This window comes from Cyclopterus lumpus, chromosome 14, assembly GCF_009769545.1.
Source record: "Cyclopterus lumpus isolate fCycLum1 chromosome 14, fCycLum1.pri, whole genome shotgun sequence".
In the NCBI taxonomy this organism is placed as follows: Eukaryota; Metazoa; Chordata; class Actinopteri; order Perciformes; family Cyclopteridae; genus Cyclopterus; species Cyclopterus lumpus.
In genome coordinates, this window is record NC_046979.1 from 17646792 (window position 1) to 17717122 (window position 70331).

The following is a 70331-nucleotide window of genomic DNA, read 5'->3' on the forward strand; positions in this document are numbered from 1 at the left end:
GACTCAACGGTAGAATAAAACATCACCAAGGCAAACAGCACCGGATATGTACAAACAATATGTCACAAGCACATTAAAGAAAACAGAGAACACATGCTCACACCGTTAGCATTGTTGACTTTCTCCTCTGGAGAGTCACAATCATCACGGTTTGGTGTGTCAATACATTATTACACATTACTGAGGTACTCACCTGTCATGTGCACAAAGTTCTCATCTGCTCATGTTCAACTTTACTGCTGCTCATTCTTAAAGCGTGACATATCTTTGAGCAGCACACTCGACAATAACTATAGTCCACTCAACTCTGTCCCAGTATAAGCATCCCACTCAACTTCTCTGTCCCATTAAGACCAGTCCACTCGACCTCACTGTCCCACTATAAGCAGTCCCAGTCCCTCTGACAGAGTTAGCTCCCATCTTTTCAGACCTGCAGTCACAAACAGCTGAGAGGCCTCGAGCGGCTCACTGGAGGTCAAAGGTCCTGAGTGAACGCAGTCCACCATGACAGTCGGACCCAGCATGCACCTGTTGGGTGTGTTTCATTTGGATCACTTGTTATTTTCTTCTAATTATATTCACACAAAAATGTTGTATAAAATAAATCAACATTCAAATAACTAAATCTCATACGATAATATCCATATAACATTCCATAATAGCACTTTTCTCAACAGAAACATAAAGTGTTACAAGTGCAACAAAACAGAAATGGGAGAAAAGAAAAATACATATATATATATATAGATATATATAGACACATACAAAAAATGTAACAATGTTATGTATTAATTCAGCATGAAATCAACCACCGTGTGGACAAATGCAACATTATGCAAGCACATTCCTAATTAGCACTTAGCGTATGAAAAATCAACAACAAACAGCTTGAGTGGTGTGTGGGCCTAAGAGGTGAACATGGAGGTGAACATGGAGGTGAACATGGAGGTGTGCATCAGCAGGGAGCGCCGCCATCGGTCTGCACACACCTCACTGCAACGAGAGAGAAATATCACAATCGGAAAAAGACCTTGCCTGTTAATATAAAAGGGGTCTAAATATGTTAAAAGACAAAACTCCACTTGTAAAATGGCCATAATAACAGACCATCTTGCATGAATTACTACTTAGTAAGCCGCTATTCAAAAAGACTTTGTCAAGGTGACACACAATGCGACCGCCTGCCACCCACACAGGGAACCAACCTGCTGCGAGTCAAAGCTTCGAGAAGGAGCGCTGCTTTAATCATGATTGAGGCCGTTTAGTTGTGCTAATGCAGCCGGCACACCATTTGTTCTTTCAGAGCACTTTTGGAACGGAGCGAATTCAAAGCTGAAGCCTGACAGAAAAAGCCCAGAATCTCGTGGAACGTCTGCGATTAGGAGCTAAATCCTGAAAAGGGGAATCCATTTAATGAGGTTCGCTGCCGTCTTTCTACTCTTGATACAAGCTTTTGATTCCAGCCATATTAACACAACATTATTGTGTTTAACACAACGCTAAGAGAGAGTCACGGTCTATCGAATAAGGGCAAGGATGAAGATACATGATCAAGTGTTGTTTTATTTTTTTTTATTTTCTAATGTATTTCACCGATACACAAAAAAAGGAGATATTGTAAAAAAAAACAAAAAAAAAAACAACACACACAGTCTTTTTAATAAAATAGGCACTGGTGAAAATGCGTTTTATTTTTCTGGGATTACATTTTCTCATTAAAATAAGAGAAGAACATTTTTTAAGAGAAAAGACTCACAAGGCCATAACAGATGTTCAGATGTACTACAGCTTTAGCCTTTTATACTGGAATGATGCAGACTGATACGCTCGTATCAGATTCCTCTGAGGTTTTAAAGTAATACGAAAGAAATCAACGAACTGGAAACAGCGATGCATTGAACATCATTTTGTGATTGAACCACACAGCCTCACCAAACAAGGCTGATTGGAATTATGAGATCCCTGCAGATACCAGGAGCAGCACTGGATAATGTTCTGTGGAACTGAAGATGGATTTCCATTTCAAGTGATTGCTAAGTTTGTGTTGGACAGCTTTTGGTCCCGTTCAGTAGACATAAGGGAAGATCCTGTAGGGCACACGTCGACAGTAGGAGTCCCAAGCCAGTCCGTATTTGGCCCGACATTGTCTCTCATCGCGGGCCTCTCGGTGAATCAGCAGCACGGTGAAGTACACGACATAGAAGTAAGGCAGAAGGTGTGAGAAGCCTACAGAAAAGACACAAGTGCATCGACTATGAGCAGCAGGAAACATACCATAATGACAAAGAAAACACATTTGTGAATCACACGAGAAATTGGAAAAATGACTTTACTATTGACCTCATTGGGAATGATGTAAATGACTTCAAACAAGCTGTAATGAAGAGTACACCCTGCTCTGCATATAGCCGTACATTATCTTTTCAAAGAGCCCTGCGGTGAACACAAGTTTGATTAAGTTAAAAATGTTGATTCGAATGGTAATGATTCTGGAATATGCTGTCGTGATTTTATTTCTCGTCCCCCCCTTTTTTTTTGGGGTGCATAAATTAGCCGTCTGTGACTTTTGCAACGGCAATTAAGGCCGATTCTAAAGTACATCTCGATTACAAAGGCAGCTCCAGCAGCGAGTCACGTTAAGTTTGAATAATGAGCAGAATGTGTCAGCTGGAACAAAAGTCTGACAGACACCGTTTTAGCGAGTTGAGTTTTCAAGGGAACATAAGGCAGCTTACAGAGGAACAAAGAGAACACGCTGTTGCTGCCTTGATTGCCCCGGTCACAAACATGGTATAATTATCTAATAAGCACAGGAAGGGAACACCGTGCTTTTCTGGTCGCCACCGAAGTGTCTCGACGGCACAGACTATCTGAAAATAACTGAAAGATCGGGAGGTTTGTGACTTTGTTCGTTTTACTGTGATGTCACCTTGTTCCTGATTTAAAGTGGCTTTAAAATCAATGCACCCCATTATTACGTACGTATATTTGGAGGGGACAAACTCACAGATCATTGTGACGTGACAGCCAGCTCGACGGAGCGTCTTTCAGTTCCTTGTTCTGATTTTCTTTATTGTTTTGGTTCTCTCATAATGTTGTTTTCAGCCGCACCGTGCATCTGCTTTCAGTGAAACGCTCTCGCCGCCCACTGCACACTATGTGCTCACCACCAAACAACACACAGACACAGTAAACGGCTCAGCCTGGAGCATTTAGTATTTGGTTGATGCACTGGATTGTTTGGGGGGGGGGGGGGACAATAAAAGAATTGAGGCCTAAATCTGTTTGGAAAAAGAAGGCGACAAAGAAACAAACTACAGCTTTTAAATGCTCTGTGAACCAAACGGCCATTGTGGAAGATTTAGTCGTCAGTCAGCGGCAAATCAAAAATAACTTTCCTCAAAGCGACATTATGCAGCCTAAAATAAAGTGTTCAGTCCCGATTCCAACACTGATGCCTGGGCTTTGGGTATCAGGCGGTACCGAGTTACGATCCGATACCAGTGGTTCATCAATAAGCTGCATGCCTGACTGTGTGGAAGAGACTGGGATCACTCTTTAATCCGCCCCATTGTCAATCCAGCTACTCCAGTCAGTGTTGGCATGATGTCTAATATTGGTAAGTGTGCATCCCTAGAGAGCGGCTCCTTTTATTCCCAGCAAGATAACAACAGCGTTAATGTAAAAAGATCCAAACCTCATACCCTGTTAGCGATGCATGAGCCACCCTCTGAGCAAATAATCACTAACTGTTGCTGTCCTGAGGTGAGCTGTCGGGATCCGTCTCACGGCTAACAGGAAGACAACAACAGCCCGACGGAAGATCGCAGATATTTATCAAAGATTCCGACGTGGGTTGTGACCTCATCGTGTGACCTCATCGTGTGACCTCATCGGTGTGACCCCCGTCTCACGGAGCTCAGCACACTACGTACGGGCTGAAAACACTGGCAGTATTTCAGCAAAGCAAAAACTCTCTCTGTCATTCTGCTTTATTTACTTTGGCTATAATAAATAACATCACTCTACCTTGGGAGTCAACATGGTTGTTTGGCTTCTGACGTCATATGTGCTGGTTTGTTAATAAATGCTTGTGCACAGCTGTCCATGTATTTGTACCACTCTTGTCCCAAAAAGATGCAAAAAAGCTGGTTCACGTGTTTGTTACTTCCAGACTAGATTACTGCAACTCCTTATTATCAGGCTGTTCTAATAAGTCTCTTAAGTCCCTCCAGTTGATCCAGAATACTGCAGCTCGTGTACTAAAACTAAGAAAAGAGATCACATTACTCCTGTATTAGCTGCTCTGCACTGGCTCCCTGTAAAATCAAGAATCACATTTAAAATTCTTCTCCTCACCTACAAAGCCTTGATTGGTGATGCACCATCATATCTTAAGGAGCTTGTAATACCATATTGCCCCACTAGAGAGCTGCGCTCACTAAATGCGGGGCTACTTGTGGTTCCCAGAGTCCTAAAAAGTAGGATGGGAGCCAGAGCCTTCAGTTATCAAGCTCCTCTTTTATGGAACCAGCTTCCACTTTCCGTCTGGTGGGCAGACACAGTCACCTCATTCAAGAGTAGACTTAAGACTTTCCTCTTTAATAGTGCTGATAGTTAGGGCTGAATCAGGTTTGCCCTGGTCGAGCCCCTTGATATGCTGCTATAGGCTTATAGGCTGCTGGGGGATGTTTTAGGATACACTGAGCACCTATCTCCTCTTCTCTCTCTCCTTATGGATGAATTTACATCTCTCCATTGCACCTTATTAACTCTGCTTCCTCCCCGGAGTCGTTGTGACTTCACGTCTCATAGGGTCCATTGGACCTGGAGGTGTCTGATGCCTGGTGAGCCGGCCTCCTGCCTTGGCCCTGCTGATGCGCCCCGCCCCCCCTCCTCTCTACCTCCTTCTGTTTCATGGATTGGAGGTCCATTCATACATTGTCATATTCATGTAATGTGTTTATGTAACTTTGTAACACTGTTCATTCTGTACACATGACATCTATTTTTGTAATTTGTGATATTGGGCTATACAAAATGAATTGAATTGAATTGAATAAATAAATATTACGGTATTCAACAAAGATACACACTTAACATTTGAACTGTCGGACACGTAAGGTGTTTTTACAGGTGCCTTGCAGAGGCTTTTGAGCCGTCTTACCGCATGGCAGGGACCACGCCAGGGCCATGAGAAGGTCACCGAGGTAATTGGGATGACGAACGATCCCCCACCAGCCAGACACCAGCAGACGTTTCCCCGTTGCTGTGGCGATGGTCTCCAGCCCTGCAGAGCGTAGAAGTGCAAGTCACTTCAGAGATCAACACCCTCTTCACTCTGTTCTGAGATATCATACGTGAAAGAAGAGTACGAGTGACTGACTTGCAACACTTGAATGTGTCGGGTCTCGTCTGAACTGGTTCTTCTGCGAGTTGGACTTTCTGAAAATATAATATCCAATACCTGACGGCAAGGAGACACACGTTACCGTCGCCCATCTTTAACTGTGAGCCACGCAACACATCACACAGCGCTCACGCACGCTTACCGTTCAGCGCTATTATAGTCGCTGCTCCGAGTGGACTGAGGGCCTGTGGGTGCACGACCAGGAAGGAGGCCTGCAGGCCGTATGTGAAGGGAACCCAGGCCAGGTCCCCGAAGACCAGCATGAAGCCAAAACCATCATGCACAATGTCCATGGTTGTCAGAACGGCCTCCTGGTACGACACCAAAGTGCATGGGATAAAGTGAAATTAATCTAATAATAATAGTTATTAATTGTCTGCGAGGACGGTGATACATGTTCGACATAAGGATCGACAGTAGGGAGCGCTCACCTCATTCCACAGAGCGTCCGCCACGTACAGCAGCTGGAAACTGTTGACCAGCATCATGGCGAGTGACGGGGAGCCGCGGAGCTCCACCTCCTTCATCAACATGCCGAGGTTTATGACCATCTGGGAGAACAACAGGCGAGGCCGATGGCGATTAACGCCACGAGTTAGGCCACATTTCTTTTCATCGTGTGATGAATTGGATCAGAACAACGAAAAAAGTGAAACATCAAACACGCCTGAAACAAGGCGCGTTCAATGCAACGCAATCAAATACAACAGCGCGACCATAAATCACACATCTGTCATGACGCTTACCTTGTTGGTTTTTGTTAATACACAATATTCAGAGCCGTTTCTAATATTCTGCCCCTCTCTCATAACTACGCCCTCAGTAACAAACACATCTTTTAAGTTACGCATGTCCGTGAAGTTGTATCCTCTTTACTTTTTTACATTTCCTTTGAATAAAGACAAGTTGTTCTCTTAATGGGCTCTGCAAGACGATGAACTTGATTTACATATTTTCTTGAAACATTAAATAATGTAGGCATCTTCAGTCATTTTCAGCCACTGTAAGATATTGAAAGGTAGAAGTAAAGAGTGTAAACATTCAACAGGAAACAACATCTCCCACACAGTCTGCAGCCAGTTGGTGGAAGCTGTTCCTGACTCTCCTACGCACCTGGCTTTAGAGCGTTCACATGTGCAGGTTTTATTGTTTACACTGTGAATAGAGAAGAAAACGTAAATAAAGGACTCATTACCTCGACAACTCCCAGTACGACTCGCTCCTATTACTGTCTCTGTGTTGTTTTATCGGTACGAGTGAAGATAAAGAGGAACATGCTGTAATCTTAAGGTTGGTGTTGGAATTTCTAAATTCCGTCTCATGATTATGACCCAAACCCAGATCATGATGCCCGGCCTCCAACAAATGTCTCGCGGTGTCAAGTCACCGGGGAGAAAGGTTTCTGATTCTGACTACTAATTATTGTGCAAGATCAGTGGAGGGCAACATCGCCACCTGTTGGTCTTGATCAGCATTAAATAAAGTTTACAAGCGTATGCGTTTGAAAAAAAGTGAAATCTTTCAATAAAAGTAGGACGTTTTAAGCAGTTGGTAAGAAAAGTAAGCTTTGTGTTTTAGTAAACATTTTAATTATGTCCCATTTGTTGTAATCCTTGTCCTATTAAGGTATTCTGATTTTGAATTGAATGATATTGTTTTAACTTTTAATTCCGTTCTCTTTGTATGAGAAAGGAATGCAATGCAATTTCTCAAAGTAAAAGAGTAGTTAGAATAAATAGAACAGCTCTTCAGAATTCGTTAAGGGCAGTAAAATTCTCAACCTCGAAATAGGATGAGTGTATATAACAATTTGTATTTAACAACCTTTGTAACAGAAATCTTCCTCGCTGTCTGGATTCAAAACTGTGTGGAAATTAAATTGGATGGATTGTTCACCCCTGCAGGTTAACTCACCCAGCCAATCAGACCCGGTCTGAGCTCACAGAAATATTTAAGGTCAAAGTTTCCAATCCGAGGGTTTAGCTCCCGTCCGATGAAGAAGTCATAAAGGGGGTTTCCTAGAAAGGGCAGAGGGATGGATGCTGCAGTTAATCCACTGACACATACAGGAAGTATGTGTGTCCAGTGTGTGCAGGTGCAGTACATAGAAAAGTGGAAAGTGAATTAAAAATCATGAATCTATTAGAAGTCAATTGCTTAGCGAGTAGCTGAAACCTGTATGATGAAGACACTTTACCGTTACACAAGTGAACCGTTTGTGGACGGCTCTAACGCTCTCCACCTTATCGTGAGGAGAGGATTCATTTATTCCCAATGGACCCATAAATCAGGTTTCTTCATATGAATATCTTGGTGTCCACACTGACAGCTCTATCACATGACATGTACGGACAACGTATTTAATCATTATTTTATTTTTAAACTACTGCCCGGCACTGTTTTTGCCTGTTTTTGCTCGTTTGTGTCATCTGCGTGGATGTGCATTGTGACAGTCTGGCTGTGTGAGACAAATGACCAAGCTGGACAAATAGTGTGCATCTCATCCCGTTAGTCAAAAGCTCTTTAGCTCGATAAATCACATTCATGCGCAGTTATCGTCTCTGTAGGAAAAGCACAGATTCTTTGCTTTTAAATGTGTGAGTTTACAGCTCTGGGTAAAATGTCTGCTGCAAAAAAAGCTCAAACCATTGCATCAGTTACCAGATGATGGGAACGTCCTAATTGTTCTACAAATCGACCAGAATTATTGTCATCCATCTCTTTAGCCAATGACTTATTCTAATCTGCTTTCTCCCAGCAGACATTATACGTTAAAATCATTCATTCACGTGCCTATTTAACGCCTAGCCTTAGTTCATTTCACGTGAACTGAAATTAGAGCTTTTTTTTCTTCAAAAACCGGGAAGGATAATCATCAGCGAGCAGAAGCTGAGGGGCGATACCGGCCGGTCTCGGGTTTCTGCCTTCATACGCAGCAGAGCCCACAGCGCAGCTGGTGTTGCAGGGTCAGCTCACTCCAAAGGTGTTTCACTGGATGCCTGCGGGCTCCTGAAGAGCTCGGCTGTTAGATAATTACCCACGGGAATACCAACACACCAGCACACAATAATAGAGGCCTGCAAAGCGCACACTGCCTCAGCGGTGACTCTTGTTTAAAATAGTATTTTCACGGCTCCATATTTCCTTCCGCGATGAACCTCCACTCTCACCTGTGTTGCCCCCCAAGGCGAGAGCATGAGACGGCACCCAAAAGGAGCGGGTGTAGAGGTAGACGGAGAACAGGAACGACGCTGCTATTGCACACGCTGCCAGAGGCACCAGCAGCTCAAACAGAGACCCCAGAGGAGCCCCGAGCACCAGCAACAGCAGCAGCAGCACACAGCTGACGCACAGGCCATGAAAACCTGAGGGACAGAAACAAACACAGCTCAATGCAGGAGCCGGGGGGGGGTGAACAGGAGGTACACGTCGGAAGAGATGGAACTTCAGATTGTGTAACTTAAGTCAACTTTAGCTCAAGGTCACACCAGCTGGAAAGTGTTAGAGGTCACACTGAAAGATACATGAAGAAACGCTACTTTCGGATTCCTCCTTGAAAGGAAATGTCACAGCAGGTGAATTGTACAACGGCAAAGCGTAGCAAGGACAACGCCCTCATAACTCATGCACAACCGTGAGATATTAATAGCCGTCACAATATTACTACAGTTTTAAAGACAACAATGTTCAAGAGCACAATTATCCTCCGTTACTCAAAACAAATCACACGGACAATATGACTAAAAGATTGCAACTGTGACTTTGACACATATTACATCGTTAAAATAACATATTGTGTTTTATGATCAGTAATATAGATACCGTTTATGGGATACTTGAGGCGCGTTCCATCCCTCAGCACTAATCCTTCAGACACCTGCAGGTAAATACACTCATTTTGAATTTGAACACATACATAGTCTGTATTATCATTATGGGGACAGAGGCTGAGTCAAAGCATAAGAATGTTCTCTATCAAATAACTCATCTTACACAATACATGGCTTGAAAGTCTACTAATCACAACTTAGCATTTTATGTAGCCTATGTATTATATAGTGCATATAATATATACGGTCATGCTAAGGTTGAGGGGTTATGGCTGAAATGAATCACAATATTAGTGACAATATTTATCCCGTCAGTATATGTCATACGTAGCCTTTGAAATCCCTCGTCTAACAAATGAAAAGCGCCCTTAATGCTCAATTCATGTTTGCAGCTCCAGTCTCTCGTGGTGGCTAATGTTAGCAAAATTAAAATCGATGTTGACATTAGTAAGCGGTTTGTTGACTTAATGAAGATTGCTTTTTTTTTTTAATGTTTAGCTTGCGCGCTATTATTATATTCGCTTTCTTGCAGAGTCACGAAGATCTATATCAGTCCCACATGCTCGTTGACGATGAAGCTAAATGATTGCACTATATGATCATATTCACAACTCACCACAATTCCACTGAAGGTTGAGACAATAATTAATGTTTCATTTATTAGTATTAATTATCACCTAACATCATTCCTTCATGAATCAATGTTTATCATTGAGTATATATATATATATATATATATATATATATATATATATATATATATATATATATATACTTTAACACAAAACATCAAAGCCACCATACGCCCAAAGACTTATTGGCCTTATTGTTCATCACCAGAACAATGCCATTCAAGGTAAGTTTAGCCAGACCGACGGCTCAAGGTTATGAGTCATACCTTTCCTAATGGCATCACGTAGAGGAGGGCGTGCAGTGCGATCCAGCCCAGCAGAAGCACGAGGGCCAGAGGGTCCCATAGCTGGTCAGTGGAGGGAAGGGGGGGGGGCCACTGGAACACACTGGCCTCAGGGGACCGACTCACACCGATCAGGAACAGCACCGTCAGCGGGAGAGAGACGGGGATGCATAAAGCACCTGGGAGATAATACAGGAAGTGAGACGACGACCTGACCGCCATGAAGCAATGAAGCGAAAGGCAGAGCGAGACGATGTGAAGCACCACACGGATTCAGCAAATGTGGGATTTATTTGACTAATTAATCATGTTGAATAACAATTAATTTAGCTGCCAGGCGGGTCCAGCACAACGAGTGTGGTTCACTTCCTTATTGTCAGACCGGTCGTCCACTGAAAGCTCAACTATCACGTTCAAAACGCTCTCTCTCTCACACACACACACACACACACACACACACACACACACACACACGCACACACACGCACACACGCACACACAATTCATGCCTACAATGACACATCCTAGTTGGGTGGTTGTGTTGCTTCTTAATTAGAGCTGTATTGTATTATTTCTATTGTGGCAGAATTTCTTTTACGATTTTTACAAAGCAACAAACGCAACAGTGTCTATTATCCACAAATAGTAAACTGGCATCAATGCTCTTTTGTACTTTCATAAAATCTGCTTTTGTTCACTGAGAATCACATGCAGCATGAAGAGGAGTGTGAACAAGTGATACAAGCGACCAGTACAACGCGTGAATAAAATGACGTCATTATTTTAGCAATCGTAACAGTATAAATGTCGACACGGTGTCGTCCGTGGTTCTGTAGAGGTCACTGTCTGAAATACAAGGTGCTGTGATGGAGCCCGGATGAGGCGTCGGGCCTGCTGTGACTCACCCAGGGCTCCTCCAAATTCCCTCTCTGTGTCATGTGAGGATCCGTGTTTGAGTGCTTGACTGTTTGGCCTCATTATCGGTCTCCTGTGAAAACATAGAGGCAGTTCAGTCAAAATAAAGACATTTGGGGTTCAAATAAATGACAAATGACAGGAGTGACAGACACCGCTCATGGTGTACTTTGATTTGCAACAAAAGACATACATCCCGGTTAACAGCAGTATTTACTGAAGTTCTGTAGTTCGGAAACAACCGAGGTATTTGAGATGACTTCGGTATTTCCAATTTATGTTGCTATGTACTGTTTAACTTCACTACATTTATGAATAACAGAGATTATGCTAGGATTCACATGACTGTCCAGGAAAGTTTCATCAGGATAGTGTGACAGATGGTATAAATGAGTTCAAAGCGGCATCACTGAACCTGCTTCATCAAAATACCGCCCACCTTATAACGCATCAATAAAGATTATTATTAATAATAATAATAATAATAATAATAACAGACTAATATAATATATATGACACTATTAAGGGGTCATTCTGCCACTTTCAGGGGCTTGTACCTTTGATTATTTAAGTGCACTTATTTCTTAAACACTTACATTTGAGACCTTAAACTTGTTGCAGAGTACTTTTACATAAGGGTATTAATACTGTAAGTGTCATAACCACTGGTCAATGTTATAACCACTGGTCAGTGTTATAACCACTGGTGAGTGTTATAACCACTGGTGAGTGTCATAACCACTGGTCAATGTTATAACCACTGGTCAGTGTTATAACCACTGGTGAGTGTTATAACGACTGGTCAGTGTGAGACAAGTCCTCCCTAAATAGGATAGCCATACAAATGCTGCCTTCAAGGACATGCTATCACACATGGACGACAATAAATGTAAAAAAAAAAAAGGGCAAGACAAATCAACAATGATGTAAAAAAATAAAAATAAAGAATATATTTAAATACTCTTTGAACTAAGCACTTTTTTTCAAATTCTGTAACATAATTTAGTGTGTCTGTTATTTTGTATCCCAGTAGTGTTGTAATATTACTGGAGTGGTAAACCACCGAGACAAAGTTCAGGTCGGTTCCTCTGCTCTGAAACGTGACACGAGAGGCCGGTCGTTGCCGTCCCGTTACCTGCGGACGGTCGACGGAGACGAGCGCGAGAGAAACAACGGCCATTGCAGGAAAACACAGAGCTATATAAAGATGCGTGTCTTGGAACACAGCGAGTACAGTGCAGGGTCTTACCGGCGTAAAGCATGGAGGTGGAGATGCGACTGAGATGATTGTTCCAATCAATGGGCCAACCTGCAGCCTGCGGACGGAAACGCCCCCGAAACACGTAGAATATCGCGAAACTGCGTCTGAGCCAATCGGATCGTTCCGTGGTTATCAGAAGAGGGTGGGCCGAAGGCGGTTAGGCCAATCAAATGAGCTCGTCAGGTGGCGACACATACGAGAGAGGAATGGCTGCAGATGTTGTGAAATCTTTCATGTTTCTTGTACATGGTTTAAGAATAGTGACAGGAAAACATATAGGCCAATATCAGACACTCGATTGGTCTCCAGAAGCTCTTCTACACAAACACAACTTATAAAACTAATAATTTTAAATTGTTATCACAATAGGATTTCTACATTAGTAATAAGTCTGTTTGTCATCGTTGTCCTGGGGACCGTCTCCGTATAGCAGGAACTACCACAGAAGGGTTTCTGTGCTTAACCAGGTGTTGACAGATGTCTTTAAAGCAAAAGCTTTCAACAGTCACACAACCTAATAGATGTGTAGCGGACATCAAAATGAAGGTTGAACTCAAAAGGGGTAAGGGAGTGGGGAAGGAGCCCCCCCAGGGGCCTAAAGTGAGGGGTAAGGTGCCCCCCCCCAGGGGCCTAAAGTGAGGGGTAAGGTGCCCCCCCCCCCCCCAGGGGCCTAAAGTGAGGGGTAAGGGAGCGGGGAAGGAGCCCTCCCAGGGGCCTAATGTGAGGGGTAAGGGAGCGGGGAAGGAGCCCTCCCAGGGGCCTAAAGTGAGGGGTATGGGAGTGGGGAAGGAGCCCTCCCAGGGGCCTAATGTGAGGGGCACTCAGGTCAGAGCCGATCCGTCTTTAAATATACCTGCTTCAATTGGTTGTCAAGGAAGAACCACTGTTTTCATTCTCACATTCATACACTTTTATTGTAGACTTCCGCATTTAAACCATTTCTAACGTACCGTTTATCTGAGGCACAGAAAACAAACTCACCTCAAGGAAAGAGTTCTGCTGTCGTTACTTTAATGCTAGACATGGATTACATAAGATGGCATTCGGATTGCAAATTCTTCAGCAAAAGAAAAACCTAACAGAATTTAATATTACAGGAGATTTACTAAGGATACAACTTTTCTCTTTAGTCATTAATATTCACACATTTCCTTGAACAAGTGCTGTTCTGCTGTTATAATGGATCATGTCTTTCTTTCTATCTTTGCAGATAGGCAAAATGAGGAGTTTCTTTTCTCATATTCTTTTGTTGTTAACTTATTATTGTAATATTAAACCCAAGTACTCGAGGCTCATGTGCCTGGAATGTAACGTTGATCCATCTCAAATGCATTGAATCTTTTTTGACAACACAACGACCCAATGTCACATTTTCCTTAGTGTTGGAAGATTTCTTAATATTCCTACAGTCGTTAAAGTAAATTTTTACAGTATAGTATTAATCTAGATCAATACATTAAACAGTTACCAGTAACTATCTAAGAGAGACTCTTTAAATGTGGACGTACGATTCCAGTGTATATTGTAATTCTGTCTGTAGTGATCTGACCAGCTGGCTGCACTTTGAGCTTTAACCCCGTTCACAGATGACTTCGATCACACTCTGCTCCATCGGGGCGGGATCCAGGCAGCGGTGGGCGGAGCTCCCCACTATCTCATCCAGCAGGAAGTGCACGAGGTTCTCGTCGGAGACAAACCTCCACAGGTACATCTGCAGGTAGTGGCAGTCCACCTGGATCTGCTGCAGCCCGAAACGACCGAAAGTGCGCAGGCGAACACACTCCAGGAAAGTCTTTAAACTGATTTTGATAATTCCTGTGATCACGGAGACCTGGGGACAGTGAAGGGCTGTGTGAGAGAGAAAAAGTATTTTCACTGAAGGCTACACTGACCGTGTGACGAAGACCCCGCACTCACCTTGTTGAACTCCACGGAGCTGAAGATGTCAATCCTCTCTGAAAACAGCTTGTGTATGTTGCTCAGCAGATTCGTATCCATGGGAGCACTGCAGGCAGATGAAAGGCAGATCACTCAAGTGAAGCCACAATTAGAACAATGACCTTATTCTCGTGATTAATAACCACTCAGTAACAAGTGCGCCCCCTGCAGTAAAAGTGAAGGACGCGATACAGATTTGCTGTCTGTGTCACACGCAGTGATGAGTCTTGGCTTTAGATTTAGACAAGAGCACTTTTGATGGCCTGGATTTCCAAGTTTTTAACTTTATTCCTTCGTTCTCACGGGACAGAGTCTGATATCTTGTAAACGTATTAGAACGCCGTCATTAAACCAAACAAACCCAAAAGCGCTAGAGGGCCGCACCTCTCTTCAGTGTATTTGTCCACTTTACCTCGGGGTGTAGCTGGTGGCGTAGCGGGTTTGCTGCCTCGAGCTGCTGTAGACGGAGAACGTCCGTTTGCTGGAGTCACTGCTGTGCGCTTTCCTCACGCCCTCTTCATACAAAAGGCCGACCTGTGGTGGAGCAGAGACGGTTCATGAGACGGGCCCGTGCATGGCGATGAAAGCGTGACGGCGACATTACGAGTGAGCTGCGACCTGCACGTCGATCGAGGTGGTGTCCTCGACGACTCTCTTCATCACGGCGCGGACATTTCGAGGCTCGATGGTGTTCACCCAGTCTCGCGTTTCAACGCTTTTCCTTAACATTTGGGAGATAATCAGGCCCTGAACCTGCAAAAACACACAGCAAGTTATACACGTGTGAGGATTATTTTCCCTCAGTGAACAAGTTCAATCAGTGAGTGTTGGAGGTGAAAACCGTTACCTACCTTTACATAATGGTTCAACAGTTTCTGTGCTGCCTCCCTGGCTTCTGCACATAAAGATGTGACGGGTGTTACGGGACTGTGGTGCTGCGAATGAGAAGACCTGGGTTTAGTAAAATAGGTTAGCTTTTGGGAGTGAAATATATGTCAAGGAATTTCATGTTAAGAAAACATTTTTTACATTTTTAGTCACATTCATCAGCACTGATAGACAAAAAAGGCCACTTTTAGGAAAATAATGCGGTTAAATGTATTTTTACAGAGCAATATGGCCATTGGTGCATGCCGCAGCGTTCATAAGGCGACGGGTCATTTACCTGCACGAGGAACTGCTCGTCTGTGAGAGTGAGGATGTAGGAGATAGTAGAGGTCTCGTAGTCCAAGCAGAGGCGAGACAGCAGCAACAGAAGGGCCGGAGGAGTCGAACCTCCCTTTTCTCCCGCACTGTCGCAAAACTGCCGAGAAGACTGGCACACAAACTTTATGAAGCTCACCACCAGGCTCTCGCGGACACCCTGGCTGCAGAACTCGCCCTGTGAGGAGAAGACAGAAAGAGAGCGGTCACCCTCACTATGGGGTAGAGTGGGACATGGTGGGCAAGCTGTTACACTGGCCAAGTAAAACGAGAACAACGATTCACCTTAAAGTACGGCTTGTTAGAGAACGCAATGTCCTTCGCCGTGAAGAGATGCACCGACGCCAACACAGACTTAATCTGATTGAGAATGGAGGCCGACAGGGAGGAGAGCAGCTCCGGCAGGCTGTTCGGAGCGTCTCTGCCGGAGGCCGGTCCCCCTAGAAGAGCTCCGCCGCCGGCCACTGACGCTGCGGCCACGGAGAGCCGCGGCGCCGCCAGGGCCTGCCGCACGTCTCTCAAGCTGTCCATGTAGAAGCTCTGCAGGGCCGAGAGGTACTGCTTGACTCGCTCCTTCGCAGCCCGCATCACAATCTCCGTCCCCTGGTTCGGCACGGCGGAGCCCGGCAGCAGTTTGGTGATGGCCTGAAGCCGGCGGTGGAAGCGGTCGAGCGCGCGGACCAGCAGAGAGTTGTCTCCCACCCCTTTCTCCTCTTGAATCCTCTGCTCCACGAGCGAGAAATACCGAGCGGCCAGATCGTCCACGAAGGCGTTCAACTTGCCGCTCGCCATCTGGGGGATGTTTCTGGACGCCAGCTCGCCGGTCTGAGCGTGGTTGATAAACAGTTCTTGATAGGATGTGATTACTAAGCACAAGCTGCTGACAAATTCATTGCAGCCCCGGTCAATGAATTCCAGGATGTCAGTGTTGGAGGTGGGAGAAGGGATTGCGCTCGTTTTAGGGGCGTTATCAGTCGGAGATCCAGCGGCTGCAGCAGACACCGGCCTGTGTGCAGAAGCATCCTTCACGGCTGAGGGGGACGGGTACGGTCTTATCTCTGCTTCCAGACCCTGGAGGTCCGACTCTAGTCGGGACCTCGCATGGCTCAGGAATTTATCGCAGAGCTCCTCGGCTGGCTCATCCAGCTGTAGCAGCAGCTCCACACACTCGGATAAATCTTTAGCGCTCGAGCCACCGTCCCTTCAACAAAACGGGTAGAAAGGGTTGATCTCCAGGAAACACATTTATCTTTAAACATTTTCAAATTCAAGGTAAGGCAATCATGACAAAACATCTGAAATATATATTCTTTAAATTAACTTTTCAGTTGAGCAACATACAATGTAGCAAAATGGCAATATTAGTTTGAGTGAAATCAGGGCAAAAATAATGGAAATAGTTTGAAAAAAAAAGAAGAGGATTTGTCATTTTCAATTGATTAATTCCTTATTTAGTTCTATGGTAAAAAGCGTGACTCTTAAGTGTTATGTTTCCTCCGAGTGGAGTCCATAATGTAAATGGAGATTCCCACCTGAACTTCTGTCGAAGCTCCTGTGCCAGCTTGTCCATGATGGCGTGACAGTCGTCCTGAATTCCCTTGAAGGAGGGCAGGTGGCTGTACTGCTGCAGCACACAGCGGGCGCGGCGGTGCGATCTCACCGCCTGAGCGTAGGCCTGCATCTCCAGGCACTTATTTAATCTGGCTGGCAGTTCAAACAGAAACTGCAGCTTCCTTAACAGAGTGTGAACCCCTGGAGTGGAAAATGACAAGACACAAGTATGGAAATAATCACCTTTAAGTTCTCCAAGACGGACACAAAACAAACTCCCCGGTGGAGGCCTCACCTGAGAGTTTTGTAATCTGAGCGTGCTGGTCTTGCAGAGTACCACTGATGCAAGCGCTGAACTCTGTGATTGCCGCCATGTTGGCAGACAAGCCATCCATTTCATCCTCCATCTTTTTGAAATCGTTCTTCATCTTTCTTATGGTGTCTGGAAAAAAAAAAGAACAAGCGAGGATGGTTCAGCGATCCACATGTGGACAGGGCAACGAAACCCCAACGACATTTCAGCAGTAACTTAACAGGAAGCGAGACGGTCCCTCACCTGTAGCAGATATGAACTTGTTGTAGTTTTCGTACACCAGCGTCTGCATGTCACTGTCCAAAGAGCGGATCTGCTTCACCATGCAGGTCTCCTGGTCCATCAACTCCGCAAGGGAGCACTCCCTCCTCAGCTGCATTTGGAGACAAAACCCACAAGTACACATTATATATATATACATATACATATACATACACATACTAATTACAGTGTGTTTACTGGTTATTAATATTGGTATATTATGTGGTGAAAGTGGCCAGTAATGGCAGTTGAATGAGTTATACAATGCATACAACTGTCTGCATTTGTACAGGTGTCCATATTCCCTGGCACACCGAAAGAAACTGTGTAGCATGTCATCTCTGACCCCTCTGGTGAATTTATTTTATTTTGTTATTTATAAGACAGGTTGTGTCATTTATAAGACAGTGTATAGAAAGGTTACCAGACATATAGCATTACAGGGGTTTCAGCAGCCACTAATGCAACACGTTAGTAGCACCCGGTGCTGCAGAGGCCATTGGGGCAGTTGGGTCACACTGGTAACACTTCACTTGACAGCAGTGGTCACCTTGTTGAGGAACACCTCGTGGTCAAAATGCGGCCCGTTGATGTCGCACGGGTCCAAGGACTTCGCCATCTCCGCGGCCTTTCCCTCCTCGTTCATCCCGTAGTACATCTTCAGCATGCCGTGCACCCTGCGCTTCCTGCCGGAGTCCTCAGACTCGGACCCCGCCACCAAGCCGTCCGCCTCACCGTCCATACTGCTCGCTGGCCGGCTGAGAAACGAACAGGCGACAATAAAGACAGATGCCGAGGGCGTCCCGTCGGAAGGAGGAAGCGGACCGTTACTGCTTTAACACGTCAACTTGTGCGTGACTGGTGTTCGTGTCGCTTAGCTGTTTGTCCTTATTAAGAGCGCTTATTCCAAATAATTAATTGGAAAATTGAATATTGCTTCCGATACACAAGCAGCTAGCTTGTCAACGTCACTGTTTCCGGGTTTGTAGCCTATCCGGCATCACGTCGTCAAAGAGTAAGTGTAGTCAAGAGAATGACCTGTACTTATTGTTTGACAGTCCGGAAGTGCTCTACTGCGCATGTCAACTTTTACACAGAAATCAACTGAATTTTGAGACTAAATATAAAGGTTTTAATAAACAGATACGGACATTTACGGTTATTCTATATTATCAGAAGTGATACTGCTGCAATACAATTTAGAAACTTAATTTGTTGTGTGCATGATGTGCCAGAGAGATGATAACATCTTTATTTCATTTGCATGAAGATAAAAAAATAAAACAATGAAACCAAATACAGCCATGTTAAGTCCATTTCTTCCCTGTGGATGTAGTTCATGGCCGCATTGCCAATGCGGCCATGAACTACATAAATTACTTTAGAAAAAAAAAAAAACTCTGAACTGCTGAAACAAGTGTTGTAGTCTGATCTTATGACTTATATCATGAGTTTTGCTAAATCATGGTCAATATAAAACAAAGATGTATTTTTGCCTTATAAGCCCAAAACCTGAGGCTGAAATGCTGTCGAGGAATCAAGAAAAGAAGAAACAGAAATCATTAAAATAAATACAGCTTCACAGGTTTTGTTTGAAAACTATTTCCATTTATTGGTCAAAGATTTCAAATCTAACAAAATATCTATATAATGCATCAGGGACAATTCATTATTAATAGGGAAATAATCTCGATTCACTTCGGGCATTTGTTATTATTAATTATTTATCTGCAATTAAATAAGTTGTAGGTGCACGTTAAACCATTTCCATAATCAGTTAAATCTCTCTTAAATTCCTAAAGAATATACAACCAATATCCAAATGTAACAACCTAGTTGAAATGTTACAGGACAGTTGATGCTTTTGATGTAAAAAAGAAAACAGTAATAAAAAGAAAAGATAGTGAGAATCCGATCAGAAAACATGGCAATGTAAAAAGGGTTGCAGGAGAAAGTCATTGGCTAAATGTTAAGAAAAGATGATACGTCTCCTTTCACCGACTGGCTCAATATTACGTCTTGATGGGTTGGAGAGTGATCACTATGGGGGCGGGACTAAATGTTTCCAACCAGGAACTAAGAGATCCAAATTGAAACTGAATAATCCCCCGGGCAGGTGAAGCGCAAACTAGTTCCTCTGTATTTTACTGAGAAATATTTTGGGCCAAAACTGTGCAACCATATATCTCCATACACACACACACACACACTCAGTCAGTCACAGTCGGGGGATTTCTGAGCATGACTTTCTCTCCCATCAGGCAGACATTGCTGCAGAACGGGTCAAAACGTATAGGAGATACAAAACATTTAAAAAAATGATCACACAAAGTAACAGTGTATGGCATCGGTACGTTTAGGCTGTAAGTATTAAACGCACTTTAACATGTATTTGTAGAGAAATAGGCCCACTTTACATCAGTTTATTTTTTTTAAAAGACAGACATGTTTTAATGAAGGCAGACGGACCACTCCATTGAGAGGAACCACAAAGCCCATTGTAGTATCCAGTTTATCAACATATGCACATCAGCTCGGGAGAATGAAACGCACGGTCTGAAAATGTGGGAAATATATTACAAAAACAAATACTTTTTCTCCCCCTCAGACCACGGTAATAATAAAAGCCTTCCATTCTTGGTTCTGATGCCAACTCAGTACAAACAAAAAGGCACTTGATGCTTCTGCAAAGTGATCGCATGGGAAGATAACACTTTCAATCACCCCACTTCTTCATTTCATTGTCGTGTACAAACAAACGAGTATTTGAAAATGAAATACAAAATATTCTCTCATGAACATGAACAAACAATACAAAAACAGGTTCATAAACAGTGCATCAGCATCAATAGTTCAGTATCACTTGATGTGTAGTCTGATGTGGAATGCCTATTCTACATTGTGACATGCATAGTGTTAAGTTAGCAACAATATATTGGACTGCTGCAGTTTGCTGACATATCGAGTCCAAGCGTAGAAAAGTAAAAATATTCTGCGGTTTGCATGCTCAGGAAGAATATGCGACGCCTCCGCATCTCAAATCAGTGGAAGGCAGATGTAGAAATGGCCATTAGAGCGGTGAACTTGTCTGTTAACTGTGCAGCGAAGACAGGATCTGCTGCATCGAGGTGGACGCTGAGGTCCTTCTCTGGAGCGCTAGGTAACAAACTGCAATGCAGCTAGACGGCTCGCCTTGGTGTACAGACTGAGGTTTTGACAGAATAGTCAAAACGTCTTTGTCAGTTGGTCTGTGTCGTGCGCACGGAGCACGTAGTCTGGTCTGGTGAAGCTCTGGACCAGAAATTAGAGATTTCTTTCTATTTTTCAGATAAACTGAAGCAGTAATGTACCTTAACAGTTGAGAAAAGGGTCTTGTTTTTAAACTAAATCCCCCATTTCAAAAGAAATGCTGAAAACAGCCGCCAACAACACTTTTCTACAAAGATAGTGTTCCTTAAATAATGTCAACCATGAGTGCGTTTGCAAGGAACAAAACAATTTCTTATGGCTAACCAAAACTTAGTAGTTTGAATTTTGAGTCAGTCGGTGAAAGTCGTGCTGATAACGGCTTCACAGGAAGGGTCCGTTTCCTTGTCCCTCTCGTGTCAGAAGTTGACCAACTAGAGTATTGCATCAGCTTTACTTTGTTTATCAGGTCCGACCAAGCAAATTAAAGTCAAGACCTGCGCATTGATGTCACTTGTTTCCAGTTGGGAGTTAAACTTTGAACATGTGAACCATCGAGTAGCAGAAATAAGAGCCTGGTGTGATCTAAAAACTGCTCCACGAGAGCTTTCAATCCATTCATCTTACTAGCTGTACTGTTCTTGACTCCAATTTGACTCGTTTATTGGTGCAAATAAATTCCTGCTTTCCAGTGACGACTTGATACTGTGAATGCGGAATTGTAGCCTCTACGACTGGATGCCGTAAAATGTTATCCTGTACATTCACGCTTCTACGAATAGAAAATAAATCACAGCGGAATTACGTTTTCAAAAGCGCGAAGTCCCACCTGCACTTTCTCTCCACGATAACCAGCCGCAAATATCCTCGAACATGAATTATCTCTTAAAAGCGTGTACTTACAAGAAATGTCCACAACACAGATAATGGTCACCCATACGGACTCCTTAAGATCACCAACACCGACCCTCGTTTCCTTTCTACTGGGGATCTTCTTCAGTGTCTTCACCCTTTGACGAGAACAAGGCACGGGCAGTTTGAAAAAGCAGAAGAGCGGGCACCCGCCCTTAAGGTCGTCCCCTGAAAGCGTTTGTCATGCTGACGGTAAAGAGTTTGCGGTTACTCTTACAAAGTGTTTGTTAGATGGGGATATATTGGTCTCGATGCGAGTAAAAAAGAGCTAATGAGGTTTAACATTTTTGAATAAGACCAGCTCCAGAGTGCTGCAGAAAGGTACGAACCGTCATGAGATATCATACACTCATCAATTGGCGTGGTCGTCTATGGATTTCTGTAAGGCTCGTCTCAGACGCATGAAGGAGGTCCTTTTATGCGAGGCCATCTAATGAACAGCCACTTCAGTTTAACCTCGGAGGCGTACAAGTTCAGATCATTTCGCTTTTCACATATACTGTACTCTCTTAATATACACACACAACTTCAAAAGATAAATATTGTCACTCACACTTGGATCCCTCGCTTGGTCCTTTGCACGTTCATATATTATCAGTTAAATGTCTCGAACTTGGGTCGAGTCTTTTTTTTCTTAAAATCTCAGTGTACAGTGTTCATATTTGGTCTTTGAGAGGCACGGGGCGGAGCTGACCAGCGAGTTTAACCCTGCTCCAGACTCTCCGTCACCTGCACGGCCGAGTATGCGGGCGCAGACACCTGTCGGGTGAAGAAGGACGCGGCTCTTTTTGGCTTCAAGCGCTTGATTTCTTTTCCTGGAAGACAACGGTGGAGAAACACAATTGAAGCTCCTACAGGGAGATCGTCTTTGTAGAGAAGTAGCTTGATCTCAAAAGATTCTAAACGCAAGTAAGCTAAAAGGTCACCACTAGACTCACCGTTGTCCACGTAGCTGATGGTGTTAAGTGAATGGACCCGACTGCACACGACACTGCTCTGCCTGCGCAGCATCCCGCGCCGTCCTCCGCGTCCGTTCTTGTTGCTGACGTCCTGCCCTGCAGGCTGCTGGGACAACTCACCGTCCATTTCCGCTGCAGCTCCTCCCTCAGACGCAGACTTCAGCTCCACACAGAACTCAATGAATCCACTCATCAGCTCGGCCTGGTTGACGAAAGAAAAGAGGAAACACTAATGAGCCTTAGATATACATAATTAATTTTCCATGCTCCAGTTCTGAACCCCAGGCACACAAAAGGGTCAGATTACCAGCCTTGGATTAGGACCTGAAGGCATTACTGCCTCTCGCATTATATAACATCTCTTCACCATCTGTTGTTGGTGAACAGATCTTATTGTGTTCAATCTAATCTCATCAGATGATGTTGTGAAGTCTCATTTCACAAACAAGTTCTTACCTGTTTTGAGTAGATCTTGAGCAACTTGTTGACAGGAGTGCCGTCTTCATCCCCATCGAACTCCAGCCACAGGATGTGCGAGTCGCCCTGCTCCTCCGGGTAGCTGTGGTCCCAGGAGAGCTCATTGAAATGCAGGCCGAGCAGCACGTGCTGCGAGAAAATGTGTTCCAGAGAAATCAGGTTACAGTTTATGAAGAGAAACAAAAACTGCAGTCAACAGATCTGCGGTGGGCACAAATACATGCGCACACACAAAGTGAGAAACGTGGCATTGTGTTGTTGTTGTTGTTGTTGTTGTTGTTGTTTTACAGAGCTGTGAACTCGAAGACAATGCGGCGCTCACCTTCTCTTTGACATCCATCACATAAACTCCCTCCAGGCAGATCCCGACGTTGACAGCTTTGCGTTTGACCCTTTGGAGAATCCCCTGCCCTGGTTTGTCGATCTCCCCGAAGAAGAAAGCGCACCTGTGTGCGGAGTTAATGCTAATTAAAACCTCAGAAATAGGAAGTGGTTTGAGGTCCAGGAGTATAAATGGCTCCTTGCACAGATTCTTACCCGTAGTAAGGCAGAGCGTGACATGTGTTGAGGTACTGGTGTAGGAGCTGCGTGGGCTCAGCAGCACTTCCAGCAGGTGTGCTGATCTTTCTGTACTCCTCCATCAGGTTGTGCTCCAGCCCCGTCTGACGGCTCGACTTCCCTCTCAGAGTGGAGAGCAAACCTCCACTCCCCATGGCAACGTGTGCAGGCAGATAAGAAGACAGCTTCTTCTTTCTGTGGGAAGCAGATGAGAAGTTTTGTATTATGCATCTGTGCAAGATTATGGTAAATCCACAATTATTCTTTTAACATCTCCAGTTTGATCCATCTTTACGATTCACAGGATGCTGAAACAAGCTGAAACGTGTTGGTCTCACAATAAAGTTTTTTACACTACGAGTGTTGCTCGAATTTTGACCTCCTTTTCTCAATTACTACGGCTCACGTATTGACATGAAAACTCTCCTAAAGTGGGACAGCTTCTGTTCTTCAGCGTCATAAAAAGACGTCAACTGCTGATTACCTAGAGGTCCTCTAAAATATTATTTGCAACTAGAAATAATAATACAAAGAATGAGCAGTTTATATCAAAATGATCAAGTTCATAGTTGTGTTTTTCTCCTCCACAATAGTCCAATCACGTTATAATTTGATTAGACTGCATTGTTAAAACATTGTGTAATTCATGTATAGGAGATAGACTCGGTGTCTTCTCATTTCCTCTATTGTCGGGAAAGCTTCGAACATAATGTTCAGTTTTAGGGACAGAGAATTCTTCTCTTTTTTTTTTTTTTAAGTGATTTTAGCCTTGAAATTGTAATGGGGTTATTTTGGTTACAGTGTGCACTTTAAATTGTCTTTTTCTATTTAAATAATTACACCAAATAAAGGAAGATTTATTTCCAGTATGAAGCTGTACAATAGTTAAAGGGAAGTAGAATCAACAGACACAAACTTATTATAACAAGACTGTGAGCAACTTGCGACATGCGAGAACCTAAAATGAGAACCGTGACTACACAGTATTATACATGTCGTGATATACCGGCTCTGTACCTATAATTATCAGCTCTTCAGTCACAACAAAGTATCAAGAGGCTCTGCAAAAAGACACATTTCCATGTTCATCTCACTTTTTTGTCCATTCTTGTCCATTTTTGTCCAGTAACTGAAAAGCACTCCTGTGGCATAATATGAGTGTTAAATTTGAAAAACTCAAAAAAGACCTTTTGTCACAATGCCTGTGGATTTTCATAAAACAACATGTTCTCGCTGAAATACTTCAAGCTGCCTGCTCCCAGCTGCTCTCGAGAATATGTGGGTTGATGGACATGATGGTTGTGCATTTAATAACATCATTATGGCGTTCTCATTATTTGACTAAATTTACCGCAGTGGCCATTACACACTTCTTCATGAATTTTTTTTCTTCAAAGCCAACTATTGTGAACTTCACAAAAACAAAATCCATTTAAGGAGAACGTCAAGTATGATCATGTGTTGAAAAGAATGCTGTGTGTTGATTATCTTACTAGAAAAGGGCAAACATCTGGCTCACTTCCAAGTTAACATCAGGGCATGGGATTAGTTAAACCACTCCTACATCTGACTGGGAAAGTAGGAAGGTAAATAGGAGGTGGTCAGTTCAGCTTACCATGAAGCCACAAGCAGCGAGAAACAGCTAGACTTACTGATCGGACAAGGGGGGAAAAACACTTTCAAGATCTTGCGATAAAGTTTTAGAAAAGAATAGGAACAAAATTGAAATTACAAAAAGGTTCATGTACTGTCTTGTCAATACATGGAAACAACGGTGTGCACACACAAACCACGGGAGAGGTTCATAGAATGCCATTTGGAGATTAGTCTCAAATGTAGTGATGCGACGGTCAGAGTATTTAATAAATCACCACACCCACGGATCTATATTCACCTGAATATATGGGCTACATTTAAGAGACACTGAAGGGTCAACAACGCGCTCAAAAAACTCCAAAAGCATTTCAAAACCCACATCCAGAATATGGTCAAACATTTATTTTCTAACTTACCTTATCGTAGTACTACATTGTTGCCCGTCCAGACCAGTTCCCTCATGGAGAGCAAGAGACAAGGCTCCGAGACCCGTCCAGTGCTCGGGGTCGCAGGGGTATCGACCCGAGAGAATGTTGCCCCTGGCCTCCTCGTACAGAAGCCTCAGCACACCCTCGTCATTGATCTGCTCAGGAGTGTCAAGACAACAACAACAACAACAACTATCCATCAGTCATCAAGAAAACTAAGTACAACTACAACGTTCAGACATTAAACAAAAATCTATTTAAAAGCCCACTCAGCCTTCTGCTAGTTAACAGTTTACTAAACTTACCAGTCTTAAAACCTCACTCGTGTCAGATTATTGAATATTCTTGCACATAATCAGGGTTAATGGTACCTGCAGCTCTTTAGATTTAGGATAAAAGACGTTCCGACGGTACTGGAGACATGGTTCATCTGAGGAAAGAGCAGAGGCCAATGATGGATTAGGGTTCAGGTAAACTGTGTGATATTCAGCCGTGTGCTCAGAGTGGAGGAGAGAGGGTATAGTGACAACCACTGTGGTGGAAACCCCTTCCGCTCATAGTCCTGTACTGTGGGAGGAAGTAAATATGCAACAGCATTGACATGATGATGCAAAACAGTTATGCTTTGCATTGCCCTTTGCAGCAGTGTCACTATGGGGAGGGCGGGAATCGAACCGGGTACGTTGAGGTTACGGGACGACCACACATCCCCATGAGCTACAGCCGACCCCCAAAACAATATATGTAAGATGTGAAAGATTTACGGCTTGGAATATCAAAAAGATCTATTCTTTACTGTATGAATATGTTGTCTAAACTAATGTGGTAACTGTTCAGTTATACTATATTAATATGAAATATTCACTGAAGTGTAATCTCTTCTCTTTCTCTGAGTGGTTTCTCTTCATGTTGTTCGACTTTTTACATGTTCCAGGTTTTTCTTTTGCTTGTTTAGTCACAGCTGTCAACATATTATATTTTATTTATTTCAAGCATACAAACCTGACAGCAATTCTACCCTGGGCGAGCTACTAAGCACCAACACTTTAGAAGTAAGCTACAAATCCACAGGGAACAGCTGCAGAAAAGGAAACTGTGTGTGCTTGGCATGACTGTGTTTTGAAACCAGGTTACGGACATAAACAAGCTTAGGGCAGGGAGTGTATTGTACTGGCACTGTACTTTGTTACTCTTAAACTGATATTTACATGCAGTAAATATGAAAACACATTTCTCCCTAACACATATTGTATGCAGTTTAGTGGATACAGTGTTATTCTAGTTCAGACTTAAGAGGATGTAGTCTTTTTTTGTTGAGAAACTTTGTTACGACATCATGTTTTTCCAGCAGAGCTAAATCAAGTACTCTAATCCTTACCCATCTTATTGTTCAGCTGTCTTACTATTGGCTTACTGCAGAAAGCGGAAAATATTGCAGTTCCATGATGCATGTGAAGACAGTGGTACACAGGCCAAACTCTCACCTTGTGAGATGTCTTCCTCTGAGGCCTCAGTGAAGCGATACAGCAAGTCCTGCCACTGCCGACACAGTTTGTATGGTTGATGCCTTGCCTTCAACTGCAATTCTGAGGAGTAAGGAGTAGGCAAGTGTAACCCATGACATGTGTCTGATACCCTGCTCCGATTCGTGTGCCGCTTGCTATTGGGACACTGGCGCTGCTAATATCAACGCACGATACAATCAATTTAAGAGATTTGCAGCATTTATGAAAGTTCTTACCAAGCAGTGGAGAAGAAAGCCAGAAGGCAAAAACATCCTGTACAGACTCAGGAATATGGAGAGCCTCGCGAACACTGCGGGCCAACTCCTGCACAGACACACTGCCAAGCCCTTCTACTGATAAGTGCACTGCGCTGTCACCACAGATGTAAACAAGCACATCTTGAGCTGTGTGGAAAAAAACAAATAAACAAACCAAACATTTAAAATTAGAAAGACAAGTAAGCCAAAGAGAAACACCACATTAAGTTAAATTTGATATAAATAAAACTATTGCATTTTAGGAAACACAGAGTGATTTTATCCTCCACGAGTTACAATAATATCTGCTGCACCGTACCACGGGAAAGTGTTGCAGAAGAAGCAACACTTCCTCTTTGCGAGTGATCATCCGATGAATCTGGAAGAAAACTGCAGTCGTCTCCTTCCATCTCTACTCTGAAAGCACAATGACCAAACTCAAAAAGCAGTCACAATATATTCACAGCAACTTAACGTTCATAAAAAGAATGGAACAGGGGAAACTCCACATATGTGGTAGTTCTGAGGTGTACAGGTGTCACAGTGAGGTCCTCTTCCTTTCATCTACAGTACAGGGGTATGCGTGTGTCCAGTACAGGGGTATGCGTGTGTCCAGTACAGGGGTATATGTGTGTCCAGTACAGAAGGTATGTGTGTGTCCAGTACAGGGGTATGTGTGTGTCCAGTACAGGGGTATGTGTGTGTCCAGTACAGGGGTATGTGTGTGTCCAGTACAGGGGTATGTATGTGTCCAGTACAGGGGTATGTGTGTGTCCAGTACAGAGGTATATGTGTGTCCAGTACAGGGGTATGTGTGTGTCCAGTACAGGGGTATGTGTGTGTCCAGTACAGGGGTATACGTGTCCAGTAAAGGGGTATGTGTGTGTCCAGTACAGGGGTATATGTGTGTCCAGTACAGGGGTATGTGTGTGTCCAGTACAGGGGTATACGTGTCCAGTAAAGGGGTATGTGTGTGTCCAGTACAGGGGTATATGTGTGTCCAGTACAGGGGTATATGTGTCCAGTACAGGGGTATGTGTGTGTCCAGTACAGGGGTATGTGTGTGTCCAGTACAGGGGTATACGTGTCCAGTAAAGGGGTATGTGTGTGTCCAGTACAGGGGTATATGTGTGTCCAGTACAGGGGTATGTGTGTGTCCAGTACAGGGGTATGTGTGTGTCCAGTACAGGGGTATATGTGTGTCCAGTACAGGGGTATGCGTGTGTCCAGTACAGGGGTATATGTGTGTCCAGTACAGGGGTATGCGTGTGTCCAGTACAGGGGTATATGTGTGTCCAGTACAGAAGGTATGTGTGTGTCCAGTACAGGGGTATGTGTGTGTCCAGTACAGGGGTATGTGTGTGTCCAGTACAGGGGTATGTATGTGTCCAGTACAGGGGTATGTGTGTGTCCAGTACAGAGGTATATGTGTGTCCAGTACAGGGGTATATGTGTGTCCAGTACAGGGGTATATGTGTCCAGTACAGGGGTATGTGTGTGTCCAGTACAGGGGTATGTGTGTGTCCAGTACAGGGGTATACGTGTCCAGTAAAGGGGTATGTGTGTGTCCAGTACAGGGGTATATGTGTGTCCAGTACAGGGGTATATGCGTGTCCAGTACAGGGGTATGTGTGTGTCCAGTACAGGGGTATGTGTGTGTCCAGTACAGGGGTATATGTGTGTCCAGTACAGGGGTATGTGTGTGTCCAGTAAAGGGGTATATGTGTGTCCAGTACAGGGGTATATGTGTGTCCAGTACAGGGGTATATGTGTGTCCAGTACAGGGGTATATGTGTGTCCAGTACAGGGGTATATGTGTGTCCAGTACAGGGGTATATGTGTGTCCAGTACAGGGGTATATGTGTGTCCAGTACAGGGGTATATGTGGCGCACATACTGACATTACCTACCGACTAGAACTGCTCCAGAGGTGACGTCACTAGACAGATATTAGCAGTATCAGTGGATGGATCTTCCTCACTGACACATGCAAAAAAAACATCAAGTCATGGTTTTAATAAACAAGTAATCACGCTAATTTAGTCAAGGACGCAGTTGCGCCACCACGTGGTATTAGACTGGAAAAGACCCTGTAGAACCAGAACATCCCATCCGACTAGTGTTGACCTCACCCTGTTGAACACTCATCGTTTGGCCCCAACCTGTCAACGTCACTAAGCCCCGTTTATACGGCAATTAAGAGGGCCTCGCGCATTGATATACAATGGCCTAAATAAAGAGAGGTTGTAATTACAGAGACAACACGGCACCATCCCGAGGCCCGTGGAACAAGAGCTAGCTAGCTAACGTTACCCGTGTCCCGTCGTTACGCTCAAATAAACCCAAACTAGGGGGGGGGGGGGGGGGGGGGGGGGGGGGGGGGGGGACATAACTCAGGGAACTATTCAAGCCACTAAATGTATTTCTTTAGCCAACCTAAAAAGGGAAGGGAAGAAATTGTGCTGGCTATTACCAGCGCATTGAGAGGGTCACTAAACATCATTGCGATACTTTTACAGGACATTTCAGGCATCAGTTGAGGACGATTTAGTCACTTTTAGTAGTCAGCTAAATTAGCTCCCTTCCTGAGTGTTGTCCGACAGTCTGACATACTGTGTAGCAAGTGAAGGGGAGACAAATGTCTCCGTTTGTCCACCTACCTGAACGTTTGAGTAAAATCCCCTCCTCTTGCTGTTCATGCGCCGGGGAGCTGGTTTTGAAAGCACCGTGACTAAATACAAAATTAAATCAACGGGTCGCTGTTTACCGCTGATTACGGGATGCCAGTTGTCTACAACTAACGTTAGCTTTCCGGGCAGCTCAAACAGTGTTACTGGAAAACGATTCGCTCATTCTGAACCGCCCTTTAATGGGTGGGACAGTCAGCCTGGAGGATTTTGAAACACCACTCTTAAGAGTGAGATATTCATGATTGAAGTAGAGATCAAAACAGCCAAGAGCAAATACTCCAACGCACTGACCGGTACATCATTTGAAACGACACTGACCGGACGACTGTGTACAGTTTGAACGCTTTTACACGGGACAGGTTCAAAAAGGTACGATCCCATAAAGGAGTCAAATTAGGAGTTGAATAAGAACGCGCGTAGTTGCCCGTCAGGCGTTCACTACGTCATCACGCCTGTAACTACGCAGGCAGCGGATTCATTTCATTGAGCTGTTCTCTAACTCTGGTCGGGGTTGTTGCTGATGCATTGATTCACAAACAACAGTTGGAATACAAAGTTAAATCATGTTTTTACGAGAAACATTTCAATAAACAGACTCATCTGCGGAAGTGCCCTCCAGTATACCTTTAATAAACTGTACTGTAATAATGTATATTGTTCGAAGCCAATGGACTAGGTGTTGCTGTACCATATTAACATGTTTGTTTTGTCCTGCAAGGTGGACTGAAATACTATCTTGGCTTAACTCTCGTGCAATTAACGATATCATCATGCAAAGGTCGTTGTAAGCTCCAACCTCAAACATGATAATAAATAATACTACTACTACCAATAATATTGGACATCTTGTGGTGAGCCTAATCAGTACAACTTCCCAGAAAAAAGATGCATGAATAACAGCAATTACAGTTACAAACCAGATAATCAAATACAATTAAGATGAACAGATTGGATCTTTTGCAATAAGAAAACATGGGAAGCCTCTGAGATCCGTATTGGCGATTCTAGGCCTAAACATGGTGTACTTGTTTTGAGTCATAGGAGGTCTGCCTAGAAAATCACTCAAGACATAGTCATGTTTTTAAAAGGGCCTTTAATAAAGCTATTCACACGGTTTGATATTACTGATTCCAGAGATTAAGCAATATGTTGTCTCTAGAGACACTGTAGAATATTTCTCTTTTTTATCAAATGAGCGGCCCAGGGACATGGGTAAAGAACACCATTTTTTTTTTTTTCGGTACAGTGTGTATAATTTTTTATAAGCAAGCCTTGGTATAGTTTACTGCATCTTACATCCACCTGACGCAGGTGTCTAACTGCAAGGACAGCAGGTTGAGTATTAACAAAGGGGATTACAAGCTTTAACAAAGGTGTCAGGACAGATGACACACTTGACGGCTTTCACTGCATTACTGACATTGATTATATCAATCTTCATAATCCTATCCCTTTCACTGCCAGGGAGAGGCACGGAGAAATTAGCAACGTGCAGAACCTGTTACGGAGGATGACGTCTGACATTTTAAGTGTTTCTATGTCTGCATGCTGTTAGAAAAGAGGAGCAGTAAGTAAACCCAAAACATAAGGCATTTAATAACATCCAACTTTAATAAGACATTTGTTAGATTATGTCCCATAGTCCTGGTGCGCAGCAAAGCATAGTGCCTCATGTCTAGGGGCCTTGTCATTCAAATAAAAAACAAAAACAATGAATGAAATAATTTATTTGAAATAGAAGGGTATTAACAATTATCTAAAACAATCCTGGTTTTACATTAACGTCTGTGGGAATCTTTGGTGATGTCGTACAGCATGTGGTTAACAGAGGTGCTATCAGTTCCGCATACGTAATGTGAATGGGAAAGAAAAGGTATATAGTAAACATTCACTTCACCTGTGATGGTGATCAGACAATAAAAAATACTATCAATAAGTCTTTGAAATTCGTAGACATTTCTGATTAATATTCAGCTTTCAAATTCAAATCATTAATGATCTGTGTGTACAAAATATTTACATGTGTGTACATGATTTGTGCTTTAGGCGGCTTCTGGGTTCCCAGGAGTGCCCTCCTCGACCTGGTTTTTGAGCATTAAGAACTTCATCACAGGGTTGATGTACTCCATGACGGTTTCTTTCACCGACTTCTCCAGCAAGTACCCTTCTGTCTCAATCTCTGTGTTCTCGTTCCCCTCCACTGCCTCCATGGCGGTCTGGAGGAACCGCAGGCTCACCAGCACAGACGCCTGGCAGGGAGGAAGGTGGAGAGATGGGGGAGCAGGTTAGACGTAGAAGCAGATTCCATTAGAGAACATCATCAAGGATCCACATACACCACCAAACGGTGATTGATGGATAATGCATAAGTTGTGCACAGCAGACTCCAAAAAACGAGGATTCAGGATTCTCATGAATGAAATTGCGTTTTTAACTTTGCACCTGCGTATGCTCAGTGTATAAACAGAATGGTGGGTTGTTGCAGCACATTTTATGTTTTCATGTGCTTATGAAGACAAAATGTGGTTTTATAACAAATTGGCAGCTGTACAAGTCCCCAAAAAGCCAATGTTACCCATTGACCCATTCCAAATTTAAAAGCTCCCGTTAGCTCAAACAACTGACTGTAAAATGACTGTGATTCTTCTAAAAGTATACCTGGAGGAGGAAGACTGACAGTACTCCAGCCCCAATTGTGTTCATCAGGCCCATGTAGTAGTTGACCAGTGCCTCTCTGCAGCCTCGGAGGTAGATATTGAGCTCCTCGGTTTGGTATTCATAGTTATAGTGAGCCGAGTCGTTGGTGAGCTGAGACTGGATGCATGGCCGTGGAGAGCTGGGGTTGCAGCAACTGAACGGGACTCCATCTACTAAGTAACGACCATCCACGTTGCTCTTGATGCGGCTGAGGAAACATGTGATAAGATTTTGTTTTTAGATTACAGATACAGCACAATAATCAGATGTCCTTGATATCCTCAGGATGGGAAACCCACTCCACTCGTGTAATATCGTGCACAACTTACTCTTTCACTTCCTTGGAGCTGAAATCCAGGTAGCGGTTGCTGATCCACTGGAACTCAAACCAGTCCTTGAAATCGGTGTTTCCACAGCACTGAAACTCCATCTGCAGGCGGTCGATGTTCTGTTTCTGGAAGCAGCGGCCCGGGGTGTCTGTGTCCTTGTAGAAGCGGATGCCGTTCCTTAGGCCAACCTTCAGGGATGACTCCAGGCTGCCCTTCATCGCATAGCTCATGATGACAGCTAGCAGCATGAGGACAGTGAAGAAGCAAGAGACAGCGAAATAGGGCTTCAGCATTTTCTTCCATCGAGGAAACCGCCCGGCATCCAGAGCGTCCTGGCAGACCTTTGAAGCAAAGTAGTTGATTCCCAGGGAGGCCAGACCAACAATCATGAGGGTATTGGGCACGACGTGTACGTCCGAGTTATCCATTACCTGGAAGGGAGTCACACAATAATGTTATAAGTAAAAACTCTGTTTTCGATAGCTTCGTGCACTTGGTGGTGGAGGTCCATCATTTGTTTGCTGTAATGAAACATACATCACAGCATATACCTTGTTCAAATGGTGCATCATATTTCAACAATTATGTGAAAATACGCTAAATAACAGTACCTAACAGAGGTATTGTGGCTATTTGCCCTTAAATTACCAGAACATTCACTTGGAAATACATGTTGCACATCAATTTATTAAAAAGCTACTGAAGCTGCTAGAGGGTGAACACCCAGACATGGTTCCATTTATAGATGTGTAGATGTCTTTTAATTTAATGTCTTTTAATTTATACTAAAAGTTCCATGAGTTTTGACAACATGTGTGTTGATGAACGCTTGAAGGTTCAAGAGACTTCAACCTTGATTAATAAAAGGGAGCTCTCCTAATTGCATGTGTAATAACTTTCATCAGCAGCATTACAGTCAGTCACAGTTTAATCAGAGTTTAATGAGCACTGAGCAGCTCAATCCAAGAGGCTCAGCTGTGTTGCTCAAGGGCACCTACAGTAACATACACACTACAGTTCATTCTCTCGCTCTGTCTACGTTTTGTTGGCAGGATTCATAAGTACACCGTTAAAAAAAAACATGAACCAGTACATATATGAAAGCAGTGTTTATCTGTCCTTTGTTAAATGTAGTATTATCTAGTAAGGTTATACATCATGAGACTGTATTATGTGCAACAGTATTTGCTAAATTAGCATATTTTACTGTTTTTTGCAGGGACCTTTGCACAAACCACAAGTTTGGAAATTCTCATATGGGAAAATGAGAAGACACTTCTTGAATAAACTCTTATAATTAATAAGCATTTGCGACCCTTTAGGTGTCTGTATTATACAGAATCTGGTGGCTTTTTAACATCTTACATTTGACTACATTGATTACACAGATTTTACTTCAGTGCAAAATAATGGGATGAAGGTCAGTGGGGTAAACTTCAATGCATCATACATCGGGACATGACATGAGTACCTTTCTGTGGGACTCATGGATTCTCTCATTTTTTATTTTATTTTTTTCCAGTCCATAATAGACACACTTTTTAGAGCCATACAAACAGAATACTGTCATGACCTCGGCTGCACAAAATTCTTACCGTTAAAATAAATATTTTGCTACTTTATTTTACAAAACATCTGAGATGGCATCAATATCATAGCACTACATGCATAGTTGTGCAAATAATGTGTTTTTGAGGCTGCAAATGAATTATGCAAACTACTTAAATAGAATACATTCAAATAAGCTAAAAACTATTCCGTTTTTTTTATCAATGTAAAGTTGTGGCGACTGCCTTCAGGAGTAGGGATTAGGATTGATTAAGACTGACAGAGACTGGTTTATTAAATGATGAGTCAGGATCCAAAGTGGGTCACAGGTGTATTTACCTCCAGTTGGTCCCTAACAAGGACATCTATTTGACCGTATGAGATTTAATTCATCCTTTCAAGAGCCTTCATCCCATTTCCATGTTTTCTCCCGTAAAGATTGTACAGTTTAAAAGTAAGACAGGCACAGTGTGCATGCTGTTTATGCTTCTATTCTACTTTGCTGTCCTTGCCTTGTTTTTTTGTTTTTTTTGGTCTATTTATGTGTATGTACGCTGAAAGCAACGGAAAATCCAAAGTAAAATTCCTTGTATGCGTACGCACGCATGGCCAATAAAGCTGATTCTGATTCATGTAAATCATTACTCGAGTGTGTAATCAACTGTGTCACCTTACAACTTCCAAAAACACTGTCCCTCAACTTGGAGTTTAAAGGTTTCTGTGTTATCTGTAACTATAAGGTACTACACTATTGATTGTTGCAATGTGTTGATAACTAACAGTGCATGTTAAAAAAAAACAAAGCTCTGGATCTAAATGAAATAAGCTTCAGGAAAACTTGAGTACCTCTGCCCTCCTGCGAAGCTCCGTCTTGAGGATGCAGCCCAGGCTGAAGGTGAAAGCTCCGGCAACTGTGGCACACCAGGAGAGGAGCCACAGTCCCTGGGCTAGCTTCACCCTTTTCTCAAAGGGGAACTTCATCTTCATCACCACCATGGTTGCAGCGAGGGAATCCGAGTCTTACCGGGGGAATAGGGGGAGGAGAGCCACGAGGCGACGAGGGCCGATGCTGGGCTTTTTCTGCCGGGAGGAAAGAGAGGTCAGAGGTAGGACGGTGACGAAACTGAAATTCAACACTGAATTTGGAAAATAAACCAAGCGAGAGCGAGCACAATTATAAACACACTGATGATAGTTTTCTGAGACCAAACAAAATTCAAAAGTCAAGAGAGGTTAGTGCAAAACCCCTGGAGGATAACGTTTGACAGCTTCACAAGTTGCATCAAAACTCACCTTATTTGTCTCCCCAAAAAGTCCAGAAAAAATGTCCCGTTGTCTCCACCGACCACTATGTACCATCCAGTGTGCCACACAGTGGATTTGGCACACTGGATTTGGCAAACCTGGATGCTGCGAGCGTCTTAGCACTAATGCCTACCTATCCTATTAAAGCGGTCTGTGAATCCAGGCCATTGTCTGCTCAGCATCCTTCGCTCACACAGCGGGACAAGGATGACAAAACAAATTGAGCCTGACAGCGTGATGGATATGATGATAAGCCAATAACTGCGAAACACTTGTCTGTTTATTATAGGGTATACATTTTAATACAGTTTGTACACAAACAGGACTAAGCGTCAGCAGCCATGATAGGAGCTTGGCGAGGTGTTCGTATGCAGATAGCGGACTTTTAAAAATAAATATCTCAAATGTTATTTCAGGTCTGGGGTGCATTTATGGCAGCGTGCTATATTTGAATAGGTAATGATTTCAATGCGTTCCTGTCCATTGTCCAATATAATAAAACACATGTTTTAAAGTAGCCAAACCGCATAACTCTTTGATTAACTGCGAAACAGAAAAGAGCTGCGGCAGGACTCTGAACCCTCTATAGAGGCCAGACCTGAGGCTGCAGAAATCACAACATCCTACCCAGCTACAATCTCAATGACCTCCGTCGACAATATACTGTACATTGCCAACTCTCCTTAAAGGAGGTCATTGAGATTGTATATATATATTATATCCTGCTTTTCATCTTTTTTTTTCATGACAGGCTATATAAATGTAGTTGATGACCACTGCTTCTAACATGGCGCCTGGTGATTCACCCTCAGCTTCCTATAACCTTTCCTATGGAACTCCTTTTAGAAAGATTCCTCCCTAGATCTGTCTCCTTTTTCAAGGAAAGATGATCAGAATTAAAACAAATGTTCAGGCAGTTCAATTCATGTCATTTTGTTTCTTCACTTGGTTTATTAAATGTTACATGGACAGAGTTATATGGATGACATTTACATAAGCTTGTGAACATTGGTTCATTAGAGTGAATACATGTGTTGCACAAACAATAGTTTTCATATGCACATATTTAAAGCTATTTCATAACTGTATTTATAAGTATACCATATTTTATACAGTACATGCTATGACTACATTTTAAAACAGGAAAATGGATTAGCAGGAAAAGACTGAAACAAACTTTTCTCCAATATTTTGGGATGTTTTTTTAGATTATGCTCAAAACTTTTTGTATATAGCATTAAACAATGCATTCAACAATGCATGGCTACCTACACAACAAATACACTATATATGTATACATAATTGTACATGCAATAAAGCAAACAGATTAACATGTAAGAACGGGTAAGGAAATGCCTGTATCTGTATATACACAACAAAAATATACATTTACATTTTCCATTAAAAGACTAAATCTAAACTGTAGAGGATGTTTCAAGGTAAAGAACAGTATAATTTATGTTTAAATACATTATGTTATTCACCTACCTCCAATTTCACTTGACAAATGTTGGTTGTATTGATCTCGTGTTTTAGAGGCTTGTTTGTAACTGAAAATATTCTATTTTAGTGTAGATTTGCATTAAAAAGAACAACTGAGGGGCCCAATGTGAAAACCGTACATCTTGCAGCTTGGAGTCAAAGGTCACGTCTCCTCAAACGACATGTTAATTAGAGGGGCTGAACCACCGAGCCACTGAAAAAGAGCTTCTTTTTAACTGTTTAGACTGAATAAAGATCAAAGTAACTTAGGATTTCAGACGCAGTGAACAGTGCACTCGTGTTTCTGTCACAGCTGTGTTCGCTCCCCTTTCAACACCTCGTCTGGAATCCCTCCTGTCCGGCCGTGGGCCTCGGCCCTGCCGTGCCCTTGCCCTTCCCCGGGCTGCGATCCACATATGAATTGACTGAGCATCCGCTCGGCTGACTCCAGGCTGGCCAGGCTGCTATCTGTCTCCGATGTCCTGCTTTCTATCGGCCGGTCGCTGCTTGATCTCCAGTGATGAATGATCTCATTATCTAAATCCTCGACAGCTTCGTGCCCTTGGTGGTGGAGGTCCATCATGGCCTCCGTGCCTCGCAGCTCCTTCTGCATGTGGTGGCGAGCCAGGCGGATTTCCTCCAGGCTAGCTGACCGGATCAGGATGGCGGAGCCGAGGTTCGGACTTGCGTTGACCCTGTATGTGCCCTCACCTGTCATGCCGTCCGACAGGTTCTCGCTGTGGGTGGTGAACTGGAGATGAGGTTTCTGCAGTGGGCATGGAGAGGGTTGCCTGACAATCTCCTCACCCCCTGACTCGCTGTCTTTGTCCACGTCTGCTCCCCGGTGTCTCCATACGTGACCTCTGTTCGATCCTGTCAGTATAAATCGTGGGGCCTCGTCTCCCTTCTCTGACCAGTCAGATTCCTCCTCCTCTGGAACCGGCCCCAGAGGTTGATCCTGCCCGCCGGCTTTGGCCTTTTCGTAGTTATTATGGCTGTCCATGAACTGTGCCGGAGGGGGAGTGATGGGAGGAACCATCTGATTAGTGGCATCATCTGACTTGTTTAGCACTGATGTAACCTACAGTAAGTAGAGGTTAGAAATGGATCAGTTCATTGATTGAATGACGCAAAGTCAAAGAATAAAAAAAAGGTTTCTGTATGAATAAGGAAAATCATACTGAAGCTGAATGCTGAATGTGCACTGAACAGATTGACAGAGGCTTATCTATTTCATTTGTATGTTTTGGCCTGTCTATTTTCTAAGTTTCAAAGTTTACCTCAACTTTAAGAGGGAAGTAAAAGATCTTACACTGAATGTTTCCGCACATTTTGCATCAGCGATCTGCTCTGTCAGTGCTGAAATACGCTGGTTCAACCTCTCACGTTCTCCTTCCATACTCTGAGCCTGACACAGAAAGCACAGGAAGCACAGTTGTCACGAGTGAACCATCAGTAATACCTCCACCCGAGAGTCACTGCTCAGTCAACCTTTATGACTCCGTAGGAAAAGACTCCTGCGTGTCTCAAAAGGTGCTTTTACAATCATTTTCATGTTTCTGAAGAATCAGGCTCCCGCAAAAGGAACACAGAGATGTTTCCAATCTCACCACTGAATGAAGCTTTTGCTCTAGAAGGTTATTAGTCTGCTGTGTGGAGGAGCAGTTGTCGTGTAGTCTGAAGAATAAGACACAGGCAAAGAGAGAGAAGTTACAATATATTGCAGTATGCGTGCACATTGTATGAGGTTAGGTAAGATACCTGTGCATTAATTGCATTAAAACAGAGATGACAATAGATCAGTGCCGATCCTTGTTCATACTGATTCGATTGATTACTCTTTCAGTTCTCTTTCTATTGGTGACACATTGCATCCGTCTCCTGAGGAAATATGAAGATGACTCAAATGATCGGTGTGTAATTATGTAGAGTAAACAGGACTCTGGCAGAAGAACAAAAGGTGTTCCCTCGTTACCTCCTAAACTTCTCTGTGAGGTTGCTAAGCTCAATACGTGTCCTCTGAAGTTCCGCCTCCAAAAGCTTATGGCTGCTTATGAACTCCTCTCCTAAACACTCCATCCTCACTGCTGTCTTCAGCAAACTGTGATGCAGACCTTCATTCGGCCCCTGCAGGTCCCTGTCAGATATACACAACATGAGCATTAGAGGAATCCATTCAATAATTCTTCATTCTTTTGGTTGCTCTCAATACTCTCTAGGTCTAAAATTACACAGGTCAGTGTTTTCTATTATATTCGCATCAAGAATACTCCAATTAATCAATGTAAAATATCACAAGCATGGTTGTTACTTGAACTATGGTTGTTGCCAGTTAGCAAACCCAAAATAATTCACACTTACATGATTCTACCAAGTTCATGTGCCTTTTCCTGTATGAAAGGGGAAAAAGTTACTTTGAGAAGAAACATCTGAAATATTATCAATGAGTGAAAAAGATGACCTGGAAATTGAAAGAAGCATAAAGAACATCACTTGGGAGTGTCAACTTGATTACCATTAGGTTGGGCATGTAATAACTAATTTCGTGTCCACTGTGACACGCACACGTGTGCCCAAATCAATAGGCAAGCAAATGAGTGGAACATTATTACATAACCAGTTAATCAAGCATGTATAACAAGGGCAACTATTGACTTGCCAATAATGACTTAATTGAACGGCTTAACTCAAAGAGAAAGGCCGTACTTTATGTAGCGATGAGCCTGTGAAGCTCGTCTGCTCCTCGTCATGACTGGAGAGGCTTCTGGTGTTGCTGGGCGTCTCCTTTTTACTGGAGAGAGACTCCCGCTGCCTGTGTGCCGGGGGGCCGCCAGAGAAACGCCCCTTTAAATGGGTGTTGGGGTCAAGGTCATTGTCTTTGGAGGGAGGCTGGTTGGGATGTGATTCATGTTGATGTCCTTGGGGATGACTTTTGCTATTGTTATCTCCATGGTGATGGTGATGGCCCAAACTATGGTGGTCTCCATGGTGATGCTGATGGCCCGGACTATGGTGGTCTCCATGGTGATGATGATGGCCGGGACTGTGGTGGTCTCCATGAAGATGAGTTTCACTGTGGCGGTTGCCATGGTGATGCTGATGGTCTCCATGGTGATGCTGATGGTCCTGACTATGGTGGTGATGCAGGTGACCTGAACTGTGATGGTCGCCATGATGATGCTGATGACCGGGACTGTGGTGGTCTCCATGGTGATGCTGATGGTCTGGGCTGTGGTGGTCTCCATGATGATGCTTCTGGTCTGGACTGTGGTGGTCTCCATGGTGATGTTGATGGTCTGGACTGTGGTGGTCTCCATGGTGATGTTGATGGTCTGGACTGTGCTTGTCTCCATGGTGATGCTTATGGTCTGGACTGTGGTGATCTCCATGGTAATGTTGATGGTCTGGATTGTGCTTTTCTCCATGGTGATGCTGATGGCCTGGACTGTGCTTGACTCCATGTTGATGCAGGTGAGCTTCACTGTGGTGGTCTTTCTGGTGATGCAGGTGAGCTTCACTGTGCTTGTCTCCATGGTGATGCAGGTGAGCTCCACTGTGGTGGTCTCCACGGTGATGCTGACAGTCTGGACTGTGCTTGTCTCCATGGTGATGCAGGTGAGCTCCACTGTGGTGGTCTCCATGGTGATGCTGACAGTCTGGACTGTGCTTGTCTCCATGGTGATGCAGGTGAGCTTCACTGTGGTGGTCTCCATGGTGATGCAGGTGACCTGAACTGTGATGGTCACCATGGTGATGTGTTGGGGTGTGGTGACCTTTATGATGATCAGTTGTGATCTGGTGGTTGCCATGTTGATGGTTTTGAGCATGGCCTTGGTGGTCTCCATGGTGATGGTGAAGAGAAGGTCTATGATTGTTGCTATGGTGTTGATGCTCTCCATGTTGGGGATTTGGGCTGCATTGGTCTCCATGATGATGGTCTCCAGAGTGATGGTGTCCATGATGATGGTCTCCATGATGATGGTCTCCAGAGTGACGGACCCCATGATGATGGTCTTCAGAGTGATGGCGATGGGATGTGCCGTCATGGTTCTTGTGGTGATGGTCACCATAGTGGTGATCCCTATGATGATCAACAGGACTGTGGTGGTGTCCATGGTGATGGTGATGATGATGACTGGAAATGTGATGGTCTCCCTGGTGATGGTGGTGGTTGTGCTCACAAGAAGGCGAATGGGAGCGATGCTGGGAATTTTGGGAGTCATGTCTTTTCAAATAGCTGTGATCCAGGCGATGTTCTGAATCTGTGGAACGGTGACGGTGACGGAAAGATTTAGAGAGAGAAAGACAGGAAGAGCTCTTGCTGGAGCTCACTGAATCTGCACTGGCATGCCGACTCCTCTGCTGCCTGTGTTTCTCGGTGCTGCTTTCTCCTTTATTGGATCTAACAGACACCGGACCTGGACTGCACGGTCTTTGGGCATTTGTCACCCCAAGCGTGGTGAGTCTCATTGGGCTGAGAACCTGCCGAGTGATCTCATTAAGGAAGGCAGAGAACTTCATTTTTTCCTTCATTAAATTCTTCTTGGCTTCACCTTTTATCCTCTCTAGTTCAATGTCATCTTCATTTCCATGCCAATCTCTCTCTTTGGGTCTAGTGAGAGCCTCCATTGATTTGGCTTTGCGGAAACTTCCATCATTTCCTGAGCATCTTTTATTCTTCGATTTTTTCTTCTGGGCATGAGTGGGGCCATTGTGTGAAGATTTGCCTTTCTCCTGTTTGGCAGAGTGCCTGTTTTGATGTCCTTTTTTCTCTATCAAAGGGGCTGTGTCGGTGTCTTCTTCCCCAAAGTACTTGTGTTCCCTGGAAATGTCGGTACAAGACTGTGAATGCTGGGGCTTCTTCAGTGGATGTCTATCTGAACACTTACTGCTGGTCTCAGAAGACAGGCTCGAGGAAGATGTTGAAGAGGAAGAGGAAGATGGAGAAGAAGAAGAAGAAGAGGGTGTTGACGAAGAAGGAGAAGAAGAGGAGGAGGAAGGTGTTGATGAAGAAGAAGAAGAAGAAGAAGAAGAAGAAGAAGAAGAGGAGGAGGAGGAACCACTTGAGGAACTATGGGTAGTTTCATGCCGATGCTTTTGCTTCTGATGGCAGTGGTGAGGAAGATGAGTCTTGTCATCATCCCTCTGACGCTGATGGTCGGGTGGATGGTCTCTGAAAATGCTGTCCTCTGCTGGTGAATGGGTGCTATTTTAGAGAGGAAACATGAGTGTTAAACACACACTGGATACCAATACAGTAGTTCACGATAATGGTAATTCATTTTTGTAATAGCAGATCAAATGTATAAGTCAAAACTCCTATAAGAAGGAAATACATCGCTGCTACTTCAATCCTTCTAATGTAAAAACTAACACAAATGAAAGAAACATACTCATAGCCATCATTGTCCTCTGACTGATGTGACTTTTGACGATGATGACGGCCTTGATGTTGGTGATGGTGCTTCATTTGCTGAGATTTAGAGTTAGAGGTCTTTCTGTGCTTGTGGTCTTTTTCTTGATGGTTGCTCATTTTCAGTCTTGTGTTTTTTGACGCCTCTGGTGTCCGGATGCAGATGTAAATGTTTTTAAAATATTACTCCATCAACTGCTGCCTGCAGCTGAGAGGCGTCCGCAGAAACTGGCACAATATTGAACCCTGGGGAAATGGTACATCATTCAGTGTGCTGTGACTACTTTGTTCTGTCCGATTACAGAAATAGAAACATGGCCATACTTACATTTTGATTTATATTATTATTACATGATCAGTAATTACAGCTGAAAAAAACTATACTGGTTTATTACAGCAGAAACAGGATTGTTGGTTCACATCATTTCTCACATCATTTCTCACCCCTATGGTATCACTTTCCATGATCTATAGTGCATAATGAGGGCATTCAAATTCAAATATTTTTGAACTAGAGGTTGACTGATACATTATGACGACCTAAACTCATCTATAAACACCTCAACAATCAACTGTCCTAAGCACTCATAGCTATATTGAAAAGAAATCATGCTGTATCATAAGTTAACATCGCATGTGTTAAGAAACGTTAAGCCCATAATGATGCATCTATAATAAGACATGATTTATTATAACGTTTCATTGTTGGTTGTTAGAAGAGAGTAATGCATTGAGATGCATTTAAAATAGTCTCCTGCATCATAAGAGGATAAGTGATACTATAATTACTTTGAATAAATCATACCGTTTTTACACCCTGAAGTTCTATTATCACGTTATGATAAAGCATTTGTTATTATAGAGGCATCAATATTTACATCACTTTACTCAGCACATACAGTGATAACAGCATACCATGACAGTAGATTGTTGAGGTGTGTATAGGGGGGGGTTCAGGTAGTCTTAACGTATTATAAGTTAACCACTAGTTGGAACATCCATAAGAGACTTGCACTTATAATTCATTATAAGACACATCTATAACGTTTTATGACATAATATGATATCAGAAGTGTATTTTTTAGTGGAGACACAATGCATTATAATTCACTATGAATGTGGTCGTCGTACCAACATATTTTTTGTCGTGAAAGCTAATTAAAGCAGTGAAAAAGCAAATGTGGAAAGTAATCACATGCAGACTTTTTATGCAAAATGTAGCTCACAAGCAGCGCTGTGAAACATTTCACTCCAGAACAAGTTCAAAGTTCTTAAAGCAGCAACAGAGGTGAATTCAGATATTATACCATGCAGCCAACTTCTGTACTTACGTCCTCAAAGAAGCTTCAGGAATACGACAAGCGGTGGCGTTCATCGAAACACAACAACTCTCTCTCGGCACCATGTAATTATACTGGGAGGTACGACACACACAAACACATCAATATATACTCCTGTGCCATCCAATGATAGAGGGGACACATCAATATATACTCCTGTGCCATCCAATGATAGAGGGGACACATCAATATATACTCCTGTGCCATCCAATGATAGAGGGGACCCTTGTTGCACTTTGAACTGTATCAAATTCCCCCGTACACTGTTCTGTACATGACGGCTAATGGGAGTATTTCAAAGATATAACCGCATGAATGAGTAACACGCTGTGCTGTACATATATTGTATAACTTTAGAAACAACAGTCAGATGATCAACACACAATGTACATTTGTATAAACTATACTTAAAAACATTACTGTATTCACATTCACACTCTTTAAAAAAATAAAATAAAATGTACCCAATAATTCCGTTTCATGGCTATTTGGGCAATGGTGGCAAGATGGAAGATATCAAAGTGATCCCAAATATTTCATCAAATCCGCTAAAGAATGTTTTAGGTTTTTTGTTTAATAAACCACTCAAATGGCCATGCATGGATGTAATACAACACAATGTTTACAGTTTGGCTTTCCAGAGAACCTCATTATATCTCTGTGATATTTACATTTTGTACATGTCATGAGCACATGTCCTTTTTTTAATTTGTATTATTGTTAGTTTTAACTATGTACTGGCTCTGAGGCACTGAGATTCTTGGCTGAAGAGTGCCTTACAAATAGAATGCATTATTATTATTATTATTATTGCTAGTGAAATGGTATATGGATTTCTTAATATCTAGGCTCTGAAAAAAACCCTTGGCCTCAAGCATCCATTCCTCAGCTTGTACAGGGGTCCCTTTAGTGCGGAACATCCCAAACAGCAAAAGTCTTCTGTTGAAGCGAGCCCGTATAACCTGAGGCATGACAGTGGGTGTCAGATGTCACCTCCTCCACTGTTCTGTAAACATTCACAAAATACTTGTCAGGATAAGATAGCGCTCGCTTCGTTCATGTGAAAATACTCTGGGGCAAAAAAAGCTGAGCTAAGAACTATAAAGTTCAAACAGTTCATCACAAAGATATATATATTTTTTATTTTCCACTTGTGATTATCATGTGAACAGAGCAGAGGAGCCGTGCTGCCTACAGTATGCACGCAACTGCAGAGTGCCACGTTATTGACCAGGATGTCCCTATTATGTCAATGCAATGGGCAATCTAATAACTCAGAGTTGAGAAACACATTGAACTCCAATAGAGTGACAAAGGCAATTACACATGTGACGTTATATTAGTAGACTCGTGGCCTCCACCGCTTTCTTATATGTCAAGTCAGACAAGACTAACTAACCGCAGCTTGGTGGTGCATACACCAGAGCTGTCATCATCCTTCTTGTCATCTTGCAGAACATCATTGCAGCAGCCATTGCCGCTGGCAGGTTTTACCAACATCAATGCAATGTGGCTCAGACCGACGCACCTACAATCAATGGTAAACCCACACTGCAGTGACTGTGGGGCGAACGCAATGGAAAGTTAGATAAGGCAACCAGCATTCACATGTGAACACGTGACGCATCGACGGGTACATACAAACACATGTATACACTTGGAAGGGGGGTGGAGGGGGAGGGGGGTGGGGGGGTTATGACAAGGCAGGACAGCATGTGACGGAGTTACATCATACGGGATGTCCAGTAATGATTGTTGCGCTCTCCATGCCGAAACGCTGCTCTCAGTAAAGTCCTGGATGACCTCTGCGTGCACTTGTACTTGCTGTGAACTCTGTAAGATGCTTCTATCGGTCTGTGAACCTGTGAGGTTTCTAATGCCAGTTAGCCATGTGTCACAAATACCTATTAATGCTGTATCACATCAACAAGGACGAAAGCATGAGGACGATTGTGACCTGATGGGACTAGCAGGCCCCACACACCTGATTGGACTAGCAGGCCCCACACACCTGATGGGACTAGCAGGCCACACACACCTGATGGGACTAGCAAGCCACACACACCTGATGGGACTAGCAAGCCACACACCTAATGGGACTAGCAGGCCACACACACCTGATGGGACTAGCAGGCCAAACACACCTGATGGGACTAGCAAGCCACACACCTGATGGGACTAGCAGGCCACACACACCTGATGGGACTAGCGATATTACGATATCAAAAACCTCAGAAGATATCTTGTCATATTGCATTACCTATACATCGATATATATCGCCCAGCCCTACATCGAATCGTATCCAATTTCCTGTTTCAAAAACATTATAGGGCATGAGATGCATTTATGTCTAATTCCTGCTGGGATACAACAATGTTCAATGAAGTTTCTGGTTTTCAGCAAAACATGTTTTGAATAAGAGTGGTGACCTGCTTTCTTTCCTCCAGTTCTTTGTTTTAAGTCATTATAAATTCATGTTACTTTTTCAGCTTTGCAAGTAGATAATGGTCACGTTTCATGGACTTGGAAAAAAAGATTGAATACTGACATTCTGTAGTATTCCCATTTAATAGACAGTCAAAAAAACATCAGGAAAATGTACATACAGTATGTATCGCAAATCTAAAAGCAATGCACTCAATTTCAGAAGTAATGCAGACACCCATAAATAGTTATGTATTACATTTCTGTGGTGCATTTTTGATTCCATGTTGTGAGGGCCACATCTTCTCTAAAAAGGAGAAAACACTCAGTGGCTGCTCTAATCAAATGAGCAGGTGGAATCAGGTTATGAACATGTCAACGTTACCGAACGTTTTGGCTGCCGATCGCATACACACCGACTCTTCCGTCAGCTAACGATGATCTTTCCACATCAGAGGTGTTCGTTTAGTTTCAAATCAACTTACAAAGATCACTGACAAATTAGAGATGGATTTGAAAATATAAATACTACCCCTCTTCAGCATTAGAGCAACAATAACCGGATCCTGCTTCTATTTGCACCTGGTGTTGATCACCCTGGCTTTGCGAGTGGCTTTGCTTGGATCCCAGGAAACTTGTGAGCTTTTTTTTCTTTTTTTTTTTTAATAGTCTATGAAGGGCCATTAAAGTGTCACGTTCCTACTGTGTGATGCCAGAGATTGCATCCATTCTTAAACAAAAGGTACAGCGTCTCTTTTTCTTTTCCACTCACGTTTGGTAAACGGCTCCCTCTGCTGGGCTAACCACGTATTAGAAAGTCCCATTTCAGCTCGTTCTGCACAGGCATATATTGTGTAACACAGAAGGTAAAAGAAGAAATCAATGCTTGTTATCAGTTTTTCCCCACACGAATGTTGGGGTTAAGAAGAGGATCTAAATTTGGGTCGGAGCCCGCGGAGGCACGGCCGAGTTTGGCCATGATGATTATCAACGTGAAGAATCCCAGAACTCCTACCACGAGGAGCATGAAGACCCGCTGCTTCCAGGACAGAGAAGTCCGCTTTCCACCTGTGCGATTTCTGAAAAGATAACAAAAACGACAAAAAAATGAGGGACCCCAGTGACACTTGCATAGTAATTTGTTCGTAGTGCAGTGCAATAACAGAGTGTTCCCCAGCAGGTCATGGTACTAACTTGAGAATTTGAGCAAACCAACTTAACGCTGGGCGCCGTCGGTACTTGTCATCGTCAAAGTCAATCTGTGTGACAGTGCTGTGGCCGATGTCCCGAGTGTCGTAGATCTTTCTTGGCGATGATGCTGGAGAATAACAACGGATTATTAAGATGAAAGGCAACACAAAATATTAAATGTTCAGTATGTGCGTGAAAAAATGACACAAAGATAATTTCTTACTTATAGGGCCCTTAACAAGCATTATTTTAAGAGCAGTCAGTTCAGAGGGCTTTCCCTTGCTTTACCTGTGTGTAGTGTAATTGTGTCCCGGGTAGCTTCATTAGTGAAGTTGACCACAGCATGCTCCTGCATATTTGGGTCCTCATTTTTACGAGGTCCTCCGAGGTCTTCCTGTGCTGGAGGTGGGACAGGATTTGGTGGTGGGTTGAGGCTGGTGTTGTAAGAGTGGCTGGGGTAAATCTTACTTTCTTGGGCTGTGCAAAGAAAAGAAAAGAGTTTGATTAAACCACTTAAATGATTATGTGTAATTAACAGCTAGAAAAGATGCTGTAATTGACCGAAAAGTAAACATTAAGGCTCACCGTCAAATGTCGACCAGTCAGTATAATCAGTGACATCATTCGCTGTGGTCTCCTCAAGGACCCCAACGGGCTCTTCAATCTGTCAGTCGAACATTACATTTTATTCACATCTTACAAAATGACATCTGTATGATTTGACGTTTCATTACAAGTCGAAAACAGAGACTGGAAGACTATCTAATGGTTTAGAGATCATAATGTAGCATTAAAGGGCTCTTACCAGCGGCAGCCCTAAACCTGCTCTAGCCCAGTTAACAGATGACAGCTGTTCTTTCAGCACATCAGCAATTGGGCTGGCAAGGTTGGAAGGGGGAAACAATGAACCCTGACAGGTGGGGCACTGGTATCCTGCTGGAGCCGTATGGATTGGCAGCCGAGAGGCCAAGTTATTAAGACAGGACCAGTGAAACACATCTGTGGAAAAGGAAAAAATTCCATTCATCTCTGTTGTTTTGCATCTCTGGACACCACTAATAGGAAGTGGGAAAATATGTTTATTGTAATGCTGTTGCACTTCCTTAAAAACAAGGATGATAATCTTACCATAGCAGACCAGCCTAACGGTGTCTTGAGCATTCAGTAGAGTATTACACAGAGTACAGTTGGGGTTGTAATCGCTGTCCTGGAGCCATTGCAAATATGACTGCACGATACACTGTAGGGCAGCAAGTGAAAATACAGAACTGTAATGTGATGTTACAAGCTTTGTTCAAACATAAATCGTGTAATACGTATTTACTGACTGACCTTGTTGTGGTTGGAGACTAGGCAATGCTCGCACACATTCACACGATGTTCAAAGCAGAACAAATTGGTCACCTTTCTCTTAGGACACTTGCAGAGACCCATAGCCACATCAGCTGCATTGTGTAAAAAGAAAAACAAAAGCAGGTTTGTTATGAATGTAAACACCAAAAATACACCAGACTGAGGATCCTTGTTGTTGTCATTCTGTAAATGACAGTCCGGCCTCCTGAAGACTCTGTCTTCATTTACTAGCAAAAGCAAATTAAATTAAACGGTTTCCACTGAAATGATGTATCCTGTGGCTAATACTGTCTTTAATAGGGACTAGAAGCAAAACAATAGAGGCAAACATTGACAAGACTTTATCTCTTCCCTTTTCTCTGAGTGACAGCTTGAAATATCCCCAGACACTGTGGACATATGCATGCTTCCTGTCATGAGAAGAGTTTGAACCTGAGGTTGTTGTATGATGTGTGTAACTCTTCTGCCAAATCAGTTATGCTAAAGATTAGAATACATATTGACTATGTGTATAGGGAAATGATCAAATAAAATAAAAAATCGTAATGTTAACATACATTACATCATATCATGGGTTGGCAATACCCTTGCTTCTCAGTAGTGGGTGAGGCAATATGACAATATATACCATGAGATGGTCAATTATCAGACTTTGTATCATATATATATGTGTGTGTGTGATTGTACATTTGGCCATTTCAGGCCATGTTGCAAATCAGTGTGATTAAGTACCTATCTTTTTAATGCACCTACTTTAGACAAACATAAGCCCTCATGACTGATTTTGTTGTTTCTCGATCTTTCAGAAAAACTCACCGAATATTAATGAACCGCAAAACAAAATGACAAACCCTACTCTGATGCATTCCCAGGGCTTCTAGTCATCATGACATAGTAGGCTATACACGTTGTATCGCCCTGGTTGCCATGTCACAATTATTGTTGGTAGTCAAGGCTACCAACAATAATTGTTGGTAGCCTTGACTCGGCAGGGTCAACGTACCAGACACCGGTTTTACAAGCTAGTTATCAACGTCTCCCGGCAGCAACGTCACACAGCGTCTGTTGGTGTGAATCAGAACATGTTGTGGGTCTTTGCGAAGTTGACCTAAGTTATCGTAGCACAGCGTGACACATTGTCGGGGGTCAAGAGTCCGTAGATCCGCTCTAACCTCGTGCTTCAACACCGTGTAATCGCCCCAGGCAGCTCCTTCTAAACGTGTATCTAGGCTAACATTAGCGGCTCCCTGAGCTGGAAGTTATCAGCTGAGGTAACGTGCGCTAAGCTAAGCTACGCTAAGCTAGCCAGCTAGCTAGCTGGTCGAGTTGAAGAAGTCCCAGAGCAAATGATGAATAACTCCACGTTACCTGTCACTCAGACTTTAATCAAGTCCCGTTCGCTTCAGGTGATGTTGTCCGGCAGTCATTGAAGCTTCCTTGTCAGATTCACGTGTGAAGGCGTCTCCAGAAGCTGTCATCAGTAAACTTCACTGCAGCGAGCTGGTTCCTTCCTCTCTGTGTTTATGTGCCACGTCTCTTCCGCTTCAGCTTCTTCTTCGTGTTTTTCTGTAACAGACCAACAGGTGCACTCTGCCATCTACTGACCTGGAGGGCCTGTTCCTCCAGATTCCTTTGTAAAAACTTTTTGCCCCCACAACGAGGTATTTCTCAGTATGATTGTTATACAACTATCACATGTAAGTCGGTTTGACATATGACACATAGATTAGTTACATGTAAGTGTGTTTATTATCTTCACAACGCCATTGTTTTCTTCTTCTACTCTTGTTGACTGCATGTCCTTAATCAGTATGAACAAACAGTTCACGTCACAGTGCACTGGAGGAGGCTCTGCTTTATTTTAAATGCACAGGTGCCTAATAGCATCATAACTGTCTGTCCAGGACATACACTGGCACTGAATTATAGGAATGAAGATAAATGATGTGCGTATATTTTGTGCTCTAGTTGCTCACACTCTTTTGTCTGAGAGATGTCTGGCAGGTAGCCTGTTTACAAAGAATTATTCATTATCCACACCATATGTCCCCCGGCAGATTCTCATGATTCCTGTAGACGCTATGATTTATACACATTTAATTGTCCGTCGCTCTTCACAAAATGAGGGTTAAAATTATTTATGTGAGGAGGACAGCCATTAATGTAATATTTCATTTATTGTCACACATTCACTTTTTTTTTTCTTGCAAGACAACTGCAAAAAAAAGGGCTGCTTGTTGTTGTCTTGCCTTTTTGTTGTTGGCATGTTTGTGTCAGATTGCAGTTAGTGTGTTTAGACACCAGATGGTGTACAAACTGACAGCCAATAAAGTATTCCCAAAAGTACACAGAATGTTGGGTTCAATCATTCACCAATCAGCACTGTCGGTGTAGATCAATATATTAACCTTTCATCAGCAGAACAGAGTAGAACATTTAGTTTTTACAGATACTATATAAATGATTAGTCAACTCTGTGTATGTGTGGATTTTCTAAACAAATAATCAATGAATGCAGGGGCTTATGATCAAAAGCTTGTGCCTTATGACAATGACTCAATTAAAAGTAGTGAAAAACAAGAGAAGAACAGATGTTATGAAGGAGCAGTGTAGTTTTTCACGCTATTATTTGCAGCAGGTCACTTAGACAATTTGATTGCAGCAACATGTGTCTTCATTTGATCTGATAGTGTTGTCTTAATGAGCACATTTCGAGTTGGTCAGATGGAGAGTGTCTGCCAAATGTCATAAAAGTAAATCAAAATGGACGTGAAAAGATAATAAGGGACTGCAAATGTAGGAAATGATGTGTCATTAAAAGAAACTAGGCCATCATTGATACATCAACAGCGTTACAATAATTCAGAGCCGTAGCTTTAAAAAGTTGAGACTACATAATTCTCAATCCAGCTGTGACCAGCACATTAATGACATCGACGCTGCCCTTTCATGCATGATAAAGACTTTTTGTCTCTACAGTATGCATGTTGTGTGTGTAAATGGCCATGCATGCATTTGTCCCTTCACAGTCCACTGCATATGAGAATTGCCTGAAGGGGGAAGCGATGGAAGGAAAAATGGAAAAATGAAAAAGCCAAAGAAAAACAGTCACAGTCCCAGAAGTGCAAAGGAAGGAAGCAGAGAGGTTCTGTACTGTACGTCTTACACAATCCAAGGCACTGAGTCAAATTATGCATTCAATAACAAAGGATTGTTTGATGAAGCAATGCGTGTAAAATCCTTCTTAAAAATCTTGCAGTGAAAAAGAACTACATTTGCAAATGAATTAACTTGCTCTTATTCTTTTCATGAAGTTAAATTGAACAATTAAGTAGATTAAATCAGTGGGGAAGCAAATCAGTCTCATACACTCTTGTTGCAAGACATTCCTGTAATGGCAACTCTTGAACCAGCATACTTTAATAACTCTTGATTCGTGTGCAAATGTGTCAACTTCTTTGAGGAGAAAAATGACTGTGAGACTAAATGACTTTGTGCTAATGAGCGTGAACTTGTCGTGTCCTCGGTGATGACCAGACACACATTATAAATCACTGACAAGGGGCAAGGACACGAGGAAAGGGCATTTGAAAAGCACTGAAATGTAAAGACAAATGACGGAGGCACTGGAGGACAAATCAGCCCCGGAGCTGAGGCAGCTGGGTCTGAGGAGGGTTGTCGGGTTGGGGCAGGGGGGGAGGGAGAGGGGATTGATTGATTGAGTCTGGCAACTATTGATCAGCTATCAGCTCTATCTGTGAGGTAAAGCGTAAAGATTCAGGCATGGCTTGTTCTCCTGATGTCACCGTAAAAGGGATTGGCCAATCAGATGGGTGCTGAAAATCCAGATGATCCATGGTGGTTGTTTCTTTCTGGAGTTATGACATCTTTATGTGTCACACCTTTTAAATATGTGGCATTTACAATAGTGTAAAAAAGACGGTAAGAACTCTAAACGTTGTACCTACAACCTGCAGTTTCATTCAGTGTAGTTAGTCAGAGTCTGCGTTGAGGATTCAGGACCGTCTCAAAAGACAGTGAGAAAAACATTTTCTGTAGATGTCATGTTTACAAATGTAACTTCAGATACAAGCTGGCATACCGGATGTGTTCAATGCTGTGGTTTTTAGTTAGATTTATTTAATCATTCAATCACAATTGTTTCCGATATCACACTTAGCTGGGGTGCTGGAGCTAGGAGAAGAAGAAAAAAGCATCCGCACACTCAAATTTGTGGCAAAATCTTTTATATAAGCGAGATATCGGTCAGCGGCCTCCTTCAAGGCCAGGCCATTCAAACATTAAAAGTGCACAGATCATGCTTTTCAATTAATTTTCAAGTTCAAAACATAATGGCACACTATTTTATAGATGGCCTTCATGAGACTAGACCAAATCATGAATGCACTAAAAATCTATATTATCATTCTATTTTTTTTAGATGGTCATAAAATTCTGTACTTTATATCCGTGCCGATAGATCCCAAGGTGATATGAATCACATGATAATGACATCACTGTGAACTCTGAACCAATTCCAAGGCTTTCATTTGAGCTCATGTGCATCTATTTCTTAAAACAGTAAATATAAAAATATCGTGGAGTCACCACATTTGAATGAACTGAATCCATTTTAGTAATAAAAAAAAGGGTAATTAATTGTTTGATTTGCGTAAAGTCCTGTTGTGTTACTATAACAAGCAAGTGAACACAATCAGCATTTAACTGAGAGGAACAATCTGGAGAAAAAAACCCACTATCCATCTACTTAGTAGAAATGTGTTTTATTTTTGTTCCATAATCATCTTGAGTACCTGAAACAATCTAGTGCCCCTCTGGGGGTCCCAGTCTCTAGGATGAAAATGACTGCATTTACCCCATTCCACAGTGAGCTTGAGCCATGAAATGCTTGTCTCTCTGGCTGCTGGGTATTTGTTTGAACGTCTTTCGTTGTTCCTCATAGGTGCGTACGTAAAAACAGAAAATGAAGCAAAATCAAATCCATGGTTATAACCACATCGTTTAATTTCTAATGTAATGACCCTGTGGATACTGTTACTTTATGGGGACGGCGGCTCAGTGGCAAATCCATCAGGCTTTGCTCTGAATGAAATTGGATTGAGTGATTGATTTATGTATGTCAAGTGAAGGGCAAAGAGACGGACAAAAAGGAACCGCAGAGTGTTTGAGCGGGTCAGGGGAGGGGAGGCGCCGATCTATGGATGAAGCACGGCCCCCTGATGGGGGAAGGAGGCCATTGAATCAGACAGAGATAAATGGAGTGTGAGAGACAGAGAGAAAGAAATTCAGACATATGCCTGCTGACCTCAACCCTTTTTCTCCACAACTAATCAATACAGGGAAATGTGTGTGTGTGTGTGTGTGTGTGTGTGTGTGTGTGTGTGTGTGTGTGTGTGTGTGTGTGTGTGCGTGCGTGCATGCGTGTGTGTGTGTGTGTAGGTGTGTGTGTACGTACGTTTACGTGCTTGTTTGGAGGGGGGAGGTTCTCTCTTTGTCGACCCCAATAAAGATCAGCAACACGGTGATATTACCTCGGCCCTGTCTGACTCCTCCCTGGCCCTCCAACCTTTGCACATGCCTCTATTTAATTTTGGGCCCTGTAATCTTGTGAAGGACTGAAAGGTCTGGAGCACTTAGACTGAGCTCGTCACTGAGCTCGGCGAGGGAAGTGGGAGTTAAAACCTAAAACATCACTGCTGCACAAATGATAAACGCGTCCTCAGGTTGTGCATATAATGCATCCATATGTAAATATGACAGTCTCGTTTGGTTTAACAAATAGAAAGAGCTGCATTTTTCACACAAAATCAGACAAAAAAAACCTTACATTCAACCATTAATTTTTACTCTTTGCTTTTTAAATTAATGGTTGGATATTAGGTGCTTTTTGTCTGACTGCCAGACTGAGTCACTTATAAACACACACAGACACGTTGGCTGAAAGAGAAAAGACACCAGCGTTTTCTAAAGAATAATTTATATGAAAGATGCCTGGTGTAAACTATTGCTTTGAGCAGCATATTTTCCCAGGAGAGAATTCTGCAAAGTTTCTATTAATCAGCTAAATTGTGCTATATTTCACCTAGTATCCCCTCCCTATCCGCCGTTTTTTAATTTAATTGTTCCTCCTGCCGTTTTAGACTGGAAAATGTCCATACACATCTTCAGTCAATTAGAAAGAAGTCTCAGCATGGCTTTATTTAAAGTGTATAAATACCAGATCGATCCAATGTTAAATTATCCAGACTTCTTGAAATGACAGAAAACAAGTGAAGATGCCAGTTATACAGGTGCAAAAGAGAGAATTGTGCCCCTGTTCTTTCTGTGAAATCAAGACCGGGGACATCACAATACCTCGGATCAGATGAAGCAGTGGCAGCAGTGGAGCTTCGTCCAAGGCGACGGACAACATGCAGGCAAGGATAAAGTGCTCCGGCTGAGAGGTAGTGAAGATGTTCAGAGGATGAAGGTATACCCTCCCCATTCCAGCACTCCGCTGTTATTGGTTCTCTGGATGGCCTGCAATCACCGTTTAAGTCTCAAACGGGCGCTGCTTTATGAGACAGTAAATGAAATTGACACTCCCCAATGTGAGCTCCACAGCGGGGTCCACCCGACTGTGATTAACAGAATAGACTGGGGTGACCTTTGATTTGGTGAAGGGTATCATCAGTGAATCTCTCACGCTTGTCTGTCTATTCGGCTATTATGACCAGACTCTACAGCCATGCTAGCAACTGAGGCTGTAGACACAGTGATGCTGTATGCTCAATGCTAACATACTGCGATGTTTACCAATTTGGTTCAGCGTGGTGCCATGCTAAAGTAGCATTTAGCTAATTAGCTGAGGCTAATAAGAATGTCATTAATGAAGGTATGAAGTCATAATTATAATCAAACAAAAATGTGACCTTATGATGACGCTACAGGAACAGTCAGGGGATTATCAAAGTCAGTATGATTCATCCTCTGGGGACCATGAAGATCTGGTCTGATGTTTCTGTCCTTGAAACACTGTTGAACAGCAGTTTGAGCCCAGTATAGCAGATCCCTCACTCTGATTGTTTCTTATGAGTGAAGGTGAAGAACAGTGGTAGAACCTATTGATCCTTGGTTATTACCTTGGTAGCTTTGTTGCGTCCCTTCCTGTAGGGGGCAGAGGGAGGATGCAGGGTGTTGCAGACTCTCTGGTTTGATGTAATGTCCAGCAGCTGTCAGTGAGCCATCTGTGACTCTCTTCACCCAGGGGCTCTGTTAGGCCCCGAGCTTAAATTGCACTTGACCATTCAATGTCAAAGCACGAACATGACATCTGTGATGCTAAAGCCCTGTTAATTTGTTTACATACTATGTATGTCAACTACCACACCTTCTTTTCCTCTTCGAGAAGTGTAGCAAGATAAGGCTAGGTGCCGAAACCAAAAGGATACAGTCTTTTTTAGCACAGTTGATGGCAATGATTTGAAGAGTGTAATAGATATTGTTCAGTCTGAGCGGAGGTAGATGAACCATTAAAGTGATGTGTCAGTACCACCTACCTCTGAGGTGTTTGATCACAATTGCTTTGTCGACAATATCAGAGCGCCGCTCAAGTCCCAAGTGATTAAATGTGAATACTCCCCGGGATCTGACGCAGAGAGAAAATAACTCTTTATACAAAGATGAGTAGTCACAGTGAATTTGTCATAACATTTGATATGACTCATGGCCTGGTATCAAGAAGGGTCAGTGCAAGTTATGAAAAATGGTCCAAATGTGAAAAGCTTAAAACCAGAAAATTGCGACTTGCTTTTCATCTGATCAGGCTATTATTCCTTTTGCTGCCTGACAAATACATATTGGCAACTAATGTTATCAGCCATTTTATTCATTGTTAAGTTTTAATTGGCCTGGTTGGATAGTTTTTTGAATAAATGGGAGAATATCATGACTTTTAGTGTATGAAAATGTGTATTGCACATTATATATGAATGTGTATGAGAAGGGGGTGTTTACATTTGAGTCTATAATGAGGTTATGGGAGTTGGAATGATGTCAACAGCCGAGCTGCTGTGTAAACATCCATCAGACAGAGGGAAGGCAGCTGAGAGACAATAGCAATGGAAATCAATGGTTATTCTATACGAATCCGCGGTGCTACCAGAATTTTCTTTTCAGGAATCCATTGATGTAAAGACCAAAGGAACAGGAAACACATGGTTCCACTGCATCCTGAGAGAACATTAGAAAATCCATCAAGCCTTTGATTATCTGCAACCGCTTTTGGTATCCAGGGCTGCAAGAGGGCGGAAGCCAATCCTAGCTGATATAGGTTGAAGAAAAGTACACCCTGGACAGACTGCCAGACTATCAAAGGGCTGGCACATAAAGGCAGTCAACATTCACGCCTCACATTACCATTTATCAATTAACGAGCAAACTCCATATAGAGCGGCCCAAGCCAACCAGCAAGTTGAAAGCCGGAAGCCTCCAGGTGTGAAGTGACAGAGCTAACCCTTCTTATATACAGTCTATGTGGTAAGCACTGCACCAACACAAGATAATGCTGATCATAAAGCAATAACTAATCAAAAGGTTGCTGTGTTGAGCATATATTAGTGTACAATGATAAACTGAATAAAATATCCATCATTAAACACATTCTGAACATAGCAGCTAAGAATTCTTTGCTATTGTAAGAGTGAAACTGTATGATGTAAATGTAATTACATGTATTAGTTATGACTACTAGTCGGCGCTGTTCAGACAAAAGCTGTCACCAAAGTGGTCAGGCCGTCTTGGACACTCCCCTTGGACTGATTTATTCCTGCTCATACACCCACAACGCTTACACTATGTAAAGATAGGGTGCAGTAATGTCTACCTGAGCAGAGAATGAAGTTGCTCTCCATTTGTGTATAGCAGTTACAGCTAATATTGCCTCCCAACCGACTGTGACAATGCAGAAGCGCAGCACTCAGACAATAGCTATTTAGCACGGCAGCTGAGGCTGATGGAAATATTAATAGTTTTGTAGGTATTTGGTCATAAAGTATAAAGACAGAGCGCAATTAAGTCCTGAGCACACCGAAAGGGGAAATCAATTCCCCGCTCCCCATGGACTTAGTATTGTGTGAAGGTGCCTCCTTGTCACTTTTGTCCGTTAGGAAACCGAAAAATGACTAATGGACTCCTAACGGCATAAAGAACCCAAAACTACGTTTTTATAAGCTGCTGAACCAACAAACTGAGGATACAGGCAACAAGACATGAGGCCTTGGCAGGAAGAATGGGGAAACTGTGGGATCCTGTGGGAGAACTTTACCTGAGCAGAAGTTTTTGTCTTATATATACATATATGAACGTCCCTGATTGACATGGGGTGCTAAAATAAGTATTTGCCATGTTAAACTCAAACATTCTAGCAAGCTATACAGGCATTTTAAAAGCGTTTCAGCCCTTGGTTGCATATTGTGGCGCTGATGGTTCTATTCAACACATCCTTTCTCCAAAATGTGTACTTTTCCCCTCACACACAGGCCACCAACACCTGTCCACATCTGCTAAGAGCTGCTCCAATCCCTGTGAATGTAACAGCAGGTGTTTTGTACAGAAAGAATAAGAGGTTCAAGTAGCCAAGTTGCATAATTCTACCAGCATGCACATCAGCTTTCCTTAACATTATCAGTTTTATTAAGTGACTACTGCAGAGTCTATTTACTATCTGAGCCCATCCAGAACAACTGCGTCAGTAAAATCCCCTTGATCTAATTGTACAACAGCTAGGCTAAATTGGTTTACAAAATGTAATTGTATTCTAGTCTGGAGCACTACCTCAGTAATTTGAGCCACATCATTGTGATTACTACCACTTCAGGATAAATAGCACACTTCATTGAGATGTCGGGCTACTACAGCAGATCATGCTGCAACAAATTTGTATTTGATAATCCTCTACTTCAATCTCTCACACCTACACAAACATTCTGTCTCCATTTCCCTCTAAATGAACTAATTACAACAAAGATTGAAAGCTTGATTGTAACAACACAAGAAAACAATACAACATGTCCGCGGGATAAAACTGGACGCTGACACCTTGGAACAAACAAGAATATTTGGCATGAGCCACCCGGCATAGTATTACTCCAGGATCATTGTGCAGAAATGAAACGTCTGAAAGCAAGAAATCTTGACTGATAAACAAATAAAAATTAAAGACGCATGACACTCTCAACCACTCTCAACATGGCGGCGCCTGAGCCGCAGCAGTTTGTAGCTAACGGTGCTAACAGCGCTAGCAGTACACACTGGGGTAAAAGTGCTGAAAGAGCTAACAGTGTTTACGTAAGGGTGGGTGGGTGCCATGCTGTTGGTCGGGACAGCGTTGCCAACTGTAATATTATTAGAAGCATTATTATAGTATTAGAGCAGTGCCGTACGGCCCGGCTATGTTAACAAAGTAAGAAGTAGCTTGGATAACTACACACAGAGCGAAAGCGACTTGATTCACTGCTTTGATTTTGTGAAGATAAAGCAACAAGAGATTTAAAAAATCGTTATCTTAATTAGTCTTAATCTGATTTTAAAAAAGTTGTTGCAGCTACTTCTTTGAGGTCCTGGAATGCTCTGTGTTTTCTCAAAAGGAAAATGTAAGACCGAGTTTGGGAGGACAATATTGCTTTCCCTGCAGAGAGCCACCAATAGTTGCCACCTTGGAGATGAAGACACTTTCCTCCGAAATCAGTTTTATTACAGCCAAGTGGAGTATGTAAACTGGGATTGAATTTCCCTTAGGGGATCAATAAAGTACTTATCTAATACAGTTCCCTGCTATTAGCAATTATGTTGTGATTGTAGCCAATGCAGTCTCCTAAGGATGATCAGGGCTCAGAGAAGGCATTCCTTCCCAAATCCATGCAGTATTATATTACTCTTATCCAAGACAATCAGACTGCAAGCTACTCAACCCTTAAAATCTGGGAGAAACATTCTTAAACCATCTGCGTTAGAAACCAAGCATGCCCATCTGCTGTGATCTTCCTCAACGACTTCCATTGCCAACATCTTCACAATCTCTTTCTCTGCAATATCCCCTCTTATGGCAACATTGCCAATATCGTATTTCTCATACTTCATTTCCCTCCCCTTTTTTTCTTTGCTGCAAAATGAGATTTACAGGGGATGGTCTTAAATTGTCCAGGAGTGAGGCAGGAAATAGCTGCCCAACCTTCAGGTCACAGTTATTTGAGTTGTGATCCAGCTGACCATGACAAAAGGATACTCTTTAATCTCTGCGAGAACAAAAGGTGTTTCGGGGGGAAGTGTACTATCCAAGAACCGCAGAGGCATATGTACAGCTGGCAGGTAAGCCAATTCCATGATGACCACGAGGCCAGAGTGGGCTGTCCTTTAGACAAAGGCTAAAATTGGCAAATAATTATCTTTCATAGCCAACTTTGTTAATACAATCCCAGTTTACATACTCCACTTGGCTGTAATAAAACTGATTTCGGAGGAAAGTGTCTTCATCTCCAAGGTGGCGACTCAACAACAATTATGCAGTATCCTTTCTCATGTTTCAATTTCCTTAAAGTCATAATACTAATTTAGCACTGAATTCCTATAAAATGGTGGGACTTGCAATCGACAATAAAAAAAAAAACAGGATGAAAAAAGATGGCAATAAACCAGTATGTTACTGTTGGTAATGCCTACATTACCCACAATACAACATGACCACCAACTGTTTTGGTTGGAGATTTGGGTGTTTAACTGTGTAAATTCATCAGACTTCACGCAGCAGCTTGGCTTCACACAACTTTCTCACATATGCAGGACTACTCCTTAAGATCTGTTCACACATGTAGATGTATATATCGGTGGAGTTCCCTTTTAAAACAGACCACATTTTGGTATTGGGAGATATACCTGCAGAAACTCACTTGGACTAAAATTCAGTCCAGGAATTTGAGATGGTGAGGCCTTTAACCCAGTGGACGTGAGCCCAAAACAAATTGGCAGTAATTTTAACACTTTTTTTGTGGTGTATAAATAATCTGATGATGTTGAAGACCTGCAAGCCTCGGCGAGCTAGTCACAGTTCATCACGTTCACGAGGAAAATGGCTGAGCCATTCAGATTTCAATAAAAAAAACTAGGATCAGTCCAAATGTGGAGGGGCCACTCCTATACCTCCAATCAATACTGAAAGTATGCTAAATGTGCGCCCCGGATATCTGAAAACTGTAAATACATCCATATGCTTTTTCATTTAAGGAAATTTGACCCTAACCATACTTGCCCATAGACGTGCTGGGGAAGGAAAGATGTGAGGAAGTGCTTTTCAGATGTTTTGCTTCCTCTTGGCTGTTCATTCAGAGTCTGAAAGGTATAGACTTTATATATTTCTATCAACCTTGAAATGAATTAAGTTGTGTTGGATTGAATCGCAGCTCCATCATGTTGAGGAGAGGATAATCCAATCGGTTGCTCTGCATGGGGTAACTGAAATGCCGTTACAATCTGTTCACAATGCTTTACAACAGCAGTTGCATTGTTGATCCATGGTGATTCTCAATAAAACTCTAACAGAACTACCACACTCCCGTGGGCATAGGCAGTAAAATAAATGGCAGCATGTTGCAGATCTCTGGCAATCAAATGTATGACGGCAAGGAATTTGAATTAAGTTACATTGAGGAAGGAAAATAAAACAAAATATAAAAAGGGCAGTTTGGGGCTGTCTTGAATCCAACGCCATATTTCCACAATTCAGATCACAGGCCTTAGAAATAAGCCCAACGCAACATGGCTGTGGATTTAAAATGTCTACATCATCACTATTGACAAGCAAAGGAGTTAAATGTGAGGCGATGTTTGCAATAATGTAATTGACAGATGTTTTGTTTTTTGTTATGCACAATAGCAGAGGATGTGGACATGGTGGAGGAGTACAAGTTCCTGGGTGTCTCCATCGACAGCAGACTGAACTGGAAGGCCAACATCAATGCTGTGTACAGGAAGGAGATGGATCGACTCTTTTTCTTGAGGAAACTTCGATCCTTCGATGTGTGCAGCAAGATGTTGGAGATGTTCTACCAGTCTGTTGGACCAGTGCTCTGGACTTCTCCGTAGTCTGCTGGGGGAGCAGCATTGGAGCCGAAGACACCAACAGACTCACTGGCTGTAAACTGGTTTATCAGGTGGTGGAGAGGAGGACACTGAAGAAATCCACCACTGACTGCAGGGACAGCAGAGCAAGACTGCTTCAGCTCCGCTTCACAAGGACAGAAACAGGAGAACATTCCTGACCACTGCTATTAGACAATAAATCACCTCTGACCAGATCCACCTCAAATTGAACAATATCAATAAACGTTGCATCCCTTTCACTTTATATACTTAAACTGTACTTATACTGTAACACTTTATACACTTTCATTTTTATTTTTTCATTTCCTTTATTATTTAAATTCTTAAATTTAATATGTCCTGCCCTGCTATTTAATTTGATTGTATATATTGTAAACATGCTTTCTGCTGCTTCAAACAAATTCCCCCCTGGGCTGGGTGAATAAAGTATCTATCTATCTATCCATCTATATATCTATTTATCATATGCAGATTTGTTTGGTCACTTTTCACATTTCAATTCATAACGAGAGACTAATGTGAGGATTTGTTTCCTGGTTTACTTCAACACTTCATGAAAGTACTGTTTTTGTTGACCAGTGGTTGAACTTTTCAAATGTACTCCAGGGTGTGCTGTACACTGTGACATCAGTGTTGGTTGTGGTTGAACATCTGACCAAACCAAGTTACTCTTAAATGCCAGCATTGTTTAGTGAACTTGTATATCAAATTAAATCACCTTTTCTTTTACTAAAATATAAAGTGTCTGTGTCATAGGGGGAAGGAATTCAGAGGTAACAGAAGGGTACCAAGCTGATACCCAGTCAGTTGAGGCTAATTACTGAATTTCATCTGTTTTGATGAAGTTGTTCATTTACAGTGAGACGCGTTCAGCCTTGTGGAGCTCCAGGCTGAATGTAAACGTAAAGTCACTGAGGGCAGCAGCCTTTTGACTCTCCTCAGCTCCATCTCAAAATCTCAGCTGGTTCCAAGTGTCTGGCCTCAGGCTGCAGTAGGCACTGTTTCACCCTAGAGCTGTCCAGAGCCTTCATCAAATTAAATCAATATGTAGGTTAAATTTTTTATAATAAAGTCATAAACATATTCTGTTCCCTCAGGCATGAGGTGAAATAACAGGTTGCAGTAATAACAAGATTATAAAACTTTTTATTGATCCCCTCTGAAGATGAATTTGTAAAGAAAATTCCACACATATCTCAGGTTCACATAATTATTATTTTTTTAAGCAAAGTTATGGCACTATTACTTTCTATATTTTCACCAGAAAAAATATTTATGTGGCTGTGGCCATGGTTTTATTTATACAAATGATGAGGAAGTATGTGTCTTGAATTGAGCCACTGTAAAATAGCAATTACACTATATCAACATTCCCCAAAACAGAATTGGCCAGTAAGATGTTTAAACCAGTGATTTCAGGTGCAAGTTAAAATATACATTCCACTGACATATTGTCTGATACCAGTGTAAAACTCCGGTGGACAGAACAGTCAAGGAAGCACAATTGGTTTCCCCTTTTGGAAGCAACACAGTGGTAAACAACTGATGGACAATATTAAACCCAAGGGGAGAAGCTGATTATGACAAACAGATTAATGCATGGGTGAACTCCACTGCGCCAGAGCCATCAATTCTGCCATCTTTGTCAGTGCCTGAAGATGTGTCTTTCTCCTCCGTCTCACCGTGGCTGTCGTTACATTTATCCCTGTTCCTCTGCTAAGTGCTAATACATTTACATTTTTAGTGCTGCTCAGTAATAAAAGAGGTGGAATGAGTGGAGGCCTTTTACCATTGCTAAAACAAACATCATTGAACTCGTCTCACTGAAAAGTCACCCCACCTTCAAACTACCCCGACAGTCCATCCACCCTCCCACAGATTGGCCACTGCTCCACAGTGCAGGTCAACAGTGTTGCGGTTTGAATCTCCTCAGTTTCACCCACAGTTCTCACCCTCATTTCGAGGTTCACTCACAAGAGTCTGCCTTACACGGGAAGCTCCGCATCAGTAATTTGTCCAGTCTGGATTCTCCGAGAACGCCTTTAAGAATGTGGAGGAAGCATTTTGTAACCAAAATGTACCAACTGAAATCACAGGCTAAGCACACAGGCACGAAATAGGAAGAGAGGGGTTGAGGTTGGTCTCCACTGTCTCGGTGGAACGACATGCTAGTCTTTGGGAGGGGTCAAATTTGTCAAATTACATAATATAAACAGCCTCACTCAAGAATCCACTCTGCTTCATTTAAGAAAACGTGAACCTGGAGGCAGCCTTCAGGATTATTTTCTTCACTTTCCGTATTTTGTCTTCAAAGCCGGGTTTAAAAAGCAATTTTAACAGAGACGAAATCACAAACCATCACATAAGCAACAAAATAAATAAATAAAAAGAGCTGCGCAGGATTTGATTACTAAACAAACCACGGATAAAAATATCATAGCATATTTCAAACACAGCCCAGTCGGTATCTAAGTAAATTATCTACACGCCTGTGCTGCATCTCATCTGATGCAACACTACAATACTGACCTTAGTTGAATGATCTCGAGAGGTATAGCCAAGGCCCACCAGCCATGATAAGATCTTGACCCTGCCAACTACTGAATAAGGTAATAACAAGCCTACTTTAAGACAAGTGGTTATTGGGTCGTTTGAAATAGAACAATTCACAGCTTTACAAAGCCCTTTCCTTGGATAGCTGGTAGGGCACATCAATATAGTTGAGGCATTCGGAACAATTACTTGATAAGACTACATACTGTGTATGATTGTTGAGCAGGGAAAGAGTAACAAAAATGTCATCTCATTATGTCTTAATCCATTTTGAATTGACTGCTGTGGCTCCTGTGTGTGAGAGGGGAACTCTCAACTTAGCACCTATATGCTAAGTTTGACCTTTCCACAGTGTTTACATTCTTTGCTTACATGTCACATGGAAAGAGCAGAAAAGAAAAAATACACAGGTCATTACTAAGATGGGGAAGAAACAGTCAGCTGTGCATTTACACCTGGGGCACTGGCTGCTGCTTCCTGCAGTGAACTGTTCTCACATGGTTGCAGTTCCAGTAAATCACACACAGTACTTCCAGTGCAGGGAACAGCAGGTATTTTGGAATGGGAGACCAGAAAAAGAAGGCACAGAGGGGTGCTTCAGAGTGTCCATGCGAAGGGAAATTGTGCATCTATACAGCTTACCAATAACACTGTGAATAGGATCTGGTACAGTACATCATGTGTAACAGTAGTCTATATCTGGGATTTCCCCTTCTCTATAGCCGCGGTTGGTGCCATGTCCTGCATTAGAAACATGGGCGTCACCTTTGTACAGGCCAGTGCCATTGGAGGGGTATATGGTATGAATGATGTAATCCTCTCGTAGGGGTTTAGGCTGCATTGGTTGGCAAGCCGCCATAGGCGTCATCTGGAACCCCGGACTGCGGATTTCCAAGATGGTATTGTCCTTCTTTGTGCCTGACTCAATGTAATCATCATAGGTCTTGTTTTTTCGGGAGTTGCTGCGAGTGTAGTGGTCACGAGAGCACAAATGCCCAGTCCTGTGTCCATACCAACAAACGATGCAACAAATAAGAGCCAAAGATACAATGGCGGCAGACCCACCAATAATCCCTGCCAGCGGCAGGACTGTCATATGCTTTGAGTCTTCATTCTCTTCCTCCTCCACAGGGGTGAGGTCAGACGTCTCAGCTTTTGCACACACGAGAGCTTCATCAGAGTCAGGATCTCCAGAAATTGCCCCTTTGCTTTCTGAGCTGGCAGCGAGGGGTACCATGCAGATGATGTAGCCAGAGCGTGGTTGGAGAGAGGTAAGAAGGTACTCTCGACGGTCGCCCCGGACCAGTGTCTCCGTGATTGATCCCATGGCATTAGCAGTGCCCTGTCGGAGCCAGCTTAGCCTAAAGGAGGAGCTGGGCTGGGCCACGCTCCAGGTAACACGGACACTGTTGTGAGAGAGAGGCTTCACGTTGAGAGCCAAGCTCTTCCCCACACCGCTGCTGCTAAGAGTGTAGTCTAAGCCAGAGTCAGGAAGCCCCAGACCAGGTCGCTTTGAGCGGAGGGTGAAGAGGGAGCCCTGTGGAGGGGTGTGAGTGGTAGAGCTATCGACTCCACCGCTGCCCACTCTGTCTCTGGTCCCTGCTGTCCTCACCACCTCACACTCCTCCATCTCACTGGTCAGCTCTATCAAAGCCATGTCTCGCACCCTGTCAGGCCCATGGCATGTGAGACCTCTGACAGTGATGGAGTTGCCGCGGGCATGCAGCCAGTCATACAGCCAACGGAGGTTGCAGCCACAGTGCCATGGATTGCCTCGCACCAGAAGCTGTCCCAGGCTGTCCAGGTCTTTGAACAGTCCCCTCGGCAGAGTGGTCAAGTTGTTTCCTGACAGATCCAGCCTCAGCAGCCTGTGCATGCCATCCAAGGAACCACGTGGCATATGAGTCAGGGCATTTTCCTGTAGAGACAGGCGCTGCAGATGTGCGCTGGGCAGGTTTATAGGTGGGGTCTGGAGGGAGTTACGGACTAGGGACAACTCGGTTAAGTTGGAAAGGCGGGAGAATGTGTCATCGGCAATGCGCTGGTTTGCCAAAAGGTTCCCATCCAGGACAAGACATCTAAGTGAAGCGAGGCCTCGGAAGGCGTGGGTTGGGATAGTGGAGATACGGTTGTCATCCAGACGGAGTTCTTCCAGTGAGGCAGGCAGTCCTGAGGGGATACTGGATAGGTGGTTGCGTGAAAGAAAAAGTAGGCGCAACCGTGGGTTGTCAGCAAAGGCCTGGTCCTCAATGCTGACGGTGGAAATTGAATTATCGTCCAAGTGGAGCTTCTCTAGCAAGGGCATCCGACCCAATGCACTACGAGGAATAGTGCGTATGTTGTTGTCCTGCAAATGCAGTTCACGAATGGATGGTGGCAGGTGCACGGGAAATTCATCCAGTTCATTATCATACAGGTAGACCACACGGATGGCAAGCTGCCGCTCCAAGGAGGTGGGCAAACCCGGGTTGTTTATCTGGTTGTTCTGAAAGTAGAGGATGGACGCCGAAGGAGGCAGTGAAGGGATGGAGCTCAGGCCACGGTCATTACAGTAGATAAAGTCCTCATCGCACCTGCATACAGATGGGCATATCATGTCCCTGTCCCCAATGTACCCTTGTATGGTGGCTGTAGTGAACTGGAGCATGCCGGCACGTAGTGTCAAGCAAAGAAACAGCAGAAAGAGTCGGGCCCGCAGCTTCGCCACACCTACAGGTGCCATTATGGTGAACATAAGCACTGTCTTTCTTTTCAAGGTGTATTGTTAATCCTCAAATCGTTGCAGTGAGCTGGAATCCTGTGACCTCAACCCTGAGAGAGAGAGAGAGAGAGAGAGAATTTACAGTCAGCACTGACGCACAAATGAATTAGGTATTGGTCACAGACAACTAATGTGATTTCAGTCATATTTTCAGTCCAGCTTCATACTATACTTTCATTGTCTTATGTCTAAACGATATTAGAGCCTACGTTCATGGTACAATGATCAAATCCAAACACAGGCTACAGAGACAGCCCAAAACAACTTTAAAGATAACTGTATAGCCAAGCATCATTATGTTGAATTATCAACAGTAATCTAAGAGTACTGACCGCTAGAAGACTAAACTTTAGTGTGTCTTGTTTAAAGCAGAGTGAATATTTAGTCTGAGCAAAAGCAACTCTGGAATTGACAAATCCAATCCTCCATTTAGAATTAAGCCTTCTGCATAAATGTGAATTCTTGAGAACATTCTCCGCTTCTGAATTATTTAAGAGATCTTGAGAGGCTCTATAGCTCCATTAGTAGTTGCCAGCAGATGGCTGCATTAGCCAGACCGAGCTGAAGATACTTTTCATAATCAAGACGGACCAACATGTTTGAGCTCAGTGCAATCGTCTTGAAGAGCTAAATTCTCATCATGCAGTAAAGATGGCACTGGGCACTAAAACAACGTGATAAATACATTCATGTAAATCACGTCTTCTTAATCTAGTTCATATCAAACTAATAAAGTCAAATAAAATGGTAATGGAGATGTTAATGTGCAGCAGAAGGCAATTGATGAGACAACTAATTAACCATTTCTAGTCACCACAGTTGTGCTGTGGGAGTCCACATGACCTGTACTCGGACCTTTATCACGATTTTCTGTTGTTATTGATGAAGCGAGATATGTCAAAACAGTCAGTACATCATTGACTACAGATATTTGGAATTTGGAGCGACAACTTGAGTGCATCGCAGTCTTCAATAACCAGGGCCATTAGTCAAACCGTTAAGGCCCACACAGCCGCGAACATAGTTGGGCTGTAGTATTGATTTCCTCACAAATCCGAGGTGATCTGCCAGAGCCAGTTGGCTCTCGTGCATATTACAGGATTCCCAGGAAAGCCAGTCGGCGCGATCATAAACCAAATGAATGACAACTCTGCCGGGAGTTGACTTTGCTGAATGTACATTTGCAACCATTAATCTCTCCTTATTCATTACCAAAAAAAGCAAACTTTGTTGACACGACACTCATTTTCAAGTGTCATGAATAAATTATTTTCTGAATGAAAAAATAAACACCACCAAACCCTTGAACATTCGTGGCTGCTTGGAGATCATTTAAAAGCAATTACTGTCTGTCCTTTGTCAGTTCAAATGTTTTTCAAATTCTTCTTACAAATAGAGGATTGTACTTGTCCTCCATTGAGAGTTGATGTGATATATATATATTCACCATTATAATACATTTGATTGGTACTTCATGGTCTACCTATCAAACCTATCTTGACACCTTGAAGCTGCCGGTATGGTTCTCTCTACTATTTCTTTCACTTTTGATTGTGCTGTTATTACAATTGTGCTGTTATTACAATATATATCATAGTGTCTCTCCACCCTCTCAATGACTGCAGTCTTAACTGCCTTCGAGAACACATATTCACAATTTTGCTTCCCAACATGGTCTGACAAGCTAGCATAACCCAATCCATATGCGTGTTGGTCATGACTATGAGATATGGCCACGAAAACAGATGTGCGGAGACGACACCAATCTCTGAACGAAGCCTCTTAAAGTATCACAATTCTGATCACAATAAAACTGACCCGTATGACGGTGACTAATTCAGAAAACAATACGTGTTGGTCAAGATGACATTATTCTTGGGGAAATTAATGTCTGAGTTCTAGGTTGGCTAAATGTTATTTATATTTCTCTGGCAGCAGATTGTGTTGCTTCATTTTGCCTCACTATTAATACACTTCTATACAACACAGAGACATATCACATTTGATGATAAGAAAAATTCAAAGCCTTTTTTGCTTCTTTCCTGTTTTATCCATATATTGGTAAAATATTTCCATATTTATTACACTGTCAGGGCAAATTATTACAGAAATCATGCAGATAATGTGTTCGCCTAGATATTGCACAATACGTATATTGTATTTCTTTATTGCATATCAGGCTTGTGACTTGTGACTTCAGTATCATAGCTTCAACAGAAAATAAACATACATATAAAAGTGACTTTATTAACCAAATAACCATTTGTCTCTGCATTATTTCCAAGTTTGGGCTTTACGTCATATTTCTTGTTTGTTTTGTGCATCAGCTAAGTCATCTCCCAACTCACTGATCATAAACATATAATTTTTTTAACTATCTACTTTAATCCTCTTGACGGTGAAGTGCTGTCTGTGCACTCTAAGACCTCAGAAAATTATGTCTATACTTTAAAAAGATGGCATTTTTTATTATATTAAATTATATTAAAATTGTGCAGTTTCATATTGGTCGATTTTTTTTATGACAAAAAAGGCTGTACACTGTATGTTGTTGTGCATGTTTACAAGGTTTCGGTGTATGTACAAGTGTGTACAAATGTGTATAACATGTGT

The 70331-nt window shown here is 42.8% G+C and overlaps 6 protein-coding genes across 12 annotated transcripts in view; all 6 read right to left on the bottom strand.

Moving 5' to 3' along the window:
* Nucleotides 1-1579: 1579 nt before the first annotated feature.
* Nucleotides 1580-12418, bottom strand: tm7sf2 (transmembrane 7 superfamily member 2). Of its 2 annotated transcripts, XM_034550816.1 has the most exons (11): nucleotides 12321-12418; nucleotides 11062-11144; nucleotides 10139-10335; nucleotides 9233-9287; nucleotides 8581-8775; nucleotides 7325-7428; nucleotides 5842-5961; nucleotides 5553-5721; nucleotides 5387-5467; nucleotides 5168-5290; nucleotides 1580-2226 (listed from the first exon to the last, which is right to left on the bottom strand). In XM_034550816.1, the coding sequence occupies exons 2-11, from the start codon at nucleotides 11132-11134 to the stop codon at nucleotides 2066-2068; spliced, it is 1278 nt and encodes a 425-aa protein (XP_034406707.1). In that variant the 5' UTR covers nucleotides 11135-11144; nucleotides 12321-12418; the 3' UTR covers nucleotides 1580-2065. The 2 variants fall into 2 exon arrangements, with proteins under 2 accessions (XP_034406707.1, XP_034406706.1); XM_034550815.1 differs by lacking the exon at nucleotides 12321-12418 and having other exon boundaries at nucleotides 1653-2226; nucleotides 11062-11156.
* An 896-nt stretch (nucleotides 12419-13314) lies between these two features.
* vps51 (VPS51 subunit of GARP complex) lies at nucleotides 13315-18651 on the bottom strand. The gene is made up of 11 exons (XM_034550790.1): nucleotides 18149-18651; nucleotides 17581-17710; nucleotides 17320-17466; nucleotides 17006-17225; nucleotides 15759-16674; nucleotides 15436-15651; nucleotides 15122-15205; nucleotides 14889-15023; nucleotides 14683-14804; nucleotides 14250-14337; nucleotides 13315-14163 (listed from the first exon to the last, which is right to left on the bottom strand). Exons 1-11 carry the CDS (start codon nucleotides 18338-18340, stop codon nucleotides 13903-13905), a joined length of 2511 nt encoding a protein of 836 aa, XP_034406681.1. The 5' UTR covers nucleotides 18341-18651; the 3' UTR covers nucleotides 13315-13902.
* Nucleotides 18652-19184: 533 nt separating this feature from the next.
* On the bottom strand, nucleotides 19185-30529 carry frmd8 (FERM domain containing 8). 2 transcript variants are annotated; one of them, XM_034550050.1, is made up of 12 exons: nucleotides 30137-30529; nucleotides 29387-29456; nucleotides 27796-27893; nucleotides 27456-27623; nucleotides 27199-27300; nucleotides 26086-26144; nucleotides 25703-25869; nucleotides 23670-23885; nucleotides 23455-23578; nucleotides 23112-23261; nucleotides 22635-22857; nucleotides 19185-22511 (listed from the first exon to the last, which is right to left on the bottom strand). In XM_034550050.1, exons 3-12 carry the CDS (start codon nucleotides 27884-27886, stop codon nucleotides 22399-22401), a joined length of 1413 nt encoding a protein of 470 aa, XP_034405941.1. In that variant the 5' UTR covers nucleotides 27887-27893; nucleotides 29387-29456; nucleotides 30137-30529; the 3' UTR covers nucleotides 19185-22398. The 2 variants fall into 2 exon arrangements, with proteins under 2 accessions (XP_034405941.1, XP_034405942.1); XM_034550051.1 differs by having other exon boundaries at nucleotides 27796-27888; nucleotides 30137-30322.
* A 1679-nt stretch (nucleotides 30530-32208) lies between these two features.
* On the bottom strand, nucleotides 32209-35736 carry rom1a (retinal outer segment membrane protein 1a). The gene is made up of 4 exons (XM_034550723.1): nucleotides 35587-35736; nucleotides 33193-33623; nucleotides 32825-33071; nucleotides 32209-32415 (listed from the first exon to the last, which is right to left on the bottom strand). The coding sequence occupies exons 1-4, from the start codon at nucleotides 35734-35736 to the stop codon at nucleotides 32209-32211; spliced, it is 1035 nt and encodes a 344-aa protein (XP_034406614.1).
* An 11089-nt stretch (nucleotides 35737-46825) lies between these two features.
* zfpl1 (zinc finger protein-like 1) lies at nucleotides 46826-50795 on the bottom strand. The gene is made up of 8 exons (XM_034550967.1): nucleotides 50618-50795; nucleotides 49229-49341; nucleotides 49025-49136; nucleotides 48702-48895; nucleotides 48482-48560; nucleotides 48185-48373; nucleotides 47900-48023; nucleotides 46826-47784 (listed from the first exon to the last, which is right to left on the bottom strand). The coding sequence occupies exons 2-8, from the start codon at nucleotides 49328-49330 to the stop codon at nucleotides 47598-47600; spliced, it is 987 nt and encodes a 328-aa protein (XP_034406858.1). The 5' UTR covers nucleotides 49331-49341; nucleotides 50618-50795; the 3' UTR covers nucleotides 46826-47597.
* A 12805-nt stretch (nucleotides 50796-63600) lies between these two features.
* flrt1a (fibronectin leucine rich transmembrane protein 1a) overlaps nucleotides 63601-70331 on the bottom strand; it is a 14677-nt gene continuing 7946 nt past the window's right edge. For 4 of the 5 annotated variants that reach the window (XM_034551175.1, XM_034551177.1, XM_034551176.1 and 1 more), the window contains one exon: nucleotides 63601-67768. In XM_034551175.1, coding sequence (XP_034407066.1) covers nucleotides 65634-67691 — 2058 coding nt within the window. In that variant the 5' untranslated portion in view covers nucleotides 67692-67768 and the 3' untranslated portion in view covers nucleotides 63601-65633. The remainder of the gene's footprint in view (nucleotides 67769-70331) is intronic. The other variant, XR_004611095.1, reaches the window with a different exon arrangement.

Bases quoted from the DNA above. Each gene is read 5' to 3' on its own strand.
- tm7sf2 (XM_034550816.1), bottom strand. From the start codon at position 11,134: ATGAGGCCAAACAGTCAAGCACTCAAACACGGATCCTCACATGACACA. The intron at 5,962-7,324 runs GTGAGTTAACCT...TTGTTCTCCCAG, and splicing joins GACCGGGTCTGATTGGCTGG to ATGGTCATAAACCTCGGCAT. The intron at 5,722-5,841 runs GTGAGCGCTCCC...GTGTCGTACCAG, and splicing joins CGGACGCTCTGTGGAATGAG to GAGGCCGTTCTGACAACCAT.
- vps51 (XM_034550790.1), bottom strand. From the start codon at position 18,340: ATGGACGGTGAGGCGGACGGCTTGGTGGCGGGGTCCGAGTCTGAGGAC. The intron at 17,226-17,319 runs GTGAGGCCTCCA...TTTCCACTCCAG, and splicing joins TCAGATTACAAAACTCTCAG to GGGTTCACACTCTGTTAAGG. The intron at 14,805-14,888 runs GTCGCAGCTCAC...GCTCCACCACAG, and splicing joins CCACCTCGATCGACGTGCAG to GTCGGCCTTTTGTATGAAGA.
- frmd8 (XM_034550050.1), bottom strand. From the start codon at position 27,886: ATGGAAGGAGACGACTGCAGTTTTCTTCCAGATTCATCGGATGATCAC. The intron at 27,624-27,795 runs GTACGGTGCAGC...TTTTCCACACAG, and splicing joins TTCTGCAACACTTTCCCGTG to CTCAAGATGTGCTTGTTTAC. The intron at 22,512-22,634 runs GTGAGTCTAGTG...GTTGTCTTCCAG, and splicing joins CATCAGCTACGTGGACAACG to GAAAAGAAATCAAGCGCTTG.
- rom1a (XM_034550723.1), bottom strand. From the start codon at position 35,736: ATGGTGGTGATGAAGATGAAGTTCCCCTTTGAGAAAAGGGTGAAGCTA. The intron at 33,624-35,586 runs GTACTCAAGTTT...ACTCCCTTCCAG, and splicing joins AGCTTCGCAGGAGGGCAGAG to GTAATGGATAACTCGGACGT. The intron at 33,072-33,192 runs GTAAGTTGTGCA...ATGTTTCCTCAG, and splicing joins AGCTCCAAGGAAGTGAAAGA to CCGCATCAAGAGCAACGTGG.
- zfpl1 (XM_034550967.1), bottom strand. From the start codon at position 49,330: ATGGGTCTCTGCAAGTGTCCTAAGAGAAAGGTGACCAATTTGTTCTGC. The intron at 48,374-48,481 runs GTGAGCCTTAAT...TTCTTTGCACAG, and splicing joins TGACTGGTCGACATTTGACG to CCCAAGAAAGTAAGATTTAC. The intron at 47,785-47,899 runs GTTAGTACCATG...TTATCTTTTCAG, and splicing joins TGGTTTGCTCAAATTCTCAA to AAATCGCACAGGTGGAAAGC.